Source organism: Ochotona curzoniae, unplaced genomic scaffold, assembly GCF_017591425.1.
Source record: "Ochotona curzoniae isolate NIBS_2020 unplaced genomic scaffold, NIBS_Ocur_1.0 contig_3520, whole genome shotgun sequence".
Taxonomy (NCBI): Eukaryota; Metazoa; Chordata; class Mammalia; order Lagomorpha; family Ochotonidae; genus Ochotona; species Ochotona curzoniae.
Window position 1 is genome coordinate 296 of NW_024465894.1, and position 70,335 is coordinate 70,630.

General features: G+C 54.3%; 1 protein-coding gene across 1 annotated transcript; it reads left to right on the forward strand.

The window, feature by feature from the left end:
- Nucleotides 1–4,273: 4,273 nt before the first annotated feature.
- LOC121157191 (bone morphogenetic protein 7-like) lies at nucleotides 4,274–29,272 on the forward strand (the record flags this gene model as incomplete). The annotated part of the gene is made up of 6 exons (XM_040981228.1): nucleotides 4,274–4,421; nucleotides 11,824–11,827; nucleotides 22,744–22,941; nucleotides 27,970–28,046; nucleotides 28,354–28,464; nucleotides 29,123–29,272. Coding segments are annotated over 6 exons (688 nt in total), but the record flags the coding sequence as incomplete, so codon positions are not given.
- Nucleotides 29,273–70,335: the final 41,063 nt, after the last annotated feature.

Sequence of the window (70,335 nt, forward strand, 5' to 3'; positions counted from 1 at the left end):
ACATGCATCCCCCCTTGGCAGTGGTGGGTTGTGGGGACTTTGAAGCAGCGGGCATGAGGCTCTGTGCCCGGGACACTGCAGTCACCCTCGGGTGGGCGGCTGGGTTTCGGTTTTTCGGTTATAAACAGTGTTGGCTGTTGTTTGGGTTGTCTATCTCTGGAGCCAGCCACCCACACATAGTGGCTTGGAACAACAATCATTTTATTGCTAAGGAATTTGGGCTGGGTCTTCTGTCTTTGTAGTGTTTGCTGTGGTCACCGGTGATGCTTGGGGCCTGGCTGGGGCTGGGCTGCCGAGGTTGGCGCCTCACCTGGGGGTTGGTGTGGTTTCCCCTTTGTGGACCCCAGTCCATGTGGTCACACTCACCAGCAGTACAGTCAGAATTCTGTTTTTAAAACTTAGTCACTTTCTTATTGGAAAAGGAAAGTGATCAGAAGGAGGGAGAGAAGGAAGGAGGGAAGGGTATGGGCCATTTCCCAAAGCGCAACAACAACCCTGGCTGGTCCAGGCCAAAGTCAGCAGCCCAAAGCCAGCAGCTTGGAACTCTGGGCCTCCCACATTGGTGGCAGGGGCTGTCCTCTGCTGCCTCTCCAGGTACATGAGCTGGGAGCTGGCTCAGAGACAGAACTCCCAGGTGGAATGCCATTGTCACAGGTGGCAGCTTAGCCGGCTGTGCCCAGGCCAGCCCCCACAGTCTTGATTTGGTGTTTGACTTCCAGGACTGCCAGGACTCTGCTTGGCCCTAAACCCAGGCCTGGCAGGGCTCCCCAGGTCACCACTGGTCACAAGGCCCCTCCAGCTGGCAGAGTGGGGGAACAGCAGCCCCCTCCAGCCCTGTGGGAGGTGGGTGTGTGGGTTCCAAGATGGGATGAGATGGCAGTGGCTGAACTGGTGGAAAAATCTCACACAACTTCCAGATGCCAGATCTTGCCCACCTGCCTGATGGGTTTTGGAGTCCACAGTGAAGGTTTTCTGAAGGCAGGTGTATGCACGGCAGGGGGTGGATTGGAGGCTTGGCACTGTCCCATCGCCTCCATAGTGAAGGCATGAAAAACCCCTATCCTGTAGCGGCCTGTGTTGCAGCTGGGAGCAGGTGCTGGGGCAGCCCAGCAGGACCCTGGGTGCCCTCTGGATCCCCAGTTCTTGAGGAAGAGGGTGACGTCTCTGTTTCTCAGCAGGGGAGAGTGGCTCCGGGGTGAGCTTTGTCCATTGCCCCACTCCTATGTTCTCTTCCTCCCACTGTGCCGTGGGATGGCTTGAGTCATGTAGGAGTAAGTGGCTTCCTGTGTTGTTTTTGTCCCCCAGGGGCCTGACAGGGCCACAGTGACCCATCATCTTGAGTCAGCTTTCCCAGCTCTGCCATCCACAAGGTCTTTTGCAGGGGACAGTGGCGTCATCTCCCTGGCCCTTGCTTTCCTTATCTGAACCAGAAAACAGCTGGTCCTTCCAGCATATAGGGCTGTCGGGGAGATTCAGAGGGGAAGCTCGGAAAGCACCTACATTTTCAGGGGTGACAAAGGTGAAACAAGGCATTTCATTTCCTGGGGGCCCTTCCCCCACCACACCTCAACCACCTCTGCTCTCCCTGGCCTGGGTCACACAAGCCACTGTATTTAGTGTCACTACAAATGTCACAGAGCCCTAGCCCAGAGCTCTTCTGCCCACATGGACTCTTGGAAGTTGTTGGAGGCAGCAGCTCCTGCTGCCCACTTGCCCAGCTGTTGGCCCGCACTGGCTGCTGGTCATGGCTCCAGGCCCCTCTTCCTGGGCGGGGGTCTCCCCTTCTCAGGGAGGCTCCCCTCTGCCAGACCTGCAGAGGTGGGGATGGCTCTCTGAAGTGTGCTCAGAACATAGTACAGACTCCATGACTTGGGGGCGAGGAGCCAACGTCTTCACGTTGAATCATGGGTGAGTCAGCGTCAGCCTGTCACATCCGGCCCTGGGTGTCCTGCCTGCGGCGCATCATGGTTAGTATCGCCTGGCAGGGCACACTGTGTTGAAAAGCCGCATGGAGTTCCCTGGGTGACCATTCATTGTTTGATTGTCTGTGATGGCTTGCCCTGAGAGCTGATCACATTTTCTTGTAAACACCAATTTTCCAGCAAAATCACTCCCCAGGTTTGTGACTTCTGTGCTGTGGGCATTGCCGACAGGGCCCCCGAAACTCCCTGGAGGCTGAGTCAGGAGGAGATGTTGACCTGGGGTGATGACTTTTGTCTCCGCTGTGCTGTGCAGAGCAGCTGGCTGCTACCAGGGCCGTGCTGGAGGTCCCCTGGCCTGGGACAGTCACCCAGAGATGGAGGTGGAGGGACACTCATGTTTGCAGTTGAAGTTCCAAGTAGATATTCCCCCACATTGATTCCCAGTCGGCCTCTGCCTGGTTGTTGGGGAGAACTAGATCTCAGCGGTCATGAACTGTGATGTTGGGATCGTGATTCCATTTGAACTTGGACATCTAATTTGCAGTCTTCAGGGGTCTGTGTAGCTCTCAGGAGACTGTCCAGGTCATCTCCCCGTGTTAAAGGCAGGAACGCCTCTCGCAGGGCTCATGGCTGGCTGGGGGCAGTGGGTTGTGTGAGGGACGCAAAGTCTGCACTCCTAGCCATGGTGTGGCCAGGATCTTCAGAGGTTGGTTTCAAGACATGGAGTGAGGCTTGTAGAGCAGGGTTTCTGGGGCGTGTAGTGGGGTGCCCCCTGCATCCATCAGGTGGGCCTGGTAGTACTGCCCGGGGCAGCTCCAGGCTATGCCCCTGGACTTTGAGATGTGGAAATGGAGCTCATTGTGCCCAAGGAGATTACCACATGCCATCCACCTGCCACGGCTCCTGTTTCCCAAGCCTGGCTCTTCATCCCTGTGTGGGTGTCTGTAAGTTAGAGATGTTGGCTAAGGTTGCAGGTGTATTTCCTTACACTTTCTTTTCATCTGCCTGTCAGATGGATTCTGGCTCAGCCCCTGAGTTACAGTCTGCAGACCTGGAGGTCTGTGGGCTGCACAGCAGCACTTGTGGGATGCTTGGCAGCTGTGTCTAAGGAGGCTGGGGCCGACTGAAGGGGACAGCTCCTGCCTGGCTCCAGCAATGCTGGAGCGTGTTGTGTCACTGTGAGCTGGATGTGCCAAAGGCTTAGAAATAGTGACAGCTGGCCCCGGGCAAGGGTAATATCCAGAGAGCTGACTTGGTGTATGGTTGCAAGCTTGGGCTTTCTGTTGGCCTGGCGGAGCTCCAGTCCTGCCTGGATTCTGTCCTCATGGTGTAACCTTGGCCAAGCAGCTCCACCTTTCTGAGCCTCAATGTGAGAGTTGCCTGGTGGCATGGGCAAAGTGAAATGTTTCATGGAATTGTCAGAAGGACTCAAATGACTCGATGCCGCTCAGGCATTGCAGCCCAAAGCCTGGCTTCGTGAGAGGGCTCAGTGAATAAATGACATGTCTGTTGTCTTCACGTGTGAACAGAATGTGCCTTAGGGTTCCCAGGAACATTAGGGGACTCCATGAATGATAGAGCATGTCAGGGTCTTAGGGTCGTCCATTGTTTTACCACCTGCTTGGCTCACTCTGATGGATCAAATGTGGTGACCGACTATTGAAGGAATCAGAGTATTGAAACTGAATCCTAGTAATTAAAAGTGCTACAAAGACCTATATACCAGAATTATATTATGCGGGAAATATAAAATGCACCTGTCCACCCATCCAGTCGTCCACCCATCCAGTCATCCCCTCATCCAGTTGTCCACCCATCCAGTCGTCCACCCACCCAGTCATCCACCCATCCAGTCGTCTACCCATCCAGTCATTCATTCACCCTCCCCCATCCATCTAGCCACCTGCCTGTCTGCCATCCATCCATCATCCTACCCATCTAGGAAGCTTGGCAGCTTCCTAGCCAGCTGGCCTTGGGCGAGTCACAGGTTCCCTGTGTCCTGAGTGGAAATGCTAGTCCCACAATTCAGGGCCGTGAGAATCGAGAGGGATGGCATATGGAGAATACATGGGGCAGTGCCAGGCACATGAGAAATCATGCAGTCACTATTGTTTTGCTCCCCTGCCTGCCTGTAATCTGTCCCCTGGGATCCCCTGACCACTTGCAAGGTGGGCTTGACTCATAGCACCTCCATGTGTGTCTCTAAGTCTCTTCTGCACTCCCTTTCTTTCCATAGTTCTTCAGGAGACTTGGTGCCTAGATTTGTGGTCCATCAACCTGGGGCACAAGGGGCTCCATAGAGGAGGCCCTGACCTGGCTAACGCAGAGCCTGTGTCTCTCCTCTCTCACAGGGATTCAGACCTCTTCCTGCTCAACGGCCGCACACTCTGGGCCTCGGAGGAGGGGTGGCTGGTGTTCGACATCACGGCCACCAGCAACCACTGGGTGGTCAACCCACGCCACAATCTGGGCCTGCAGCTTTCAGTGGAAATTTGGATGGTGAGTCCCTGGCAGTGCCACCACTGACTGGCCTGCACTCATGCCACTGCACGTCAGGAGGATCTCGGCTGTGTGTCTGCCTGTTTCCCTGCAAGCATCCTGCCCTGGCCCCTCGGAACTGACACCCACTCACAAGTCTTTGGACAGCACCTTCCCCCTAGCTCCAGGTGTCTCCCAGCCACAGCAGCAAATCTGGGTCATCGGCAGCTTTTCAAACTCAGATCAGGTTCTGGAAGTGTTGCCTGCTTGAGGCTACAAAAAGTTTGTCAGTTTGCCCTCTTGGGGCTGTTCATTTGCGCACACATGCACACAGCGTGTGCTCACGCACTCACAAGAACACCCAGCAATACCTGAGGGTCCTTTCACTCCGCCTTGCTGGTTCAAGGTCTAATCTCCCTTGACCTGATCTGTGTGAGGTGGAGCCCCTGGGGTCCTGGTACAGACTCCTTTTTTTTTTTAAGATTTATTTATTTATTTGAAAGGCAGAATAACAGAAAGAAAGAGAAACAGAGAAAGATATCTTGCATCTGTTGGTACACTCCCCACATGGCCCACATGGCTGTATTAGCTTGAGCTGGGCCTGGCTAAAGCCTGGAGCTCAGGTGTCCCACATGGGTGGCAGGTGTCCAGTCACATGGACCATCCTGTACCGCCTTCCCAGGGAGCTGCCTTGGCAGGCAGCTGGGGAAGCAGAGCAGTGACACTCAAACAGGCAGAAGCTTAACCTTCGAGGTCACAGCACCAGCCCCTCACCTGTTTGTTTTGATTTTGTCTGTGGGAAGAACTGTTTCATGGAAAAAATTGGAAGAATGCTATCATCATATGTAGCATGGCATGGCATTCACAATTCGGCTTCCACACATGATGTGCCAGTGGCACGCAGCCACGCTCACTTGTTAACATTCCATCTAGGGATAAATGCTTTTTTCTAAATAGAGTTGAGGAATGATAACAGAGACCCCATGCCCCGCCAAACTGAAAAATATGAGTTATTTTTGGAAATAGATTTACAGGAAGTTGGTGGCCACTACTGTAGGCCAGACTTTCTCAAACTGTGCTCCATGCCATGTCAGTAGGTACTCCAGGGACAAGGAAAGGCCTCGTGGTCATGTCAGCATGAAGAATGCCAAGGCTTGTAAACTAAACAGGTCTCTGCAGGACTTATCAGAGCCTTTAAAAAGAAAAAGGCTTTAATTTTCAAAGACAGAGAAAAGGAGAGACAGAAAGATCTTCCAGCTGCTGGTTTACTCCTCAAATGGCCCTAATGGCTGGAGCTGAGCCAATCCAAAGCCAGGAGCTTCTTCTGGGTCTCCCACGCAGGTGCAGGATCCCAAGGCTTTGGGCCATCCTCATCTGCTTCCCCAGGCCACAAGCAGAGAGCTGATTGGGAAGTGGGACTGCCAGACACAAATTGGCACCCATATGGGATCTTGGCACATTCAAGGAGAGGACTTTAGCCACTAGGCTACTGCGCTGGGCCCCATAAGAGCTTTTCCTTGTCCACCTTCTGTTGTGACTGTTGTGGAACAGTGGGTGGAGGAGCCTGAGTTAGCAGGTGCTACACAGTCCTGCAATTGCTTCTTCTTCAAGGCACCTGCAGGAAATATTGGGAAGAACTAAAAATGAAGTTCTGTAACCGGTGAGCTTGAGTGTTACTGTCAGTGACCTGTGGCTTCTGGCCTCCAACCTGACCTTGGCGGGGCCTTCATGTCTGTCCTGCATGCCCGCTGGCTCGGGCAAGCCTGGTTTCTATGGCTAGTTCCTCTTGGTGTCAGGCCTGCTGTCTTCTTCCTCCCCTAAACCCATCCATGAGCCCCTTTGCTTCCAGCTTCTGTTTCCCCCGAGGCTGTGGACAGGGCTTGGTGTCTGTCGAGGCAGCACTGGCTAGGGGTCAGAGCCCAGTTCGGAAGCAGATGCCCAGGTTCCAGTCCCAGCTTGGGCAGGTGCACTGCAGCAATGCCCAGCCTGTGCTGGCTGTGGGACTCAGTGTGCCGTCATCACTGTCTCCTCTTGTGTCCACTTGGCAGGTAGATACTGTCATCAACACCCTGGGGATGGAGGGTGGCAGAAACTCCTGGGGATCCCTCTCCATGCTCCGTGGCACACTGTCTGGTATGAGGGCAAGGCTTCCATGCTAGGTGGAAGATACCCATGACATGCCCCTGTCTCTTTCATTCCTGGTTAGGGCACCAGGGTTGGGTGTGGGTGCTGTCTCTGGGGACCTAGCATGTCCAGGGACTGTGCATGCCCAGGAGGCCTGGATTGGGAAGGGACCACCCCCTGAGTGATTGGACTGCACAGCTGAAAGAGGTTTCCATTCCCTGGGGATGAGTAGAGACACAGTGAGCCTGCACGGAAGGCTCTGGAAGCTTTGCTTTCCCCCATTTGGTTCTTGAGCACGGATCCTGCCCTGGAGGTGCACAGAGCATGCCTGGACACTGACACAGAGCCCAGAAACATGTGAGCTTCATGGATACCTGGGGCCTGGCCAGGGACAACTCTGGCAAAGCTGAGCCTGGTGTTGGCGGTCCCTGTTGGCAAGTTGGTGGCACCTGAGCTGACGGATGCCCTCTAGATTCTCCCATTAGATGCCTCCCAGGGAGAGATGCTGGCTATGCTGGGAAGGTCAAGGTCATCGCACAGCTTGGAACACACCGATGATGCGCCAAGCTGGACTGACTGCAGAGGCCCAGTCCCTGCTGAGGCCCTCCTTCCAGGACTAACTCAGCATTGCGGCCTCAACACCCTTGGGGCAACAGCACTGGAGCTGTGGTCCTCTCCAGGGTGCAAGGAGCCTTACCCTGGGCAGCCCCTCGTAGCCACTGGGCTACATTGTTCCCCCAGGCAGAGGGGTCCTCAGGTGGCTGCAGGGACATGGGGTCTGACTCCTGTAGGGTCCTCATTTCCCCACCCAGGCAATGGGTGCATGCATGATGGCTGTCTAGGCCAGCTGCCTTCATCCTAGCCAGTGGGCATGCATACCATGCTTGGGAGGCCTGACTTTCCATGAGGCCTACTTTCCTGCGGCCTCAAAGCTCCAGGGCCCCACGGAACCCTCCTTTCCTTTTCATCTGGCCCTGGCGGGAGGTCTCAGGGTCAGAGGTGCCCTCCCGAGACCACCTGGGAAGTGTGGGAGGCGTACGTGCCTTCCTTCTTCCCACCTGCGGCCCTCCTGTGACTCACCCCTGCAGCACAGCTGGCTTCCGCCCTGGCTCCCTGTGCCCCCATGATGGGGGAGGCAGGGACCCCGGAAACTCCACAGCACCTGTGGTTCATCATCTCCCCAGGGATGGGGCGGCCCGCTGTCAGCACATCTCTTGTTAAGGAAGATTGAAGGACAGGCAGCTCATGGCTGAGCCGCAGGGGCAGCTGTGTCCTGCACCCCACATGGGTGCTGGGGACTCAGGGCGAGGAGAAAGCTGCCCAGGGGGTGGAGAGGGGCACCAGCGCAGGTAGAGAGGATGACTTTTCAGAAGGCGCCAGGCCCCAGGCCTGGCATACTGTCCACCCTCTTGACATCACTGCTGGGGTTGCTGTGTGGTCCCCATATGACCCCTTGCTGCCTGCATGCTGTCACATCTCTGAGGTTGCACTCCAGGGAGCTGATGAGCTCCTGGCTCTGGGGAAAAGTCTGGCCCCAGTCCCTCCCTCTGCAGGGAACTCAAACTCAGGGTGGGACTGTTAGCTTGGGGAGCCCAGGACCTGTGGATCCTTCCCCTGCCCTGGGAGGTGGTTTCCTGCAGCACGGACCTTGGAAAACCCCAGGGCCTTCTCACTGCAGTAAGAGGATTGGAATGGCATCTTTTACACCTGTGTTGGTTCAGAGATGGACAGGATCCTGGCTGGATTGGTAGTTCATTTCCTTTGATACTGAGGTTTTGTTTTTGTTTTTGTTTTTGTTTTTGTTTTTGTTTTGTTTTGTTTGTCCTCTGATTTTAAGGGACACCAACACATTTCTATAGGTTTTTGGCCCTGGACCCTACTTTCTGGGAAAGGAAACAAGGACGGGGCTGACCCCGGCACCACATCTCAGGGTCTGACACAGCTCACGGGGTCTCTTTGCCCTCTCTGGAAGCATCCCCTGCACAAGAACCTGTGTGCACCTGCTGTGGACAGGGTCTGTAACAGGTGCTGCAATAGCTGAAAGGGAGAATAGACTTGCTGTGCCCAGGTTGCGGGGCAGGGTGGGGTCCTGTCAGGTGCTGGGAGAATGGGAGGCGCTTGTCGCTGTCCTGCTGATGATCACATCCGTATCCTGGGCCACCCTCCTCTTCTTCCCTGCCCTCGCGGCCGTGACACGCACAAGTTGTTTGCTGCCAGGACCTCGACTCCAGCATCTTACCCTGGTTCACTGGGTCCTTCTCCCCCGATCTCAGAAGAAAGCCACGTCCATCAGCCCTACTTGTCTGGGCCTGACTTCGGCTGCCCCGTCACAGCTCCTTATTCAACCTGTCCTTACTGCAAGGCTATGGCACCTTCTCTCACATCCCATCCTGGACAGCAGATGCACGTGTGTTTGGTGGGGGTCTGTGTGCAGAGAACCCCCACAAGCATCTCTCCATGAGAGAGGGCTTGTCCCACTTCTTGACCACCCTGGATTCAATGGGTGGGATTGCACTGTGTTTCGAGGCTCAGAGGCTGTGGACTGTCTCAGCATGGTGCCCTGCCCAGCAGCCGGGGAGGTCAGGCTCTGCCCTGTGGCGCCTACGGAAACAGCCTGTAAAGCCGCCTGGCCAGCAAGCCCGTCCACGATGCCGCTGCCTCCCAGGTGCCTTGGCCACCGTGATTGCCTCACATCCTGTTTGTCCAGAGGCCAGAGATGGAGTGAGAGGGCCTGTGACTAGCAGCAAGGTTTGATCCTGCCAGGGCTGGTGGGCAACGGTGGTAAGCATGAGGCCCGTTCTGGGCGTTGGAGGCCATGCAGATGTCATGACTATTAACAGCGTCCTCGCTTGTCCCTCGGCCTGGGTCCATCAAGAGAAGTGGCTGGAAAGCATGTGTTTTCCGCAATTAATGAGGAACATTCTTGCACTGTGGGCCTCCAAGGGGCAGCCAATGGCCCCGGGCCTGGAAAACAAAGAAGCCGCAAGAAAGCCGAGAGGCTGCACGCTCTGTGGGCGGTTTCTGTCCCTTCTCTGCTCTCAGTGCCTTTCCAGGGTTCACTGAGCCCCACTGGGCTGGGTAAGCTGATTCTGCTGAGACCACCTGGGGGTGACATTGGGGTCTCCATGTACCAGCCGCCCCTGTCCCCAGCTTACCTTCTGGCACTTGCATCTGCACGCTCCCCTGGCCCTCGGAAGGCCTTTCCTGTATCCACCTCTGGGTATCCTTGCTATTTTCAGCACCCAGAGGCCCTGCATCCATACCTGGGCATGCATGCTGAGTCTTGAGATCCTTTCTGCTGACATCTGGCTAGACTCACTAGTGATGGTGCAGTGATTAGATAGGTGGGCTCTGTGCCTGCCCTGTGACCCAGCTGGCCAGGGTGCTTGACTTCATACTTGTGCCATCACTTCCAGGTGCAGTGCTGTCACTCCTCCTGGGGAGGTTACAGTGACGGGCAGGGCATGGGACAGGCATCTGGCATGGGGCAAGCTCCTATCGGGTTATTCGTTTTTGTTACAAACTGAACACAATGGCAGCTGATGTGGAGCATAACCACATGGTATCTTGGTAGATGGGCTGACACTCACTTGTACAACTCATGTCTTTTTTTAAAAAAAATTTTTTTTTATTGTTGCTTACATTGTATTATGTAGTACAGTTTTATAGGCGCTGGGGATTCCCCCCCACCCCTCCCATACCCCTCCCCCCATGGTGGATTCCTCCACCTTGTTGCATAACCATAGTTCAAGTTCAGTTGAGATTCATTGCTTGCAAACACATGCCTAGCATAAAGTTCAGCGTCTTATTGTCCAGATAAGTTCAGTGGCCTCTTGGGGACACCTTCTATGGTCTGAAGATAGGTCTAACAGAGTAAAGATCCGGTCAGTTAAAAGCCCCAACAAGGCCTCAGTATCAATATACAACATTATGGAATTAATTGACATAGTATTGGGTAAACAATATGTTAAAAATAATGCAAGTTCCATTCTTCGAAACATCTGGGTTGAGACAGTATCAATGACAGGTTCAAAAAATAACAAACAACCAAACAAAAAATTACAGGTTAAATCAAGGCAAACATGTGGTATCTAATCTTTTGGGATTCGCTCATTTCCCTTAGCATTATAGTTTCCAGTTGTGCCCATTTAGCCACAAAGAACTGCATTTTGTTTTTTTTAATAGCTGAGTAGTATTCCATGCAGTAGATGAACCAAAGCTTTCTTATCCAATCTTCTGCTGATGGGCATTTCGGTTGCTTCCATGTTTTTGCAATTACTGATTGTGCTGCTATGAACATAGGGATGCATGTTGGTTTGTCGTAAAACAGGTGTTTTGGATATATTCCTAGGAGTGCTATTGCTGGGTCATATGGTATGCAGATTTTGAGTTGTTTGAGTGTTCTCCAGACTGATTTCCATAAAGGCTGTACCAATTTGCAGCTCCACCAGCAGTGGAGTAGGGTTCCCTTTTCCCTGCATCCTCGCCAGCAAGCGTCGTTGGTGTTCTTGTTTATGTGGGCCAATCTTACTGGTGTTAGGTGGTACCTCATCGATGTTTTAATTTGGATTTCCCTTATTGCTAGGGAGCTGGAACATTTTTTCATATGTTTGTTTGCCATTTGGACTTGTTCCTTTGTGAAATGTTTGCCCATTTCCCGTGCCCATTTCTTGAGTGGCTTGTTTGTTTTGGTTTTTTGGTTGTTTTGAAGTTCTTTGTATATCCTGGAAATTAGCCCCCTATCGCCTATATCGTGTGCAAAGATCTTCTCCCACTCTGTGGGTTGCTTTTTTACTTTGTTGATTGTTTCCCTTGCTGTACAGAAGCTTCTTAGTTTGATGAGGTCCCATTTGTTTATTCTGTTCTCAACTGCTATTGCTTTTGGTGTCCTTCTTAGAAAGTCGGGACCTACTCCTAGGTCTTGCAGGGTATTTCCTACATTTTCTTGCAAGAGTTTGAAGGTTTCTGGATGTAGGTTTAGGTCTTTTATCCATGTAGATTGGATCTTAGTGTATGGTGATAGATGTGGGTCTATTTTTTTGTTTCTACAGGCTATCAGCCAGTTGTCCCAACAACATTTACTAAAGAGGCCTTCCCACTTGCTTGAGCTGTCATTGGTCTTTTTGTCAAAGATTAATTGGCTGTATTTGTGTGGGTTCCCTTTTGGTGCTTCTATTCTATTCCATTGATCTTCCTTTCTGTCTTTGTGCCAGTACCAGGCTGTTTTGATAACCACTGCTCTATAGTATGTCCAGAGGTCCGGGATTGTGATTCCCCCTGCTAATTTCTTATTCTTCAGGATGGTTCTAGCTATTCGTGGTATTTTGTGTTTCCAGATGAACTTTTGAATCATTGTATCCAGTTCCGTGAAGAATGTTTTGGGCAATTTGATTGGAATTGCGTTGAAAATGTATATTGCTTGTGGTAGTATAGACATTTTAATGATATTGATTTTGCCTATCCAGGAGCACGGGATGTTATTCCATCTTTTGAGGTTTTGTTCAATTTCCTTTTTAAATAGTTTGTAGTTTTCTTCGAATAGGTCTCCTACGCTTTTGGTTAGATTTATTCCCAAATACTTCATACTTCTCTCTGCTATTTTGAATGGTATCCTGTTGGTTAGATCTTCTTCCATCTTGGTGTTATTTGCGTACACTATGGCTATTGATTTTCGTTCGTTAATTTTGTACCCCGCCACTCTGCCAAACTCTCGTATAAGTTCTAGCAGTTTCTGTATTGAGTCTCCTGGTTTTTCTATGTATAGGATTATGTCATCTGCATATAGTGAAAGCTTGACTTCTTCGTTTCCTATACGCATGCCTTTGATTTCTTTTTCTTGTCTTATGGCCTCTGCAAGTACCTCTAGGACTATGTTGAATAGCAGTGGTGATAGCGGGCACCCTTGTCTTGTTCCAGATCTCAGTGGGAAGGGTTCTAGCTTTTCTCCATTCAGTATGATACTGGCATTGGGTTTTTCATAAATTGCTTTGATTATGTTGTGGATTTTCCCATCTATGCCTACTTTGGCTAGAGTTTTTAGCATGAAGAGCTGTTGGATTTTGGCAAAAGCTTTTTCTGCATCTATTGAAACTATTATGTGGTTCTTGTTTTGCAGTTTTTGGATATGGTTTATAACATTTATGGATTTCCGAATGTTGAACCATCCCTGCATTCCAGGGATGAATCCTACTTGATCCGGATGAATGATCTGTCTGATGATTTTTTGAATTCTATTGGCTAGGATTTTGTTGAGAATTTTAGCATCAATGTTCATCAGAGAAATAGGTCTGTCGTTTTCCTTCTCTGATGGTTCTCTGTCCGGTTTTGGGATTAAGGTGATGTTGGCTTCATAGAATGAGTTTGGGAGGGTTGCTTCCTCCTCTATTGTTTTGAAGAGCTTGTAGAGGATTGGGGTTAGTTCTGTTCAGAATGTTTTCTAGAATTCTGTAGTGAAGCCGTCTGGGCCTGGGCTTTTTTTCGTTGGGAGATCCTTGATGACTGTTTCAATCTCTACCTCGGTTATGGGTTTATTTAATTCTGCAGTTGCCTCCGGACTGAGTTTTGGTAAGTGGTGGGAGTCCAAGAACTTTTCTATTTCTTGGTGGTCCTCAAATTTGTGGGAGTACAGTTCTTTGTAGTAATTTCTAATTATTTTCTTAATGGTTGCAGTGTCTGTTGTTATGTTGCCTTTGTCATCTTTAATGCTATTGATTCTCACTTTCTCTTGTTTTTTTTTTTTTTTTTTTGGTCAATCGGGCCAGTGGAGTGTCTATTTTGTTTATTTTCTCAAAAAACCAACTTTTTGATTTGTTGATTTTATGTATAGTTTTTTTGATTTCTATTTGGTTTATCTCCTCCCTTGTTTTGATGATTTCTTGTTTCCTATTGTGCGTGGGACTCTTCTGCTGCTGTTTTTCCAGATCCTGGAGGTGTGAGGTTAGTTCCTGTATTTGGCGTCTTTCTTGGGCCTTGACATGCGCTCCGATTGCAATGAATCTACCTCGTAGCACTGCTTTGGCGGTGTCCCACAAGTTTTGGAATGTTGTATCAGAGTTTTCATTGGTTTCCATAAATTTTTTGATCTCATCTTTGATTTCTTCTCTGACCCAATGTTCGTTTAATAGCATATTGTTCAATTTCCAAGAGTGCCTATACTTCCTGGGGAGTTTTGAGTTGTTGATTTCCAGTTTCATCCCATGGTGGTCTGAGAGGGTACATGGTATGATACTAATGTTTTGGAAGTTGTTTAGATTCGCTTTATGTCCTATCATGTGGTCGATTCTGGAGAAGGTGCCATGCACCGCTGAGAAGAATGTATAATCTGTGGCCTTAGGATAAAAAGTTCTATATATGTCTACTAAGTCCAGTTGTTCTATTGTTTGTGTGAGCTCTGTTGTTTCTTTGTTGAGTTTTTGTTTCGTAGACCGGTCCATTGTTGTTAGAGGTGTGTTGAGATCGCCTACAAGAATTGTGCGGGTGTCTATGTCTTCCCTTAAGTCTGTAAGTAATTGCTTTACGTAACTAGGTGCATTAAGATTCGGTGCATAAACATTAATGATGGTGATTGCTTCTTGATGGATCATTCCTTTCACCAGTATAAAATGGCCTTCCCTGTCTCTTTTGATGTTAGTTAGAATGAAATCTATCTCGTCTGAAATTAGGATAGCTACCCCAGCTTTTTTTTCTCGTCTATTAGCGTGAAATATCTTTTTCCATCCCTTCACTTTCAGTTTCTTTGCATCCTTTCTGGTTAGATGCGTTTCTTGTAGGCAACAGATGGTTGGGTCTTGTTTGATGATCCATTCTATTAATCTCTGTCTTTTGATTGGTGAATTTAGACCATTTGTGTTGAGAGTTAAAATTGAGAGGTTGCAATTTTGCCCTGCCATGTGATTGTGTTGTGTGTGTGTTGTTGCCTATGTAATTGTCTTGTTTGTGCGGCCTTTAGTTTGGAGACCTTCTTATTTGCCAACTTTGTTTGTGATTTGCCTCCTTTTTGTCCGGGACTAGCGCATTTCTAAGGAGACTTTGCAGGGCTGGTTTTGTGTAGACATATTCTTCTAGTTTTTCTTTGCTATTGAAGTATCTGATTTCGTTCTCAAATACAAATGAGATCTTTGCTGGGTAGATTATTTTTGGTTGACAGTTGTTTTGTTTCAGGACTTGGAAGATCTTTGTCCATTCTCTCCTTGCTTGTAGGGTCTCTTCGGAGAAGTCAGCAGTGATTCTGATGGGTTTTCCCCTGTATGTGATCTTTTCTCTACTTCGTACTTGTCTCAGGATTCCTTCTTTGTCTTCATTGGAGTAGAACTTGAGCACCGTGTGTCTGGGTGAAGATCTCTTTGGATCATGTCTGTTGGGAGTTCTCTGTCCATCCTGTATGCGGGGTGGGTTCGTGTTCCAAGTGTTTTGGAAATTTTCCTGTATAATTTCATCAAGCACTGCTTGCATCCCAGATTCTCTTTCTACTCCCTCGGGGAGGCCGATGATCCGAATATTCAATTTTCTAAGGTAATCCTTCATCTCTTGCATCATTTTATTAGTTTTGCTGAGGTTTGTCTCCAGCTGTTTAATTCGCTGGGCACCTTCATTTTGTGTGTCTTCTGTTTCAGAGATCCTTTCCTCTGCCGCATTTATTCTGTTGATGAGACTTTCAATTTTATTATCTTCGGCATCCAGTTTGGTTTTGATTTGTTGTATTTCAGTGATTATGCGGTTCTGGAGGTCTTCCAGCTTTGTGTCCACGTCTCTGAGAAATTTTAGCATTATTTTCATCAATTCCTTTGCTGGTAACACTTCCATGTCTTCATCTCGTATCGCCAATATTGATAATGGCTTTTGGCCCTTGTTTGGTGGGGTGCTGGCTCTTTCATCTGGAGCACAACTCTTTCTGGTGGTTTTTCCCATTGCGTTGGTGTATTCTGGTGAGGCAAATGGACACGTGTGTTGAGGGGCTGTCAGGTGCTTTCCTGTAGAGATTGGAGCCTGCAGGCGTGGTGTTGCCGGGCGTGGTAATTTTCAAGGCACCGTTGGTGCGTTCTCAGGGCCCGGGGCTGTAGAGCACCACCTTGGGGGCCCAGTGGATTCCAGGAACACTCTGGGCACCTCTTCTACAGGTGTGACACCCCAGGGCGTGGAGGTATGGAGGCGCTCTCTGGGTGTGCCCCCTGTGCGGGAATCCACAGGGCGTAGAAGGTTTTATGTGCTTTCTCCCTGCGTTCTCCGTGTCAGGGACTGCAGGGTTTTTCAGAGCCCACCTGGTGCGTCTCCCACACACGGGACTGTGGGTGAGGCACTTTCCAGGCGTGGCTCTTGTGCAGTGAATCCACCACTCGTGGTGTGTGGGTGTTCAGAGCCCCTGCTCCCGTGTGGCTCCCCCACACAGGCCCTTAGCGGAGGAGTGGCCCAGGCGCCCTGTTATAATGATTTCACGGCAGGTTCGCACCGTGTCAGTGTGGTGCAGGAGTTTTCAGAGCTCTCCTGGTGGGTCACCCACGCTCAGAACTGCGGGGTGGGAGGCGAGAAGTGAGCAGTTCACACTATGGGAGTGGTACCTGCGTGTCAGAGACACACAGCGTTACACTTCCCAAAACTCAGAGCCCTCCTGACACCTGACAGCTGCGCTGTGGAGGCGGCTGCTGCAGGCGGGACCGCCCAGCCCACTCGGGGCAGCATTCAGAGGCCTTCTGGTGTTCTCACGCACCCACCAGGTAGGGTGTGGGGGTCTCCAGACCCTCGCCAGCAGCCTCTGCACACCGAGACGCACTGGCCCCCTCAGCACAGGAACATCTGAGGCGCCTTCCCGGGGCCCCCTCAGCCACCAACACCACTATGCGTAGTTCCCAAGGCACAGACCTGACAGTTTCAGGCTGCCTGCCCCGCGTTCTCAGAGGCTGGAACCTCAGCAGGTGGTGAGGAATGCGGAGGCTGTTATGTTAACCCTTTGCTCACCAAACGTCCGGCTGTTGCAGTCTGCCTCTGCTGCTCTCCGCCAGCGACGATCCCTCCGATTTCCCTGTCTCCGAGCTGGCCGCGTTTCCCGTCAGGCCGTTTTCAAAAGTGACTCAGCAGGTCTGGAGTGGGATGTCGGTTTCTCTACCTTTGCCCTGCTCCGTTCTCGTTGTTCTTCCAAGTTGTGTGGATCTTTTTGGCTCCACACTGTCCCAGGGAGCTTCACGGACCTCTCCCTGCGGTTCCCTGCTGTTCCTCTTTGCTGCTTCTGTAGCGCTCTATCCCTCTCTCATTGGACGCTCCCTCACAGCCTTCCTCCTACGTCGGCCATCTTAAAACCACCCCAACTCCTGTCTTTTTGCATCAAAATGCAGATGGTCATGCCTGGGCTGTATTTTAGGAAGGCTTCATTTGCAGAAGCAGGCAGGGGTCTGGACATGACCTGCGGGCCGTGGTTTGCTCACCACTGGGCTGCAGGGTCAGTGGAGGTCAGGACTTGCCTGCTGTGGCTCCGTCATCTTGTGCTGAACTTAGGTCTGGAGCTTATCATGCTGCAGTCGGCCAAGTAGCTGGCCCCAGGTGTCCAGGCAAGGAAGAGGCAGGAGGAAGAAAGCTTGTGTCTTTGTGCACCTGCCTTCAACTGAGTATCCTGTGGGACTTGGAATGGGCTGTTCCCAAAGTGGAAGGAGTCTGCTGCACGGTCTCCGAGGGCGGATGGAAGCCTGGGGAGCTGGAGGCGGGGCCTGCCTGCCAGGTATGCACCTGGCGCACCTGCCTCATTCAACTCTCCCCTACTTGGGCCTCAAGGCAGGGCCCCATCAGGTGGTTTCCAGGGCCTCTCCAGGCTCTTGAACAGATGGCTCTGAAGCCACAGCAGTGACTGAGCAGCACAAGTGTACAAAGGGTGGCTTACTTGTGCCACATCAGGAAAATAACCAGAGCCCCATAGAAAATGTTTTTGAGCACTTCCTCAGCCACCCAGACTGGACACAGCCAAATGTCCTTCTCCAGGAAACACAGATTTTTCACATCCCTGGGAGTCCACTCAGTATTCAACAAGCATGACTGACATGTCACCACATGGTCCCATCCCAGAGCCATCACTCAAGCTGGAAAAGGAGGGACAAGGTGCAGACTTAGACAAACGACACTGGAGTGTTCAGAAGATGCACAGCTGTGGGGATGTCAGCTGGGTGTGCCTGAGGCTGGCATCTGGACAAGGCATGACTGCCAAGCACAGCTTCTCCATCAGGACACACCCTGCGTGACAGGGAGGGCCGCTCTGTGTGTTGTTGGATGCTTAGGACTTCCCTGGCTTCAACTTGCTCAGTGCCAGACACGGCTACCCAGCAGCAGTCACCTGAACTGTCTCCAGGCACTGCCACCTGGGGAACACGCCCTCCCTGGTTGAAAAGCCAGCACGGAGCAATTGTTTGGGGGTGTAGGAGCTGCCCAGTGCCTGATGGCAATGGTGCTTGCGCAAGTCTGCACCTGTGCTGACGTGGGCTTGCATGCCTTGCTTCATTGTGTGTTCATTTAAGAGCTAAAATGTAAAAGGCAGAAAAATGAACGTTAATCCTATCAGGCAATCTGGCAGGAAAGTCAAGAATCCCACCAAAGAAGGAACTGATGACCCAACTTGCCCATACATCAGACTAGACAGTGCCACCCCACTCCAGGAGCAGAGGGCTCCCCCGCCCCCAGCCCAACCCATCTGTCCCTACCCTAAGGAGAATTCCTTAGCAAATAAAATACGCCAGCTAGATATAAAGTATTATTTCTTAAGAGTTTCTTATTTGAAAGAATCACATATATATACACATATATTCCCCAAGAAATAGGGTCATAACACATGCTGTGTTCCAGCAGCCAGGCCAGGGCCGGGCTGGAGCTGGGAGCTTAGCATTGCAGCTGGGACTCCACAGGGGTAACAGGGACCCCAGCACCTGGGCCGTCTGCTGCCTTCCCACGTGCATTAGCAGGGGAGCCAAGACTCCAGTGTGGGGAGTGGGTAATCCAAGTGGTGACTTGCTAAGTCACAACACCCGCCTTAAATTACAATATTAGAATACAGGTAATTGCTCATTTTAACTATATCCCATTTATTGCAAACCTTTATTTAGCTAAAATTCAGATTTCAGCTTGGTATCCTTTTTTTTTTATTCATAAAATTTGGCAATTGGGAAAATCTTCAGATTTTTTTTTAAAGCTTACTCTCAGCTACCATGTAAAACTTTCCCAGCTTTCCAAAGTTGTACATTTTGTATGTTTTGTCTTACTCCTTAGGCTAATCAGTACACTCTCTCAGTACTATGCCTTACACCATGTTACCTCTACCCTTGCTATGACTCATGTGAAAGACAAGTACTCAGATTAAATGACTGCACAGGCGGACTAGAGCTGAAGTTGTCTGGCCCTCCACACAGGCACTGGGTACTGTGTGCTCTGCTCCTCTGCAGCCCATGCAGGGATTTCCTGTCCCTCATCCTCCCCAGAACCCTGGCTTGCTCAGTTTCTGCTAGCTCTGAACTCGACTTGTTCGAACTTGGGGTAAAATTGGCGAGGGCAGCCTTTAGGCTGGAGGTGGCCATGTGTCTGGTTGATGGGGGGATCAGCCCATGTGCACATCACAAACAATTTCATGTGGAATTACCCATGCTTGCATGTGGGTGCCAGCTGCACGGGGTGGATGAATTCCTAAGGCCATGTGCTGGGTTTGATCTTCTGCTGCCACTGGTTTTGTTCTGCACTGTGCTGTGAATTCTGTGTCCACTCCCAGTGTCCAGGCATGTACAAGGGGCTGTTCCCCAAAATGGGTTCTGAGTGGGGGATTCCTGTTTGCAGCCACAAGGCCACATAACCTCCAACACTACGGGAGAAACCTCGAGTTGAGGGCAGGGGCTTACCCAGCTCAACGTCTTTTCTCCATATCATTCCAATAACTGTGGTTGAGTATTTGAACTTCTGAGGACAGCCAGGCAGAAAAGAGGGCTGGTCCTGGGAGAGAACCGTCCTTGTGGCCCTCAGCTTGCCAGTTCACTGTGGCTTGGTGCTCATGAGTGGCTCCTGTCCCACGTTGAACAGCCTTCCACCCTGCTTGGCTCCAACTATGTCTGTAGGCATGCAAGGCGGTCCAGGAGGAGGCCTGGGCATGCTCAGAGCCCTGCAGCAGGCTGGCTGGGGCATGGGTGCTGGTGCTCCACAGGACAGCATTCATGTCCTGCCTCTGCTGCTGGCTGGCTAGAGGTCTCAGTCCCCCAGAGTCTTGCTGCTTTTTTGAGAGTGAAGTGCTGGGATGTGCACCCTCCGGAGCTGGGTGTAGGCCCCAGTCTCCCAAGGGTTAACTCCACAGCTTAGCTTGGTTCTCAAGGTGTAACAGGAAGGGCAATCATGGCCTGATACATTTAGCCCCTGGCTTGACTGCAATTTCCCTCCTTCCTGCTTCCCCTTTTTGCACATCCTCGGGGGAGCTTAGGTGTTGCTTAAGCATTGGGAAAGTGCTGGGAGGGACCAAATAGACTATAAAAGAGCAGTTTGACTTTGAATAAAGGGCTTCACTTCACAAGAATGAGCCTCTGTGTGTTGTGTGTGTTGTCTGTCTTGTCTGTCTCATAACCCTAGTCCCTCCGCTCGGCTCGGGGTACGTGGCAACGTGGGCATTGCCAACAGCTGGGTTGAGCACAGGATGGTTGGCTGTTGGCAATGCATTTAGTAGGTCATCATCCAGAGCCCCCGGCGTCACCTGGAAGGCTGGGGCAGAGCTGCCTGTGGGACATTGGGGCTGGCTACTCAGTCAGAAGGGAATAGCTGCATCCCCAGTTACCAGATGAGGACACTGGGGCACTGTTGGCAGCCTCACCTCTCTCAGGCCACACACCCAGTAACAGGTGCAGGTTTGCACCTCGATATTCTCTTCCTTCCCTGGACGTGGTTGTCCCAGCTACTGCGAGAGCAAGGTAGACACCCTGGCCCAGAGGTGCAGAGGGGCTGTTGGCAGAGCTGGGCTCTCCAGTTTCTGGATCAGCATCAGGCTTCCAGGCCAGGCAATTTTATTTTACCCTAAAAGCCTTCCAGGCAGAAACACAATTCCTGGGGCTCAGCTTTAATGGGTTCTTTTATAGAATCGTGCAAATTATGGACTGATTAACTCAAAGAAACCCCACACAAGAATGCAGGAAAGCCCAATGCTAACAGGGAAAATAGCAAAGCAGGGGGGAATTTGTTTTAAATGTTAATTGGTGAAAAATGGAGGTGAAGCCCCAGTGTGACACTGGTCTTGGAGGCTGGCTGTCTTGACTTCTGGCCCATCTGGGGGGCTCAGGTGAAGTTGGTTCCAGATGTGGCTCCCCCCCCCACAAGTCATGGCTGCTACAGGCCACCAGCCCTATTTGCTGGCCCCGCTCCCTGAGCCAGGATGTCCTGACTGTAGTGGTTAGACAGCCTGGCTCAGTTAGCCTGGTCTGGTCTCGGATTCTGCTTGTTGCTTCTCACTGGGTTGATGGGTCGCTCAGCCTCTCTGGGCTTGTTCTGTTGTGAGGGGCAGACTTTGGAATACTCCTCGACATAATATGAAACATGTTTTCCAATAGCTCATCATCGTCAAAGGGATGGATGGATGGGAGGTCAGATGGGTAAATGGATAGATGAATGGAGAGATGGGGGTGGATGGAAAGATGGACAGGTGGGTAGATGGATGGACAAATGGCTGAATCTGTGGACAGATGGACAGAGTCCCTTCTTGGTGTCACTGGCAGAACACGGCATAGACTGTTTCTTCCACTGCCTCCTTGGTCTCTGAGACCCTACATTCTCCTGATGTCCCCCTTCCTCCATCCTGGTCTTTTAGTACTGGGCACTGCTGTGCAGTTGTGGCCATGTTGGCCTGACCTCCCTGACATCTGAGACACCTGGACCCCTCCCTCAACTGCCTGTCCAGCGACCTGCTCCTCCCATATAAGCCTGCTCAGCCTCCCATCTTCAAACCCCATCTCCCTGGGGACACCCATGTGCACGTTGCTCTGGCCAGACCACTGCCCCAAGCTGGCTTTTCTGGAGCACTGCTGGCAGCTGCATTTGCCCTGTGACAGATGTAGGCTTTGGAGCCCAGGAAGGATGGCCTGGGACCTGCTTACTGCTTCCGCAGGCCTGCCAAGCACGGGCTCTGGATGCCCTGCCAGGGTCCCTGGGCGTCAGAGAGGTATTTCCAACTATGGCTGCTGAACCAACGTGGACTTGGTTGGATGATTTACTTCCCCACCTTGGTCAACTCTCCTCCCTATACCCCGGCCCCTTTCTCAGTTCCATGGGACCCTCTCTGCAAATCTGATCAATTTCCTTTCAAAATCCACCCAAAAGTCATCCTGGGCCTGTTCAGGGCTATGTCAGTTGTCCTTTGGTTGCCCAGGACTTCACTGGGTGAAGGGCACACATCTAAACTGAGAGTTAATGGCAGAATAAAGTCTCAAGGTGTATTTCTAAAGGCACTGTGATCATTTCTCTTTGACTTCATGCCAGCCTTGCTCCGGTACCATGGGGTCTCATCTCCCTACTTCCGACTCAACTCTTGCTATCCATCTCCAGGGGACAGCCAGAGGTGGTCCCTGCCCTCGCAGCATCCTTGGGAAGTCACGTCCCAAGTCCCAGTGGCAGGATGCATGACTACAGCATGCGATTGGCTATACTTCTGATAGCCAGAGGCTCAATTTCTTCATCAAGACACATCCTGGGGCTCTGGGTAGACGTGGGTTCTAGGGATATGAACCAAGCCAGTTAACAACCCTCAGGAGATACCTGCTGGGTCTGAGACTGCCCCTGCCAGCTGCCTTCCTTGCCCCCATCACTCCTCTGCCCCCTCTGCCTCCTCACTCTTCCCCAGCCTCGAGTGCTCACAAGGCCCCTGTGTGGTCAGCTGGGTCCTTAGCCATGGTCCCCGCCTTCCTTGGCATGAAGCAGGGTTATGTCCCACGCTTTGAAATGAGGTGGGTTAGACTTGGATCTCACCAGTTCAAGACTGTCTGGCTCGGTGTGGCTCCCTGTCCCTCCCTAGTTCTGTGTTGCGCTGCACACATTTGTGTCTTTGTGGGATCCCTGCCGGAAGCATGGGAGCCTGGAGAATTGTTGTTTCTTGTTCTGTGGTCAGCTGCATTCCATGTGCCTTCAGCAGCTCCTGGCCCTGCTGGGTGGCCAGTGTGCATGTGTGGACGTGTGGTGAGGTGTGTACAGCCTTCCCCTAACTGCTTTTTGTTGCTCTTAACTGTTTCCGCTCTAGGGCAGAGCATCAACCCCAAGTTGGCAGGCCTGATCGGGCGGCAGGGGAACCAGAACAATCAGTCTTTCATGGTGGCGTTCTTCATGGCCATGGCGGTCCACTTGCGAAGCATCTGCTCCACAGGGGGCAAGCAGCACAGCCAGAACTGCTCCAAGCCACCCAAGAACCAGGAGGTCCTGAGGGTGACCAATGTGGCGGGTATGACACAACTCCCTGCGACGCCTGGAGGAGGAGGGCTTGGAAATCTGTGCAGGGGCTCCCCAGAGCTGCTGCCCCTCCTGCTCAGAGCTCACCATCTTCATTCTGTAGAAACAGCGCACTCATTTGAAACACAAGGAGTAAACCCTCGATCATGTGTTGGCCACACGATGTGAAGGAGGCCTGTGTGGGGAGATGGCAGTGGGATGCCTTGGGAGGAAGAAGGGGCTTGCGAAGCAGCTGACACCTGTGGCAGATTCCGGCACCTGCTAAGTATGGCTGGGAGGGCTTTCTGGTACCTGTTTTGGGGGAATATGTGAAGGTTTGCTTTACTGTAATTTTCAAATTTAGAAAGGTAACTTCTCATTGCACACAGTTCCAGGATAAACACAGGCAGAGCTTGGCAGCATGTGCACCCTGTAGTTCTTTCTTTTGCAAGATTTGATTTATTTGGAAGGCAGAGTAACCATAAAAAAGGAGCACACACAGACACACACACACCATTTCACTTTCTACATGGTTGCACCCATTGCAATTGGGGCCTTATGTGGGTGGGCAGGAGACCAAGGACTTCGTCCTCTGGTGCTTTCCCATGCACATTAACAGGACGTTAGACTGGACATGGAGCTGCCAGGAGTTGAACCTATGCTCCAGTATGGATACCGTTGTCACTGACGGCAGTCTGATACACTGCACCGCCATGTGAGCCAGGCTCTGCAGTTCTTGAGTCTCCTGTTGTACAGAGGGTGCAGGGAGCTGGTCCGAGAGCACAGAGCAAGCCTGCAGCGGCTCGGGATGGGTGCCCCGAGCCCGGGCAGTCCACCAGCCTCCCTACAACCCTGATTCTGCGGAGGCTTGGCGGGGTGTGGTCCTTCCCCAGCAGACCAGTTGGGCACTTGGATACCCCTGGTAGACTGAGGTTGCTAGGTTGCATTCAGATCTTGAGTTTGGGGGCCAAGGTATGGGTACAGCCTTCCTGCACCAGGGTCAGCTGAGGCCTCTTCCCCCAGCACCTGTCTGTCCTGCTCTGTAAGGGTCAGTGCCCCCATTTGTCCGAGATGCATTTGATTCTTCCAGGGGACTGGAGATAAGGCTTTCAGTAGATTATTGCCTCCCTGCAGTCCGCTTCCCAGGGGACTTCACAGACGAGCAGCTGGATCAAGGCTGTCCTGCGTGTGGCTCTACACATCCCTCACCCCTAGTTCAGGGAATGGCCACCTGGGGCTCTTGGTCCTAATTCCTGGGAAGTTGTGTGAGAACAACCAGAATAACAGCGCTGAGTTGTGTCTCTGTGCTCGTCTGTGGAGCCCGTGAACACACTGCTGTACCGGGCAAGGCAGTTAATGCTGCCTGTGGAGTTGTCTTTCAGCTGACCTTGAAATCAGCTCTGGTCACCCAGGCAGATCCAGACGATCCTGGAGTCTGGTACCTTTCTCGGAGAGCACAGTTCCTCCCCGTGATCAGAGATGTGAGAGTGCGGGGTGCTGCTCTGCTGGCTGAGGCGATCATGAGGTCCTCCAGATGAGGAAGGTGGGCAGGCTCTCTCCCCTGAACCCCCTGACACTGCTGTCACCCAGTGTTGCCCAGGCCTTGGGTGGGTTCAGAGGCAGATCCTAGTCCTGCCCATGAGTTCCAGCTGAACCCGAGGCAGAGTGGGTCTGGGCACCAACCAGCTTAGCCAGCCACAGGGGGCCCTGTGCTGGCTCTAGCTCTCCCAGCTCATGGGCCTGGGGCACGGCGGGGCGGCGGAAGTGGCAGCGACAGTCCCCAGACTCCTGCCACCTCCCCTGTCATGAAATTTCTGTGCAGTTAGCTTTCCCAGGGCAAATGAGATCTGTTGTGGTTGGTCAGCTGCCCCGAATGCCCCTTGCGGGGGTCCCTGTGGCTCCAGGCTGTGGAGTAATCTAGGGGGTCTGTCCCAGCAGATGACTCTCTTGTGTTTTCAGGCTTTTCAAAAGGATCTGAAATCCCACCCCATACAATAAAAACCCACACGAGCCCTGGTTTGCGCTTGGAAGCCCTCTATGTGCTGAACCCCTGGGTGCTGAAGCAGCTGTTTCAGAGAGAGGGGCGGGGGCTGTTACTCACTTGGCCCTGAACCAGGACAGCATCTGGGGTATGGGCCCCTCTGGGGACTGCAGCTTCCTGTGGGACGTGAACAGAGAGGTGGGCACCATGAGGGCAGTGCTCAGGAAGGTGGGGTCCGAGGGGCAGAGGTTCATGGTGCAGAGGAAGGATTCCTGTCACCATTGGGGGAGGGGAGGAAGCCACAAAGGCTGAGACCAGGGAGGGGACTTGGAAGGGTGGGTGGAACCAGGCTTCCTCTTGGGGCCTGGCCACTTCACTCCACAGAAAGCGCCCACACGTCTTGGGTCTGAACTTTGTCGCGGTTAGATTCCTGTCCTGCAGGGCTCCGAGTGGGAATAGTGGGAGCAGAGCAGATGCAGGGCAACTCCAAGCCAGGGCTTTGACAGAGGTACCAGTCGCAAGTGCCGGCTAATTCCACTGCAGCCAGGTCTCTCCTGGGTCCTGGCACTCTCGCAAGGGAATGAGGGGCAAAGGGCTGCATCTGTATAGCTCCCAGCTGGGACCCTCACCACTTTGCCTGGCATCTGCCTCTTTGCTGGGCGGGTCTGCTTCCTGGCCCTGCTGCATGTTCTAAAGCCCACCTGGAAGTTTGCTTTCTTAGGGCAGTGCTGAGGCCGAGGCCCTGGGCTGGGCTTAGCCAGGCCTTGCCTGCGTGGGAGGGTGCACACAGGTGCTTGTGCCATTTGAAGTGCTCCCAGGTCACGTGACCGCCAGGAATCCTGCCGCAGGGCTACACAGGTTGACATCACTGGCTTGGTGGTGTCTGTGACGCGCAGGGGACACGTGTCCCAGCCTGTGCTGCCACCCTCACCCCGGCCCTACCTCAGAACCACTCATGTGATGGCTCAGGCTCCAGAAACTGTGGCCCTTGCCTCCCGTTGGAGCCAAAGTCCTTGTGGCCAGCAGGCCAGCCAGTTGAGCGCGGGGGCGGCAGCACAGGCCCAGTGCAGGCAGGGACTTGCTCTGGCAGGGCTTGGAGGGAGGTGAAGGAAGCAGCCTCTGGCTTCACTTCCTGCTCACCTGTTCTCTGTTGTGGGTGGGGACCGAGGAGGCTTGTGCCAGCTCCCTTTCCCTGCTTTGCCATGGGCATGAGCCCACAGAGACACAGGCGTTCCAGCCTGGTTCTGCTGGGACAGCCACGAGCCGAGGCCTGGAAGGGCTGGGTGGTAACGTCCAGGCTCCCAGCAGGTCTGCAAGCAGCTTTGTGGGCTGTTCTCTGCCCCAGGCTGCTGGGCCTCGGCTTGGACGTTGAGCCTTGCAACGCTTCTAGACTGGGTGTGGGAGACACTTGGGTACCTGAGCCGGGCCCTGGGGTGGGCTGTCCCTGCTCGACCAACCCCTGTGCACCCTCCTCCCGTTGTAACTTCCTCACACCGAGTGAGCAGCTTTTTCAGGACTGTGGGAACTGTAGATTGTTTGCTTGTTTTGTTTTTTAAGATTTATTTATTTCAAGGACCTGCCCAGTGGTTCAACTGACTAATTCTCCACCTCCAAGCTCCAGTATCCCACAGAGACACCAATTTGTGTCCTGGCTGCTCCATCTCCCATCCAACGTGCGGTCTGAATCTTTCTGTCTCTCCTCTCTCTAAATCTGTCTTTCTAATAACAATAAATAAATCTTTGTTTTAAAAAGATATCAATTTGAAAGAGTTATAGAGAGGGAGGGAGAGACAGCGAGATCTTCCATCTGCTGGTTCAGTCTTCAAATGACTGCAAAGGAAAGGGCTAAGCTGATCCAAACCTGGGAACCAAGGGCTTCTTCCACGTGGGTACAGGGACCAAAGGTTAGGGTTAGGGTTCCTCTACTGCTATCCCAGGCCATTAGAAGAGAGCTGGACTGGAAATGGAGCAGTCAGGACTAGAACCCATACCCATATGGGATGCCAGCATTGCAGGCATAGGTTTAATTTGCTATGCCATCACACCAATCCCTGCAGGCACTGTTGCCCACAGCCCCATTCCCCTGCTGTACAGTGGGCCGCCTGCCCTGCCCTGGGTCTCCAGTGGCAGGGAATGGGCTCACGGCTTAGGTCTGAGGCTCTGACATTGTCCCGGGGAGGGGAAGAGGCTGCCAGGAGGCCACCCCCACACTCCCCGAGAGAAGTCAGGGTAGCTGGGTACACCTGGCAGGGCTGGTGGGCAGGGCTAGCCTCTGTGTGCCTCTGCCCTCAGCCCCAGCCCGCCCTGCATTAGCGGCTGTTAGCATGGCCAGAGACCAGCCTTGCCCTTGCCACTGTGTGCCTGTATGTTCATGTCGCCGACAAGGGGGCACACCAGGCTTGTGGCAGCCAATGGTGACATCACAAGGCCTGTTGGCAGAGGTGGCCTTGGAAGGAAGGCTTGACTGCTGCCTGATGCAGACATGCAGAGATGATGGGCAGGGACAGCTGAGGGCATTTCAGGTGGGTAAGGGAGAAGCCAATGGCAGTTACTATGCTGTGTGTCCATATGCACACAGATTTGTGTGTGTGGAAGAGGCAGGGATCACAGCAGGTTTGCAGCTGTGCAGTCCCGGACCTAAACACTGACAGCCCGTGTCCCCGCTGGAAGACCCCAGGGTGTCCCTCATCATCCCTCAGAGAGACCTCAGGAGTGTTTGTCTAGCTCAGTGGCATTGTACTCCCACAGGGGGTGGCCTGGGGGGCACCAGGCAGGGGGAGCAGGGGCTGATCCCTGCCAGCAGCGCCCCTGCTGCCAGCAGTGGGCGGGCACGTGGGTGGAGAGCAAATCTGGGCAGGTGACGACATTCCGACACGTGTGCATTTCACAGACACCCACAGGAGGACCAGGAGGGGCTGTGAGCCAGGACTCGGTGCGAGCAGGGCAGGCACTAGGCTGGGCATTGGTCTGAAGCTGCCTTCCCAGGAGGGCTGTTGCACAGAGGGGGCCTGACCTGTGTCTTTTTCCTCCTTGGGTTCTGCTTCTTGGCCTCGTCCTCAGAAAACAGCAGCAGTGACCAGAGGCAGGCATGTAAGAAGCATGTGCTGTATGTCAGCTTCCGCGACCTGGGCTGGCAGGTAAGGGGTGTCTTGTGCGGGCTGGCGTGTCCTGCCTGGTAGAAGCCACTGGTTCCAGTCCCACGCCGAGCCCTGCCTGTGGTGCTGACAGGAGCCACAGCACGAGGGGGCCACCATGGCACATCTGCTTTGTTCGTTACTGTATTCTGCTTGTGCTGGATCCCTTGCTCAGCAGGTGTGGCTGAACCTTTGCCCTCTGATGTTGGGCCTGCATGGTGGTGCCTGGCCACAGGGGGATGGTAATGGTGAGGGCCCCTTGTGCGGGGCAGGGCCTGCGATGGGCCTCACACTGTTCTGCCTGCTGCAGGACTGGATCATCGCGCCTGAGGGCTACGCCGCCTACTACTGCGAGGAGGAGAGCACCTTCCCACTGAACTCCTACATGAACGCCACCAACCACGCCATCGTGCAGACCCTGGTAGGTGGCAAGGGGTCAGCTGAGCGTGGGCTGGGCTGCAGAGCCCCTTGGATGTGCCTCCATGGAGGGAGGAAGGTTAGATTGACAGCTGACCCGAGGCTGCTGTGTGAATTTCATGGGCATCCTTGCACGATTTTTTTTTTAAAAATCACATTTTATGCATTAATTGGCATAAAGGTGAATATGGTCTTGACTGGAGTTCTTGTTGCAAAAGAAGCTAAACAGCTCCCTGAGCTCCTAGGAGCTCATGGGAGGGGTGGGCCCTGCTCTGTGTCAGTGTGGGGTCCATTGTCTTTGGCTGAGGGGCATATTCACCCCTCCTTCAGTCGTGGCCTCCCCACCTCCACACCTGGAGGACCTAAGAAGCAACCTGTCCCCACAGGGACAGCTTATTGGCTCCCAGTGGCGCTCGCGTGACCCCTGCAAACATCTGAGTTTGCTTGCCTCTGTGCCGCCTTCTGTACCTGTCGTAGTGGGCAAGGGTCAGGAACACCGCCTGAGGGAAGCCACTGGGTCCGACTTGCCCGACTGCTTTGGCCCCTTCCCCTCTGAAGCAGCCAGCACCCCCACTCAGCTCCCGTAGTGTGCCATCTGTGTCACCTGCGGTTTATGTGCACTAGCTGTAAGCATGGCTCGCCCTATGTCCACCATGTTCCAGGTCCACTTCATCAACCTGGACACAGTGCCCAAGCCCTGCTGCACGCCCACCCAGCTCAACGCCATCTCCGTCCTCTACTTCAACGACAGCTCCAATGTCATCCTGAAGAAATACAGAAACATGGTGGTGCAGGCCTGTGGTTGCCACTAGGCCCCACACTGCCCGGGGGAGGGGGCAGACCTGAGGGGACCGCATCTTCCCCATCCTTCTGGGGCCCTTGTCCAATGTCTCCCATGGCCTGGTGCCCCCACCACCTGCTTGGGCCAGGAGCTAGCTGACCACCTGCCTCCACAAGGCCTGCCCACCGCCCTGCAACTGCGTGCGTGAGAATGTTAAGGAACAGGAGCCTCCACCACTTTGCATCTGGTTTGTGCTGTGGGTGGTGTCCCCCGGGCAACACCCTACAAGCTGCTGCGGGCCACGTGGAGCAGGAAGACTTCCCGGTTGACCAGGCAGATTGCACGGCTGTGGCCACTGGCTGTGCAGCGCAGAGCTGTGCATGGACTAGTCCCAGAGTGAAAAGCACCCCTCAGCCAAGGCCTCCAGCAGGCAAGAAAGGAAGCGGGTGCAGCCAGGGGCACATTTTCTCTGCTCTAAGGGAAGGCTGACGTTAGACGTTCCTGTACTAAATGTCACAATAAAGCCAGTGGGTGGAAATGGTTAGGTTGTCGCAGATCTGTCTTCTTGACCCCAATTCTTGGAGTGTCCTTATCTCATAAACAGAAGCATGGCTGGAGGGAGGCAGAGAGGTGTTCTCGTTCCTAGTCCCAGCTAAACCTGAGGGAAGGAGGGAGTGTTTGCCTGGGTGCACCCCCAAAGCCAGAGTTTGGTGGGGAAGGGAAGAGGGTGAGCGTTGACTTGAGGGGGACGTGTGTTATGGCAATGGCCCGAGAAGCTAGTACCTGGCTGTCCAGTCCTCCCTGGGCCAGGCTGCGACCTGCATGCAGCTGAAGCTGGAGGGACAAAGCCCCAGGAGTCCTCACCCTCAGTAGGAAGAGGTGAACATGCTGAATGCTCCAGAAGCTTCTGGGGCTGGGCGCTGGTGGGACACCCACAGACTCCTGGGAAGGGGTTTGGCTGAGCATGTGGCTCCCTGAGGTCAGAGAGAGGCAACATGGTGGGGAGTGGCAGGAGTGCAGGGCCCACAGAACTTGGATCACCGCAGAAGGTTCTAGAAGCTATCCCAAGGACAGCTGCCCAACCAAGCAACCTGACTTGCTGATGGCATTTCTTAGCCTGTTGTGTTCAGGCAGCTTCCAGTTGCAAACAGAACAGTCACAGGAGGGTGGCCACTCCTGTGTCAGTGGAGAGAATGAGGTGGTTTGGGCAGACGGTGGCCCTGTGGGAGGAGTGCCAGGACCATTTGCTGGGGCCCTGACTCTCCTGTCTTTTTCTTCTTCAGTAGCATGGGCCACAACCCTCCCTGGGCCTGGGCATTTCAGGGAGAGTATTTATTGGTTGGGTTTATAGTTTGTTGGCAAACACGAAGCATGGCATGTGACAGATTCCCGATGCTCAGCTCTTGACCACACTGGTTGGCATCCCCTGTGTGTGCTAAACTGCGAGTCAACAGAGAAACGGATTCTTTCCGTCAGAAGCCTGTTGAGCTCGTACTCCTCCCTCCTTGTCTTCCATGTTAAGACAGTTAATTGATGGTTCGCCGTGTGTACCAGGATGCACAAGCGAAAAGTCTATGCAGAGAAGTGGCAGAGGGATTGATGGGCAGGAAAAGGGCACATTTGCCCCAGGGTCCCAAGCTTGTGTGTCTGTGCCGTGCGTGTTTGTGTGTGTCTATATGTGTCTTTACTATGTGTGTGCATGTCTGGATGTGCTGTGTGTCTGTTCATATTGTGGGTTTCTGTGTGTGTGTGTGCTGTCTAGGTGTATTGTATGTGTATGTGTTTGTTCATATTGTGGATTTCTGTGTGTACTGTGTGTGTATGTTCATATTGTCAGTTTCTCTGTGCTGTGTGTGTCTGTGTGTCAGATGTGTCTGTGTTGTGCGTGTTTCTGTGTGTTGTGAGCGCTTGCCCCAGCTGCTGGGTGCTATGCACTGTGAGCTAGCTGCTCCCCACCCCGGCCCTGGGTTGGAGCAGACACGCTGGCCAGTGTTTGCTGCAACTGTTTGGGGCTACAAACAGGAGAGATGGAACCAAATAGCAAATGTGAACTTGGTAGGCTCCACTACAAAGCTCCTTGATTGAATTACAGTACAGCTGTCAGCAGCTGTTTCAAAGCAGCAGGGGGTAGATGCGCTGTGTTTACTGCGAGCATAGCTGAGAGATTCAGTCATCCCAACAAACCAGAGGCAGGAGGGAAAGGGAAAAAAACAGGGGGGTGGGGTGGGAGAGGAGATGCGGACACCCGCACTTGAATGCCACGCAAAGCCGAGATCTTCCGCCCGGTGCAGATTGCATGGGCAGTTTGGGGGCCTCCCCTGGAACCTGGCCCTGCACGGGAAGGCCGAGGGCAGACCTGGGGACGGTGGCCAGGGCTGAGGCTGCCCAGCACTCAGAGTGCACTTGCCAGGCTGCGGACAACTGCGCTTCAGGCTTCTCGGCGCTTTGAAGCGGCCGCGGAGGTCACTCAAGGGTTGCTGTTCGGACTGCAGCCGGGCCTTGGCCACACTGCTGGCCAGCTCTCTGCGCCTCCGACGACACAGCCTCCCAAACAAGCTCCAGCCCTGCCATCTCCAAGCCCTCCAGTCACTGGCCTGATGTGCTTCCAACTTTTGTTCTTCCCAAGCTGCAGACCAGAGCGCCAAATCAGAGGTCCACATGCGGCTGCAGATGCACTTTGCCAGCATGCTTTCTGAAGAATCAGAAGAGCCGGGTGAAAAAAAAATAAAACTTCAAATCTGGCTTCTCTTGAAAAATAGCTCTGGCCACCTGGGTCCCTTTCTGGCTGGAGCAGGGGGCAGCTGGTGCCGTGGTCACCACTGCTCCCTACTGCCTCCTACAGAGGGCATGTGTGGGCTGCAATGGCTTACGTCCAGATACCCACTGACCTGTGGGCAGAGGATGCTGGGCAGACCAGCTCACCTGCTCCCTCCTGTTCAGTGCAGGAGGCACACCTGTTCAGTGCAGAGCCACACAGCCTCAACTTCAGCCTTTGCCTTTCCCTCGCCCACTCTTGGTTGGCACCTGCCCTGTCCACTTGCAGTGGCACCACTTCTGTGTTGCTTCTGCTTCCTGTCAGGTAGACAGGTGGCAGAACTTCCTACCAATCCTCCAACTGGTGGTGGCTGAAATTGGAAGTTGAACTTCCAAAAGCCCGGGTCTTGCCTGGGTTGGAATCTCTTGGGGGCTTTATGGGGAATGTGAGAATTCCTGGGCCCCAGCTCTGATCCTCCACAAGCCCCTTCACCAGGCCCCGTGCCAGTCCCTGAATAGAGGCTGTGCTCCCAGACCAGGTCCCCAGGCCTGGAAATGCCCTTCCTGCTTCCCCTGGCATCGGGCTCAGTGATGGAGCAGGGCTGATGGCCTCATCCATTGCCCTGTGCACATCCCAGTCCCTCCCTCTGCTTTCTCTCACCTGTGGGCCTGGCAGGGCACTGGCAGGTGTGGCAAGGGCTGCGAGACCTTTCTCTGCGTATGAGATTCACGTGGTATCTTTGAGCCCCTCCCTCGGCTCAGGTCCTGTGCAGAATGCACAGAGCACCTGCAGCTCCTGGGGCCGCTGGATGCAGCACTGCACACCTGTGACTTAAAGCAGTGCTGATGGAGGTGTTCACTCCTGGGAGTTGTGTCTGTAGGGACTGGCAGCCTCTCAGGGAGCCCAAGCACCCCTTGTGCCTGTCTCATGGAGGACCCTTGGTCTTGGCTTGAGGGTCTGGACAGGTGAGCGAGGCTGACCTCATCCTAACCCCTTAATTAAGAGCATCTGCAGACCTTTGTCTTGGCAAGCTTGTATGCATAATTCCTAGGCTTGCCTTTCCTCAGGCCACCGATCTGGCCATGAGGATAAGATCACCTGGTGCTCTCCCAGGCCCTGTCCCCCTTTCCCACCACCAGGGCTTTCCAACCTAGCCTCAGCTTGCTCTGACACTGCCCTGGTTGATCCATCTCTGCCAGGCTGAATTGGTGGGAGTAGTGGCTGCAGGAGTCACTCCCAGGCACTGGCCCTTCTCCATCCCTTGTTGGTCTGCACTTGCTGCCAGGGGCCACTGGCCAGGATCCACCCTCAGGAGTAGGCAGGCCAATACAAACAGATGGCCATGGCCAAGGGCGGCTGTGGAGAGCGGAGCCACGCCTCAAAGATGGCACTTGTTGGTCATTGTCTCGTGGCACAAAGGTTGTAAACAGGTTTCGGGAAGTTACTGAGGATTGGGCCGAGCATGCAGGGAAGCTACGTGACCTAAGTCATGATGGGTGTGCTTACCGCATGATGTGAGGAGCTGTGTATGGATTGGCTTGTGTAATGTAAAAAAGTTGTGGGTAAAGAAGAGTTAAAGGAAGAGATTCTCCCAGGCGCACCGCTAGAGCTAAGGCTATCGCTTCAAGGCTATTGCTAGCACTAGGCTGTAGCTGCTTTTGCTTTGCTGCAATAAATCTTACAACTGCTGTGACTACCCTTGAGTCCGCAGAAATAAACTTTTTAAAGAATCTTTACCGTATCGGGGTCTTGCTCATGGGACGAGCGACCCCGATAGGCGGCCAAACCTCCACGCCCCCTCCAGGAACAAGGTTTGCTGTGAGGACAGGATGAGCTTCCTCCTGGAAGTGCCCATGTTGCCCTCATTCATTCATTCATTCATTCAGTGTTTCCCTACACAAAGTCAGGGCACCTGCTAACAAACTAGCCAGGACCACCACCCGACACAGAGGCCCTCCCTCCTCCAGGAGGAAGTGATAAAAACCTCGTTGATGTCTCACTAGTATGGAGATGACTACAGACTACGCTGGACTGCGCCTGTTTTGTACCTTCTGATTTTTCAAGGAACTAGAATACTTTTGTGGATTCTAGGTCCTGGACCCTGGGCACTGTGGCTGCATTGTCCAATGCCAAAGCCAGGTCTGACAGTGAGCATTGACACTGAGTGATTAGGAGTGGAGAGAGGGAGCTTTCTGGACAGCAGGTTTCAGGGGTGGTGGGGGTGGAGAGGCGGGGACAGACTTCCACAGGCGGTAGCCCTTCAGTCAAGGTGTGGCTAGGGGACAGAGCAGTCCGTGAAAAGGGGAGCAAGTTTGCTGGTGTACAGGCCGCAAGGTGGGCTGGCTGGTTCATCGGGTCTCAGTGCAAGGGCCCTTGTGGCTGGCAGGAGACACATCAGGGAGGGCAGGGGCAGGCTGGGCATGGCTTTGGGGTTGCAGACTCAGTTGGGGGACAAAGTAAGGGAGGGCTTCCTGCAGGAAGCAGCATTCTAATTCTACCCACCATGTCTAGGCTGAGCCTGTCTCCCTTCCCCTTAGGGGCAGAGGTTGGCAGCAGTTGGGTGTGGGGTGGGCATCCCTGAGCAGAGGTTAGGGTAGGAAGCGATCCCTGTCACATTCACACGTGCTGGTGGCTGAGGCCACAAACAGGCGTTACTCCTGGGGCAGGCATCTGCTTTCCTACAGATGTTGTCAGGGACAGAGGACTCTCCTGCCAGGAGCAGGAAGCCATGCACACCGAGCAGGGGGCACAGGATCAGCTCCTGCCCCACACCGAGCCGGCTTGGCTCTTTCATCAGCCAGAGGACCCGCAGCTTCAGCAGCATCACTCTCTGATTTCCTTATGCGCAGTGTGGTTGCCAACCCTTAGCTAGGGGGCTCCGTTAGAGCACCTGCGTGTCACAGCAGTGGCTCCCAGGAGGTGGATTTGCTTTCACTTTGGAAGGAAGCCTGAAGCTTCCTTCTCAAGGGGATGTTTGCAGCTCTCATGTGCTGTTAAGGACCTAGGCCGTGTGGTCCAAAATGGCTGCTGCAGCTCCAAGCCGTCGTGTTTCCAACATGCACTGTGCGTTCTATGTGACATCAAACGTCCCTGTGCCAGACACAGAAACAGAAGTGCAGCCAGGTGGACACAGTAACCAGAGAGGAGCCTAGGAACTGTCAGTTTGGAATCTTGCCGCAATGGCCGTAGTCAAAGCTCCCAAGCCAGCATCCTCTCACCGCCAGCATTTGATGGATGCCTGACAGGCAGTCTTTTGGTTACACTGGCCCTCTGTGAGGCCTGACATCAACCATGAGCCTGGTGGATTCAATCATTGCCCATTTCCTGTCACAACTCTCACGGTCCAGCTAGGTCTACTGCTCAGGATGATGGTGAGCCAGAAGCAGTCTCCACTGGGGCTGTGCCCACCTGCAGCCCATGGCTGACCAACACAGTTCCCTGCAGCCGAGGGACCCAGGCCCCAAGTTCCTGTTGGGACAGCCCTCTGCTGAAGTGTCCCCAGGGCAAGCCCAGAACCTGGTGGCCTCAGAGTTTCTGTGACTTGGAAGTCATGCTACCACGGGCTGGGTGTTGGGAGAAATGGGTTTTGCCCCTAGCAGCCCAGGACATGGCCTTCCTCGTGGCCTGGGGGCTCCTCATTTTAGATGAAGGTCCAAGGTGAGGAGTCATGGATCAGTCCCCTCTGTCTGATGGCTCCAGGTCCAAGACTTGGATCACGGGTGACAGTTACGCATATGTGCCCTTGCAACAGCGGGGACCTCTCCTCCTGGCTGTCCCATGAACCCTGAGGCCTCTGTCTCCACCTTCTGTGCTGAGCAGAGGAAGTGGCTGGGGAGAGAAAGGCTCAAGACCAATGTTAGATTGTTTGTCCAAAGCCACGTCATTGTTGAATGCCATGACGCTGATGAGCAACAGACTAAATCATTCCCAGGATAAGTTTACATGTATGGGGGATGGAGAGTGGGATATGGCAGAAGGGCAAGAGGGTAGGGGTATATGCCTGGACCACAGCGGGCTCCGAGGCCCATCCCTTGAGGCCCACCTGGGTGATGCAAACCCAGCTTAGTTTGATGCTGGACAAAGTGCTGAAGTTGCTAAAGCCAGCGGAGCTGTGACGTGTTGAATACTGACCCATTCTAACTGAATCCAGACCCCGGCTTGCTCTATTTTAGGAGGCTTTAACTTAAGTTCTAGCACATTGAGACCTGGCAAGGTCACCCTGGCCCATGGCCTGTGCCTGGGAGGGGGCTGGAGATGGCTGTTCAAAGTGAAGCCACTTCCCAGCTGGCTTCTGGCAGACACTTTTCTCCCTCCAAAGGGCCCCTGAGGCCCACAGACAAGAGCTGGTCTTTGCTCGACCTTGGTTGAGCTTGATGATGAAGGAAAGGATGAGAGATGGCTGGCCCTCAGCCCAGCCCATGGGCTGAGTGGTCCCTAAAATAACACCATTAATTGGCCAGGCCATCACTGCTTATCTGCAAAGTGGGCCTGCTGATAAGGACCCCAGAGCCATGGGTGAATTAGTCTTTGCTTCTGGCCAGCTTTCGTCATTCCAGGAATATAAGTAGTCTGGGTGGGGGACTAACATGCCAGCAGGATTTCTGAATCAGGAACCCTCACAGCAGGTGCACAACATCCACCTTAAGCCACATGTGCAGAGCCCTGCTGTCCCCACTGTCCATGTGTCTTTATCCAGAGCCGGGACCTGTGAGCTCTGGGGACCTGCAGCACACTCTGCCTCTCGCCCAGGCTGTCGGCTGTGGAATGTCACCTTCAAGGTCACCCCTCAAACGTCCTGGCTGCTGGCAGACCATCACTATGAGGCTCCTCTGTTGCAAAATGGCTACTTTTAACTTGGAAATAAAGAATGGACCCCATGGAAAAATAAAGAGCTGACCGTAACTGCAAGCTCCCACTGGATGCAAAAATCTATAAATAAATGCCACAGTTACTTCTGACTTTTCTTTCTTATCTGCACCTGTCTGTTCTGTGGGTATGATTAACACAAAATGAATTTTGCCTATTGTTGAAGCCTTCTTGTGGCATTGACACAGGTGTTGTCCCAAATGTCTGGTCACCCCTTAGCATCATCTCTGATGGTTGCCAGTGCCCTAGACTTGGCACGCAGACTGGCACCAACTGCCTGGCTTTTCATGCCAGCTCCATCTCTTACCACTGTGTGTCTTCAGGTTATTCTCTCTCTCTCTCCTCCCTCCCTCCTCTCGATTTTATCACATGTGGAATGGATTTTAAACATTTCTTTTAAGACTTATTTGTTTTTATTGGAAAGTCAGATTTACAGAGAGAAAAGACAAAGTGGCCACAGCTGATGGAGCTGAGCCAATCTAAAGCCAGGAGCCAGGAGCTTCTTCCAGGTCTCCCTTGGGTGCAGGGTCCCAAGGCTTTGGGCTGTCCTTGATTGCTTTCCCAGGCCGCAAGCAGGAAGCTGGATGGGAAATGGAACAGCCAGGATATGAACTGGCACACATATGGAATCCTGGTACATGAAAGAGGAGGACTTTAGCCATTAGGCTACTGCGCCAGGCCCATCTGTAAGCATTTACAACCTCCAAGTATTTTGAACATCAAATGAAAGTGCTCAAGAATGTGCTTGATTCAGGGCTGGTGTCTTGGTGTGGCAGGGTATTCCTCTGCCTGCGGCATCAACGTGACATATGGGTGCCCTCCAGCAGAACTCAAAACCATCTGTACATAAATAGCTCAGGTCATCCATTAAGGGGGTTCCTTGCAGTGCCAGTTTCCAAATTATTCCTCCTGGTACCCCTCTGGTGGCCTGTCATGCCACCAGGGCTGCCATCCACAGTGTCACAGAATGCGAGGTCATTTCCCTTCTCATGCGACGGGACCTGTTCCTGGACCCTGTGCCTTCCTGCTCTGTGCTTCTCATGCATTGTTCAGAAGTCACTTGGCATAAGATACATGGGTGGCAGCTCTCTGAAACCTTCAGACTCTGCAGGCATCATTTTCTCATCTCACACTTGGTCATTCTAGTTCCGGTTTGAGAGGCCAGACACCTGCCACTTCACACCTGCCAACGTTGACCTCTGCTCGACTCCGAGTGCACCTTCTCTCTTTGACTTCCATGAGACCTTTGCAGCTTCTTTGTCTCCAGTTTGCTTCAAAGTGCTATTCTCTGCTAATACTCCCCATTTTACTTTATTATTTTATTATTAGCATTATTAACTTCCTGCCGGTGGGCAGCTGGACCTGGAGAGGACCCCGGTTTTCCGGTCCTTGTTGGGTCCCTTCATCTCCCTCCCACCGTCCTGTGACGTTGTTGTTAGTCTGACCGAACTGCGCCTTGCTTCTGCAGGACAGTCTTTTTGCTTTCCTCGCTCTTCCTTCCTGCTCTGCATCTTGGTCCTTGCCCTGGACCTCAGGGAGGATGCTGCAGTGTGTTCTCTTTGCGCTTCAGGGTGAGTCCTCCCCCATTCACATCTGCCTCCAACCTCCTCCATCGTCTCCTGCAGGTGTGTTTTGCTCCCTGGGAGGGAGTCTCCCACGTTCACTGGGGCGTCCAGCGCTCACCAGAGGGTCCCTGAGTCTCTGTGAGGCGGATGTCCCACCTCTCTGCTGGCAGAGGTGGCCTTGGGGAGATTCCTCCAGTCCAGCCTGCTCCCCTGTGGAGTTGTGTCCCGCCCCGTCTCCGTGCTGTCCCCATGGGCTGTGCCTGTTGCCTCTTGCTGTTGCTCCTTGCTGGGACACTTGCACATCACCTTCTAAGAGAGCCCAAGCAGTAGGGCTGCACAGAGCCCAGAGGCCTGCAGGGACAGGGCCCTGACTGGGTGTGTTTCAAAGCCCCAGTCCTCATCCCGAGGAAGGCCTTCGTCCCAGGGAGAGCTCTTCCACAGCCAGTGTCCGAGTCGCAGCTGTCCAAGCCTCTCCTGCCCAAGGGGGAGTCGTGCAGCCCAGATCCCTCATGCACTAACTAGCAAGTGTCTGGAAAAGTCCCTGTATTTCTGGAAACCCCAAAGATAAACAGCATGCACGGCTGTCATTACTGAAATTGCTGGTGCCGCAGAGACACGCACGCCCCCCCCCACCTCCTGGGGCAGAGTGGCCTCCATAATTATAGGACAGAGCCTGCAGTGGGGCCCCATCCAAACAAGACCTGGGCGCGGGCAAGGTGGCCTGGCAGTAGGCTGCTGAGGCAGGGCCTGGAAGAACTTAGTCACCACAGTGAAGGCCCCACTGGAGGGGGCTTTCCCGCCGCCCCCACTGCAATGTGGTTTGTCCCAGAGGGGTAGATGTGGACATTCTCAGCCTAGCAGATTGGGCCACAAGGGTGGGGGGGTGCACTAGACTAAGGCGGAACTCAGCAGGCACTCACACACTAGAGTAAGTGAATCAACCTGAAAAGAGGGGAATGCAGGACCAGGCAGCCGCTAGAGGGCAGAGGAGGAGCTGGGGGCTAGCCAGGGCCTTGGGCGCTTGCCTGCATGGTGAAGCTCCAGCATCCCCGCCTGGCCCAGGAGTCTGTTTTCTCATCGGCACATGCCTGACTTCATGGCATGCTATGAACGGAAGACAATGAGCAGGTGCCTGATGGACCGGAAGAACAGGTGCATGGCAGGTGCACAGTGACTATCATTACTGCTGTTGCTATGGTGCTTCCTCTGCTATTCTTCTAGAGGCCCAAATATTCTGTGCCAACCTGTGGTCAGCTGTTCTGTCTGACGGGGACTGTGCAGATCCCATAGCTGAGGGAGGTCACATGCCAGGGAAATCTGGTCCTTTGGTCTGCTGACTTGATCCTGCGTCTGGCCAGCGCTGATCCTGGGAAAGGGACCTGCCAGGGTGCAAGGCACAGCCTCAAGCTTTGTAAGAGCTGCAGGTACCACAGGGAGGCCCCTCTGAACAAGAGGATGTTGCGTACAGCCAGAGACAGCCCAAGGTGTCTCAGCGAGGTGTCCCATGCCAGGGTTTGTGGAGAGTGACGGACAGGGGTGGTCACTGTTCCTGTCACCTCTGCTCTAGCAGTTTGCGACTGGCCAGGCTCCTAGCTCAGCTCCTTCCTTGGGAGATCACTGTGCGGTCCCCGCCCCGTCTCCTCGGCTCAACACGGCTGCTGGTCAGGGTGGGACTCAGGAGCTTAGAGTCCTAGGGCACAGGTGAGCCCAAGATTGCCACACTGGGGCCCTAGGAGGGCACAGGGGAGCCCTGGCACCCACAAATATCAGGAAGGGAATAAATAAGTAAACGGACCCCAGAGTGAGTGAGTGAATGAATGAAACTGAGTTCTTGCTGTGGCATGAAGTGGTGCAGGTGGAAACCAGAAGCATGGATGGAGCCAACTGCCTGAGTCCCTGAGCTGAGCTGGTACCCTGCACCCCTGGCCCCCTGACCCTCTCTATCAGCCCCACTGGCATTTCTCAGAAGCCCAGGAATCTGCCAGGCTACATTTGGAGCACAGAGAGGGTGAGCAAACTGGACGGTGAACCAGGAAGTCCTCTCTGGGGCTCCAGGTAATGGAGGAGCACTCAAACCCTTGCCAGGCTTTGGTCTCTCATGGCTATCTAGAGAAACACATCAAGGCCAGCTCATCTTCCCACCTGGAATGCGGATGCGATGGCCACCTTGCCGCTGAGAGTTTGCTTGACAAGAGCTTGCAAGACACGCCAATGTGGCACATGCTGCCTCATTTGCATTTGACGTGCATATGGCAGCCCACTGGCCATCTGGTCACTTTCCTGAGAGAAACAGCTATCCAGGTCCCTGGTCAAGACCTGCTGGGCTATTTGGCCTTTATATCAGCAAGCACTGTCCATATTGCATATTTTTCTGCCACAAGGTACATCACCCTTATTATTTTTTAAAAAGGGTTTATTTATTTATTTATGTTTGGAAAGGCAGATTTATGGAGAGAGGAGACAGAGAGAAAGGTGCACCATCTGCTGGGTCACCCCCTAGTGGACATGACAGCTGGAGCTGAGCCCATCTGGTGTCAGGAGTTTCTTCGAGGTCTCCCATGTGGGCGCAGGGCCACAAGGCTTTGGACCATCCTTCACTGCCCTGCCAGGCCACAAGCCGGGATCTGGAAGGGAAAGCCGAGCAGCTGGGACACGAACTGGACCCCACACGGGACCCCTGCACATGCAAAGTGAAGATCCTGCCACTAGCTCACTGTGTCAGGCCCTACCCTTACAAATTTTTTAAAGCTTTATATATTTTGATTTGAAAGGTGAGGGGCATAGACACAGAGAGAGAGCGAGAGAGAGAGGTTTATCAACTGGTTTATGCCCCAAATGGTCGTAATGGCAGGAGCTGGGCTGACCCAAAGCCAGAAACTTCTTTTGGATTTCCCACATGGGTACAGGAGCTAGATGGGAAGTGAAGCAGCCAGGACTGGACCCAGCACTCATATGGAATGCCAGAGGACTTACCTGCTGTGCTGGCACCGGCCCCCATCACTCTGGTCTTACCAGTGAAGATGCAGGGACCCCAGGAGCTCTCAGCTCACCATTTATAGGGTGCAGCAAAGAATGGAAATGTTTTATCCCCCCAAATCATTAAGATGTGAAGACAGCCAAAGGAGCGCATAACACTAGGTGTGGGGACCTATGTGCTAGCCAATCCCTCTTGCCCATGCCACTGCCCCCTAAACAACCTGCTAGAAGAAAACAGCTGAGGATTACTTAGGGGCTGCCAGGTGCCAGGACCTATAGAGCGCCTACACAGTTGATGAGTGGGGGTGGGGCTGCCACTGTCACCAGGCAACTGGGCAGCTCAGGCTCCCTCATCTCCCCGAGGAAAGGAGACAGCAGGGCAGGATGCCATGTCGGGCATGTTTGGGGCAGGGGGCCGCATCACACACATTCGGGGCAGGGCACCATGTTGCATGCGTTCAGGGCCTCCAGGAGCAGTGCTGAGTGAGGGCTCAGTAGAGCGGAGGCCAGAGTGCATGTCAGGCAGATACTGTTATTCCCACTGTGCAGATGGACAAGCTGAGGTCCAGGGAGTCTAGATAGCCTGGTGAAGGGGTGAACCGGAGCAAGTCCACAGGCTCTCTTGTCCAGGCTTCATACTCCGTGTGATGCCTGTCTCTCCTTGGTCCAGGGCAGTGCGACCCTGCAGCAGCCCCCTCGTTGATGAGCCTAGCCGTCCAGATGTCTCCCTGAGCCCAGCCTGCCTAGGCTGCTGATCCATCGCCCTTCCTGGCCTGGCTTGGGTTTTTGTCACTGGCCTGGCTTGGGTTTTTGTCACATGCTTCCTCTGTCCCCTTCTGCCTTGGCTACTTTGATGTGGTCCCGGTGCCCTGTCCCACATCTGGCCTGCACATGGAGGGCAACATCTGGGCCTGTCCCCAGGCTGTTGCCACTGCATTCCTCCCCAGCTGCTTAGGGTGCCTGCCTCTGGTGCTCGCTATGGGAGCACGGCGTTGGAGTTAGGCTCCCAGAAGGAGAGCAGGCTTTGGGAGAAGCTACTGTTGGCGAAACTGGCCCTGAGCCCTCCAGGATCCCTCCTACCCTAACCCAAGCCCAGCAGCTGAAGGGGCCCACTGAGCACCATGCTCCAGGGTAAAACACACACTTAGGGAGCAAGGGGTGGTGGGGCAAGTCTCCAGTCAGACAGGCTGTGCTATCTACACGGTCATAGTCACAGCCATGACCTTGGTCACAGACTCAGCCACACCCCAACCGGCTGCTTCACGAAGCTCCTGGGCCATCTGGGATTGTGCCTCAGTTCCGTCATGTGTGCCTCCCCAATGGTTGTGGGTCTGCGCAAGGGGCTGTCTCCAGGGGAGGGATGGACAGATGGGAACAGCTGAGGACCACACCAGCAGCCAGAGTTCTTCAAGGTCAAGGCTGCCTTTGGGACAAGGCCGATAGTCACAGTACAGGGCAGCTCACATGGGGTGCTCCTAGGAGCTCTGAGGAGACTGTAGCCCAGGTTGAGTTCATGAAAATCACATTTGGGACCACAGAGACTTAATTTGGCAGGTGGGTGAGTTGATTTTTCAGTTGAGAGCTTAGAAGCCAGCCTCTTGGGCAGGTCTTGGGAGCACAGCCGGTGAAGCCAGTGTGCACTACATCCACACTCCTTATTGGAGTGTCAGCTGTTACTTCCGATCCAATTCCCTGCTAATGCGCTTGGGAGGAAGTGGATGACGGCTCAAGGAATTGGGTTTCTTCCTTCCTTCCTTCTTTCTTTCAGAATTATTCATTTTTAATGGAAAGGCTCATATAGAGAGAAGGTGAGACAGAGAAAGATCTTCCATCTGCTGGTTCACTGCCCAAGCAGCTGCAATGGCCAGACTGGAGCCAATCTAAAATGAGAAGCCTCTTCCCAATCTCCCACACAGGCGCAGGGTCCTGAGGCTTCGGACCATCTTGTATTTTCCCAGGCCACAAACAGGAAGCTTTATAGGAAGTGGAGAAACCAGGACACAACCTGACACGCATATGTGGGGTGTTGGCATTACAAGGTAGAGGATTAGCCAACTGAGCCATCGCACTGGCCCCAAGAACTTGGTTTTCTACCATCCATGAGTCATTTGTACCCATGCTGGATGACACGACTCAAGGGACCTATGTGACCAGACTGTTTCCTGTTCTGCTTTCCTGCTACTGCACACTCCCCTGTGTCTGTCGCTTGGACACTGAGATGTGTCCACGGGCAGCAAGCAGAGGACCCGCCCAGCCCTGGCTCACAAGCAGTCCCCTGGCCTAGAAACTTGTCGCCCACGCAGGAGAGCTGGGGCCTGGACACCTCCTCCATGGCTCCTGGTTCCCTCCAGAAATCCTTTGGCTGGGCGGGCACCGGCCATCTGAGGAAGTGAGACTCTCAAAGGGGCGGCGAGGGCCAGCCTGCTGCCAAAGCGGAGGAAGCCGGGAGCAGAGAGCACCACGCCCGGTTCTCTGAGGGAGACCATGGCTCTGGGGCTGTGCTCACAGGTACTCCAACTTCCCACCCCGTTCCTTGCCTTCCCCCGGAATAAGAACAGAACGAGTCTGGAACAGGCTCCTCCCCAGCCTCCCCACTCTACCATTCCCAGGAGCACAGGCCAAACCCAACATCAGTCCATGGGTAGCCATGTTTGCACTTCATCCCCTCTCTTGGGTAGCTGTAGCTGATAGGCTCAGAGGAGACACGTGATCCATGCTGGGCCAATCGGAGACTCTCGGGGTTTGACCTGGGAGAACTTTGGCCTCTCACCAACCTCCCCAAGCTGGTGCTAGGTGAGCGAGGGTTCTGTGGCTCCAGACTCCTCACGAATGTTATGACCTGGGTGGGGCTGGGGTTCTGGCCGCTCCAGATGCCCCCTTGTCCCTCTACTCGAGCTGTCACCAGGAAGCTGGAAGCAAGCAGCAGAGCTCAAATACAGCCTCCCCCGCCAAGCCTGGGAAGAGTGCATCCCAGTCAGGGTCCAACACTGTGAACACTAGCCCTTACCAAAATAAAAATTCTTGCCAAAAATAAATAAAGAAAGAAGGAATTAAAAAATTGATGGTGAACAAAATAACCAAAAATGTAAAGTAAGACAGTCGTAAGCCCTAAGGAGTTTTGGGGTCAAAGGCAAGCCTGCGGCGTGAACCCTCGGCTCCTGCATCGGTTAGCAGTCAGTCCCCTCTCACGGACCTGGGGCTGGAGACAAATGCCTCACCCGCCTTACCTGGCCCCAACCCAACCCTGGTGTCGTCCGTGCTTGCTCCAGCCACCTGCCTTTCTTCATTGCCGCCTCCTGTAGGCGGCTGTCCTGAGGGAATGGCCCCAATAGTTGTCTGGCCTATTCTGCACACTGGACTAGGAAGAGGCTCCCAGATGCGAATGAAACCCCTCTACTACTCAGAGCCTCACAGTGGCTTCTCGCCCTGAGCTAGGGACCCTTGGCACTGTGATCATGCGTCCCCTCTTCTCCCAGCCTCCTCCAGCCCCCTGGGAGGACATCACTGCCGGAGCACTGGCTGTGGCTCCTCTGGGACCCTTCCTCCTCAGCCATTCTGCTCAGACTCAGCTGCCAGGTCCCTGCCCTGCCCTGCCCCGTCCGTCTCCCTGCTGTCTGTCCTGTCCGATCTTTTCATGCCTGTCTCAAGCTCGGGGCTTCTCAGGTGTTAACTTGTTTCCTTCTTGGGGTAGGATTTGTCCAGAAGGGCAGTGGAGGCCTAGCTCCTGTCTGCTATATGACCAGCCAAGCCCTGGGGCATTCACACCATGGATCAACTCATGGAGTCCATTTTTCAGATGGAGCAACCAACCTGGCTCTAATCCTACTCTCTTGTAGATGCCCGGAAGTCTTGTCCAGCACCCCTTTTTCTTGGGCTCCTGGAGTATCCTACTGAAAGATTCCTGGCCCCCCCATGTCTCCACCCTGCCACCCCGCACCCTGAGTCTGGCTCTGATTACCACTTGCTGCTACTCACCAGCAGACCCAAAACGTGAACCAGCTGTGCCATAGGAAATCGCCCCTGAGGCTGCCCCGACGGTGCAGGCATGTCTGGAGTTAACACAAATCAGCTTTTAACATTCATTTTTTTCCTTCTTTGTGTAAAATGCCTATCATTAATTCTGACTCGCGAGATCAAACAGTTAACAACGTGTTGATCCTAACTTACTCGCAAGTGATGTGTCATTTCTGAGACTTACGGGGGATCGGTACTTTCCTGGACAACCACACCACAGCGCTGATTGGGGGGCTCCCCAGCGTCCCAGGGAAGGAAACAATTAACAGCTTCCAGCGCCCCCGGCCCGAGCCTGCCGCAGCACGCCTCCACGTTCTGCCCAACACTGCTGCCGCCTTTTGCTTTCTGGCATTTTTCTTTTTCTCTTCAACCAGAGGAAATGAGCATCTCTAATTCATCAGTGGGTGAATTGAAAAGCAAAAGGCCTGCTGAACATTAGAGAATCATGGGTCTTGCTTTGGTTCTAGGCCTCCGTGCAGGATCATCTCATGAGTACTTTCTTTCTTTCTCTTTCTCTCTTTCTTTGAGGCCCACTCTGTCTTCCCAGAGAGGACCCTATGGCTTGTCAGTCAATTTTTTAACCCAGATAACAGCAGCTCCCAGATTAGCATACACGAAAATGACTCCAGGGTGCAGGTGACTACATAAGCTGGTGATGTAAGCTAGGTATAGGATGCTAAAGAGTGGTGGGTACCTAGCACCCAACCTGAAGGGGCTGCCTCTACTCAGAGCCAGCCTGGTTCCCTCCCAAATGGACACATCAGCCTGAACCAGGCTGGTGCCAGGAGCCAGGAACTCCAGCTCGGTCCCCTGCAAGGGGTGCAGGGACTCAAGCACTTGGGCCATATTCTGCTGCCTGCGCAGGTGTATTAACAGGGAGCTAGATGGGGAAGTGGAGCAGCCAGGCCTTGAACCAGCACCTTGACTTTCTCTGGCATCAGTGCTGGTTTGCAGCATCTGGCCTGGAGTGGCTGTCTGGGTTGGCTGTCGAGCTTAGAGACTGGGCTTCCTGCTGGCCCCAAGCAGCAACTGACCGCTTCTGCCCGCCACCCTTCATGCAGTCTTTCCTCTGTAGCCGGCACTGTGAATGAGGTCCCACCCTGACTTCACACCAGCTGCCTGGCACAAGCGCGACAAGGATAACACTTGGAATTGTTGGACTCCCCTTGGAGTCCATCCTCTGTCTGCATAGCAGATTTCTGAATTCCACCCACCTCACCCAGCAGCACCAGCTGTGCTGGTCCCAGCCCATCCCACCTGCGGGCTTCCCATCTGCAGATTTAACTGAAAATGTGGGAGGATGAGTGTCTCTGGGCTGGACACGACCAGATTCTTGCATTCATTGCTGCGTAAACACCACAGCAAACAGCATCATTTGCATAGCATTTGCATGGTATTAGGACACCTGTGGGGCTTGTGGAGACACTGTACTGCTTTCCCTAAGGGATGTGGGCTTCCTCAGATGTAGGTATCCATGGGGAGTCCTGAAGATGCTGAGGGCCTCCTGACTCCTTGAATGTCCCATTCTGCTTCTGGCTTCCCTTGGAAGTGGGACCACAGGGGAGACACAGCTCCACGTCTCCTTCCATGCATGTGCTAACACGCAGTTGGGGCAGATCGGAGCCCAGCGGACATAAGAGGGTACTAAATTAGTCTCCTGGCCAAGCCAGACACCTTAGTGAAGTCCTTTCTGCCAGAATTTTGACAAACTTGGGGTATGTTGGGTGGTTGACAGGACCATTAACCACGCACTGAATCAATCTTGCCTTTAAAAAATAAATAAAAGATGAGGGGTAGAGAAGTAACATCCTTAAGCGGAACCTGATGTCTCTGAGCTGGGCTGGAATCTTCCCCCTGGGCAGGCCCGATGTTGAACAAAGAACAGCTGCGGGGGTAACAGGAGCCCAGCCAGGCCATCGTAGTGTCACAGGCTGAGTGTTCCCCGAATCTTGCAAAACGTGCATCCAATTAGCTGCTCCTAAAGGGCCTTATTTATAAGATAATACTTCTGTGGTCAGGTTGCACTTTTTCCATTCGTTTCTGCTGCCCAGGGCTTGCCTTGCACGGCCGGCCTGTGATTAACGGAGACAGCTGTGGGCTGGCTGCTGGGGTTAGAGGTGCTGGGCGGAGTCATGCGCAGCTCAAACCTGGAGATTTGTTCTCTCCTTGCGGGGACAGCAGGGTGAGGGAGCATGGTAAGAAGACCTCAGGGCAGGGAGGAGACCATGTGAGCAGGAGGACAACTGTGAGATGGGATCCAGGCTCCTACCCCACTGCCATAAGACCCAGCTGGCAGGCTCTCTGGACGGGGGGCAGGAAGGTGCTCCCGGCTGTGCTGATGTGTGCCTACACCATCCTAGGGTGCCACCTGGGCCATTCTGGGGCACAGCCTGAGCTGATGGGCTGAATGGTTGCAGAGGCCAGTCCCTGTGGAGGTTGGAGCTGCTATAGAAGTCGGGGGCAGCTGTTCCTTGTGTTCAAGTTGGTGGGCAGGCAGCCTCGGCAGCACCACTTCAGTCCTGCTCAGGTGGCACAGCTGTCCTGTTGGAGCTTGCATCCTGCCCTCGAAGGAGCTGATCTGGGGGATGCTCTGTCTGTTATCAGACACGGTGTCTCTGAAGGCCCCACGGGACACACAGGCTGTAAGATGGTGAGCAAGGAGGGGCGCAATAAGACATGAGACCAGATGGGGCAGAGGGTAGGAAATGGAAAACTCTAAATTCTGGGGTACAGAGGAGGCAGATGGGAGGCCCAGGTCCGGCACATCTGGGGATATTGCACCTGCAGAAGAGTGGGCAGGGCTGTGGCAGCTTCTCAGAGCAATTGCTCACGTGACCACTCTCTTTTTTAGATAATCTTTTCACTTTTACATATTTGTTTATCTGAAAGAGTTACAGAGAAGGAGAGACATAGAGATCTTTTATCCATTGGCTCACTCCACAAGTGGCTACAATGAGCAAGGCCGGTGCAGATTGCAGCAGGCACCAGGAGCTTCCTTGGGGTCTCTCACAGGATGCAGAGACGCCAACACCTGGGCCATCCTCTGTTGCTTCCCCAGATGTTAGCAGGGAGCTGGGTGGAAAGTGGAGGAGCCAGGGCTCGATGTGCTTCATGTGGTAGCTTTACTTGCTACACCACAATGCAGGCTCCTCTTGCATCCTTTTCTAAAATGCCTACTTATTGATTCTCACTTGATTTGAAAGGGAGAGAGACACACAAGTGAGGGAGAGAAACTTTCGTGACATAAACTCTTTTGAAAGGCACCATTCAGTAGCACTACCGCATTGTGCAACTCTCACCTAGAGCTACTTTCAAACATTTTTTTTCTCCTCACCGGTAAGAAACCCTGAAAGGAGACGGTGTGGGGCATGTGTCCCTGTGTGCGTCCTGTCTGTGTGGTTTGTCCCGTGCCCGGAGTCCACCATGCGTGGCCTTTGTGTCTGCTGCCTCTAGCCCGGCGCTGTGTTCTGGAGGCTGGAGCTCAGATTCTAAGAGCCAGTGCTCTCAGAGGAGGGTGTCAGGAGAGCAGGTCCTCCCTTGCAAGCAGGTATTACGTTGCCAGGGCAAGGCCTTTGAGCTGGGCAGGGCCAGGCCAGTTTCAGGGTCATCACCTGCTGGCATGGAGCGGTGGAAGTCTCCGTATTTGCGGTATTTGGGGTCTTTAAAGGTTCACGTGCAATTCTGAGGATGCCCTCAGGCTGAGAGCCTCCTGGGAGACACAGCACTTGACACATTTCCTAATGGATCATTTATTTCAGTGCAGTAATTGCACAACATCCACAGCCGTCATCATGGCATGGCGCGCCCCTCCCCATTGCACAGATCAGGATGCTGAGTCAAGGCCGAGCCTGGCCAGAGGGGCCCTGTAGGATGTCTGTTCTTCCCCATTTCCTTGTGCATTGGTGGGAAAAGGGCCGAGAGTGGGAGGACCCAGGGAGGCCTCCCATCATGAGAGCTCAGGGATGCCCTGTGAGCCATGGCTGCTGGAAGCAAGGACCGTGGAGCCCATGGCTTCAGATAGCACACAGCCATTGTCCTACAACTCTGGGCCTGGGCCTGAACGTGAGACGTGGCCGGGCCTGACTAGGGCAGAGTCCACCTCCTGGGCTGAGCCCCTGCTGGTGGTGCTCATTCACAGCAGCACGTGTGGGCTGCTCTGTTGCAACAGGCATGTGTGCAGCCAAGGTCAAGCGTCTCCCTCTTCGAATTATGCCTGGCTAAGGCCTGAACTTGAATCAAAGAAATGGTGACAGGTTTCCTTGGGGTGCTGTGGGTGGGGTGGTGGAATTGGAGTGCCAGTGGCCATCAGGAGTCGTTTTCCACCAGGGAGCCTTTTTACTTGCTCACAGTGAAGGGCTTAGCCAAGTCCTACATCACACTTCTCCTATACCAGCATGTGTCCGTGGCAGACATCGTTAATCAATCACAGAAAAGCCCCGCCCCTCCCCGCTATCCAGCTTCTACATCCTACACTTGCACCCCAGTCAGGAGCCACTGCCACTGAGGGTCCTCCCCCGGGATGACACCCACCTGATCTGAAGCCAAGCCCTACCATGAAGTAGGCCTTCCATGACACTGTGATTTTGTGAGCCACACAATCCTGGCAGGAGGAAGGTAAGCCAAGTCGGGGGGGTCTCAGAACATCCCCCACCCCCAAAAGTTAGGGTGCCCAGGCTCTGTGGCATGCCTGAGAATTCCTCAGAACTTTCGTCCAGGAGTCAGACCCTCCCACTTGTAGCCCAGCTTCTAAATTACATGTTTCAAATTTCCGTCTCTCTGGTTCGGATGCCGCGGTTTGGAAGGGGGGGAAGGGCTATTAACTTTTACAACCGTGGGATACAAATAATATTTCTTTTGGAGAAACTTTCCTGTTCCCAAGGCCATTTCCCTGAGAGCCAGCTGAGTGAGCTAGGAGTGTCGCGGGAGGTTGGTGGGCTGTTCCTGCAAGCCACAGCCCCACCTTGCAGTGGTCGGAGCCAGACGCCTTCCCTGCTGTTTCTCCCAGCTCGGCGTGACTCCCCACCGCACCCCCTCGGGCCCAGCCATGGCCACTGGAAGCACCTCTCTGCCCCTCCCCTTGTCACCCAGTTCAGTCGGCTTCCAGAGCACACCATAGCCTGCTTGTCTGGAAGCACCGCTGCTATGTGCAAACCCTGGCCTTGCTTTTCCTTGCTGTCGTGGCCCGGCTGTTAGCGTTTGGCCTCTGTCTTTCTACACTCACTATGATCATTAGTGTGTTTTACAGAGTGCTAACGTTTGGATATCTGCTTTCTGGATGTTGGTGATTTAAACACACACACACACACACACACACTTTTCCAATCACCAGTTGCTACTTGCGGAGCTGACGTTGGTGAAGCTGCTTGGATGGAATGGTCGGAGTGGCTGCTGCTGATGCAGGCTCCGGGCTGGGCTGGGAGCATCAAAGTTTCCCCAGTGCCAATGTCATCTGAACACACGGATCTCACCTGCACCGCCTCCTTGAGAAAAACTGATTCTCCCTGGACTGCACAGCCAGTTGGATCCACAGCTTGGAGTCTGCAGTTTTTCCTGCAGCTAGGTCAGGTGACTCAGTTCCGTTCGAGAGGCGTAAATGGAAGTGTGCTTGCCTTGTTACTGGCTGGAGGTGCAGCAGCCATGGTGGGTCATGGAGGATGACCCTGAATGTGGAGGCTGCACATGGTGGGATCCCCAGAGTCCCAGCGTGGCATTGTGAGGACCGAGTTTTAAGAGCTCTTGTAAGTCATGGACATAGTCCGGGTTTCCTGTAACTCAATCTGGACTTTATCCTAATGGAAAATGCTCTTCTAAATGGATTTTTGTGACGATTAAATGCTGTAATAGATGGACTAACATCTTTGAAGTACTGAGTCTGGAATGGAGTTAGCCCTCGTGTACAGTAGCCATTTCATTATCTTTTCAAGCGAGAAGGTTGCATCCGAGTTGACATGTTTCTCACAGGCTGACCTGAGTGTAGGATATGCTGCCATGGTCTCCCAAAAGTCTACCTGCACCTGCACCCCACATTGTCCACAATCCTGCTAAGCCTGCCAGGCAAAGCACGGGTGCCCAGGGTCAACCACTCTCTTTATGTGGCAACCTCAGCAGGATGATGGGAGGGATCTGGGATGAGGGGCTGTGGACTGGACTGCGTGCCCTTCCCGCTCCACCTCCCTACATGATTTTGGGCCTCCCACCCACCTTCTCGCCCACCTGACGCAGGTGATGGCTGCTGTGGGCCCCTCTTGCTGACCCCAGGTCTCTGGTCTCTTTCTCCAATGAATCCTACACTTGAACCCCAGTCAGGAGCCACTGCCGTTGAGGGTCCTCCCCTGGGATGACCCTCCCCTGGGATGACACCCACCTGATCTGAAGCCAAGCTCTACCATGAAGTAGGGCTTCCATGAAAATGATTTTGCCTTCCATGAAACTGATTTTGTGAACCACACAGTCCTAGCAGGCTGGCTATCATGTTGAATTATTTTGGGGAGGTCAGGGGCAGCTGGCGGCGGGAGGAGGGGGGACTAGTGTTTCCATCATGAGTCAGTCTCGCCCACACTCGTGCTGATTTATTTAAAATCCTTCATTGAGCATGTACTTGGCCCAAGGCCTTTCCACTGAATGTGTCATTTCATCCCACAAGAGTTCTGTGACCCTGCTGGTTGCAGTTCCTGACCTGTGGGTGACAGCAAGCTGCTTGGCACCTGAGCCCAGACGTGTTGAAGTCCACACTACAGGAAAGCAAGCCAGGGGGTGGCGCTGGCAGTAAGGAGACCCCTGGGTAATGGATTTCTGTGTCGCTGTAAGTCCCACCTTCCTCCTCTCAAACCACAGAGAATTATGGCAAAAAGAAACATCCGCCATGCTCTGGCATCTCCTGTGAGAAAAAGGCATTTGCTCATTATTTTTTAAAAAAGATTTATGTATTTATATGAAAGATAGTTACAGAGAAGGTGGGATGGAGCGATCTTCCATCTGTGGGTTCACCCCATCACCAACGGCCCAAGCTGGGCCGGGAGCTTTTGTCCAGGCCTCCCACTAGAGTGCAGGGGCCTACAAACTTGGATCATCTTCCGCTGTTTCCTGAGGCCATTAGCAGGGAGCTGGAGTGGAAGTGGAGAAGCTGGGACTTGAGCAGGCACCCCCAGGGAATGCTGGCATTGCAGGCTGTAGCTTAATCCATTAGTCACAGTGCCTGCCTGCCATTGGTGCTTTAAGGGTAATTTGGGGTTTGTAGTGAAAGAAAATTTTGTTTCAGAAGTGGATCCTGAGTGAACCAGCGTCTTTTGTCACACACACCCAAATTCCCTGCTTATTAGAAAACCTCCCTTTGTTGGCAGGCAGAATTCCCTGGGCAGGTGACAGACCCGGGGACAATCTGAGATAAGCAGGTCTGATCTCAGGAGTGTTATCTGCTCGGCACTCAGAGAGAACATGCCTCTGTAATCTCAGTCCGAGGCTGGCATGCACTATGAGGGCAGCAGTGTCCCTGGGTGGTGGCCTCCCACCTGCCTGTGGGCCTCTTGATATGCTGGCAAGTGGTAAGTTGGACCATTGGCTTCTCTGATGCTGATTGGTAAAGTTTCCGTTCTAGCAGATGTAAGGCTGCGAGGGTATGGGGGTGGGGTGTGTGTGTAGGGGAGAACTGCTCTGGAGGGACCCTCCCAGCCTGGAAAATGAAGAAGAGGAAGAAAATGCAGGAAGTTTTGTTCCAGCTTTGAACTCCAACTGAGATCCCTGCTTTCCCATGATGAGGCGGAGCAGCCAGGACACCACCGCCATCATCACCAACATCACCAAAACATTAACCTGCCAGCGCCGTCAGCACTGTCATCTCGACCAAGACCCCTGGCGGTGCTGACAACCAAACCACAACCCCGGAAATGCCACCCCCATCATGACGTGATGACATCTCCACGCTGCTGCCCCGAGCCTGGCCCACGCTGACCACCCAGCTGGTCTCTGCCCCAAGGCCAAAAGTGCCCATCACTCCGTGCAAACCCCCAAGGGTACCTCAGTGCCAGCTGAGTGCTCCTGCTGCAGCCCAGGCCTCTCCTTGTTGCCTCGCCACACCCCACTGCAAGCCCCTCCCTGCAGAGGTACCCCCATTTGCCTTCTGGGACTCTCCCCCAAGTTGTCCTGTCTGCAGGGCATACCCACTGGGCCCCCTGAGAACTCACAAAACCTTCCCTGGATGCCCAGCCTGATTCTGTCACCTATGGTGTGGCTGATGGCCCCTCATGTCGCCCATCAGCCCTTCCTTGCCCTGAGGACACCCAGGCCCCGCAGGCTCCAGACTTGTGTTCCTGGCCTGGCACCTGCCAGTCTCTGAGGGATCAGGGAGCCTCAGAAGCTGCAGTCTGGCTTGTTGGCAGGGGCCAGAGTGTCTGTTAGTGTCTCCAGGCCCGACAGAAGCCACAGAGAGCTCAGCGGAGTGAGCTCAGCGGCTGTGGGTGCAAGGTGGGTGTGCACATGTATGGCGCGTGACCACAGTACCGCGTTCCTTGTGCAGCAGTGCGACTGGCCTGGGAGACAGGGGGCCTGGCAGAGGCACCTAAAATTCAAGTCACGGATAGAAGGCAGAGTGGCAGCTGCAGGGGCTGGGAGTGGGGGGTGGGGTGGGGAACAGGCAGGGTTAGATAAGCAATGAGTTCTCAAAAGCTTTTAGATTTAATTATTATTTGAAAGGCAGAGAGAGAGAAAAATCCTCCATCTGTTCACTGTTTCACTCCCCAGATGGTAGCACTGGTTAGATAGAGCTGAGAGAGGTCTAAGCTGAGCCCCTTGTGGGTCTCCCATGAAGTTGGCATGGACACCAATATTTAGGATGCCCTTCACTGCTTTCGCAGGCCAGTAGCAAGGAGCTGAATTGGAAGTGGAGCAGCCCAGACTTGTACTGGTGACTCTATGGGATGCTGACACTGCAGGCAGAGGATTAGCTTGCAACACCACAGCACTGGCCCCTGGGCATTGAGTTTTGCAGAATGAGAAGCATGAATGTGGCTAGTTTCACCAAAGTGCACACTTACCAACAGTAACCATGGTGCACGGTCTTCTACCACAGAAAAAAGCTCAGAGCTCCGTCAGCTGGGGAAGCTGGGAGCCTGGGTCCCCAGGGTTTGGTGCGAGCCCCACCATGCCTATTACTATCCTGCACAGCACTGGGAAAATCTAGCTCCAGCAGAAGTGGGCAGGTGGACATGACCTCCACAGAACCCTGGCTCTTGTGGAGGCTTGCTGGCATCCACACGCAGGGCTGCTGCTCTTTGGAGATTGTTCTAGATTGTTCTAGGAGGCAGCAGTGAAGTCTGCAACACAGCAGCCACCTGGCCCTGCATGCCCAGCCCCAGGAGCAGTGTTCAGGCTCCTTAGGTCAGGGAGGATTCCCTGGGTGGGGGCTGGGAGTGGGGCAGACCTCCTGGCAGGGCTCTTGGGTGGCCGCCAGCGGGTGTCACTGGTCCTGGCAGGCTGAGCCCTGACCTCTGGGTGGGTGGTACAGCCTTGGCCTCTCTCACCGGACGCGTCCTGTTTTCCAGGGTGTGTCTCCTGAGTGTCCTGGATGCAGCTGGAAGCCTAGCTCGCTCTCCCTGCTGCCCAGATATGGCTCCTGGCCTGGCCTTCCAGCCTGGGGAGGTGTGGCCACGCCTGCCGGCACAGGCAGGGCTAATGTGTTGGGGAGGGCGGGCAGGCCCAGGCATCCTCCCTGGGATGCAGGGCAGTGTTGTGGTCTGCACCTCTCTGCAATGAGGCACCCACTCAGAGCACAAGCAGCCCTGGACAGGTGGTGACACTGGACTCCAGACCCTCCAGCCTGCCCATTGCTCTGCAGTGACCCCAGAAGTCAGGTTGGCCCCGCAAGGACCTCAGCGGCCACATAGCTGGCACCCGACTCTCAGCCTTTAGCCTTCTGATGTGTTTGCCTAGCCACCGCCTCCCAGCTGCCACCAGCAGCTCTGCTAGGACTGGAAGGGGGCTCTGAGATCACAGGGCAGGGCTGGCCCAAGGGCTGCAGGCCTTGCCCCAGAGCAGCCTGGGGACTCGCACGGGGCCTTTGTGAGTCTCACGTACTCATTAAGCTCTGGGGTGAAGCCCAGGTCAGGTTTGACTGCAAATCTGGACAGATTCTCACTAGCCAGGCCAGCTTGGAAACTGCTCTGCAGAGAGGCCCTGGGTGGTGCTAAGCCCTTGCACAGGAGCGCCATGACCTGCTGGCTCCCATGCCATGGGCAGGGCACTGACCTGGGGGTGCATGCCCCTGGGGCTGGAGTGGAGAGGCACAGCAAGGGGTCCCCTCCTGGCCACATCATGGCAGGGTGTCCGAGCAGAGGCAACCTGAGCTGCAGTTAGAACAAGAGGAAGTACAGCCAGAGGAAGAATCTGCTGGAATGGTGTGATGGTGGAGGCCCTCTTTCATCTGGGCTTCCCGCAGTGCCTTCTATGGAACAGATCCTGCATTCTTCACCTGCCACCACAGCCTGGCCCTCAGCTCTGTTCTCACCAGCAGGTGGGCTCCGCCCCCTGGCGTCTTGGACATTCTGGGACCTGTTCTGGACCATGGTACATGGTACGTGGTGGAGGCACTGCTGGCCCAGCTCCAACCTCAGAGCCTGGGAAGCCTGGCAGGTGTCTGCTGCAACCCCAGGCCCCTGCTGCTGCTGCTGGGAACAAGCCCTGAGCTCATGATCACACTGTCAGCATCACAGCCCAAGCCACTACCCCCTCAACCGCTCCACAAGTGACCACAGAGACGTTCAAGCTCAGCCCTGACCACAGGGACATGTTCAAGCTCGGCCCTGACCAGAGGAGCCGAGTCAGGTTGAGCAGAACTTTCGACCTGAGCTGGATGCTCACAGGAAATCACAAGAGGCTGCAGTCTGCATGACACTGGGCTTCTGAGTGGCTTATTAGCAGCTTGCAGCGGCTGCAGCTCATGCCTCTGGCAGCTCCCTTGTCCACCTAGCCCCCTGCTGGCCTTGCGTGTTTCACTGTCCCATCTCTCACTCAGAGCCTGATGTGTCTGTGTTCATCAAGTGGGCAGAGCAATGCATCAGTATCCCTCATTCAGTGGTCTGACAATTGTGTGCACCTGCCACACACTACACTGGGTCCTGTGGCATATCGGGGAGCCCCAGCTCTACTGCTCACAGCTCAGTGAAGGCACATATAGGATAATGTGTAATTGAGGGACTTCTCAGGGGCAAAGGAGGACTGTGTCATAACTGTGGAGGCATTTCCTTGCTGCAGAAATTTGTCAAGGTTCCAAAATTGGGCCTGGCATGGTAGTCTAGTGGCTACTTTGCCTTGCATCCGCCAGCATCCCATGCGGGCGCCAGTTCTAATCCCAGCTGCTACACTTCCCATCTAGCCCCCTGCCTGTGGCCTGGGAAAGCAGTGGAGGACGACCCAAAGCCTTGGGACCCTGCACCTGCTTGGGAGATCTGTAAGAAGCTCTGCGCTCCTGGCTTCAGATTGGCTCAGCTCCGGCCATTGTGGCCACTTGGGGAGTGAACCAATGGATGGAAGATCTTTGTCTCTCCTTCTCCCTGTGAATCTGATTTTCCAATAAAAATGAAGTAATCTTTTAAAAAAAAAAAGAAAAATTAATTTTTAAAATGGTGGCTGGCATGGTGGTACAGCAGGTTAAACCTGTGGCTGAAACGCTGACATCCCATATGGACGTTGGTTAGAGTCCCAGCTGTTCTAACCCAACCCAGTTTCTGGTTACTATAATACCTGGAAAAGCTCAAGTGCTTGGCTCCCTGCACCCAGGGAGACCCAGAAGAAGCTCCTGGCTACTGGCTTCGAATTGGTCCAGCTCCAGCCACTGCGGTCATCTGGGGAGTGAACCAGCAGATGGAAGAACCGTTTGTCTCTTTGCTTCTTCTCCAAGCCCCGCATTGCTCTGGCTCTCAAATAAGCAAAATAAATGATTTTTTAAAACATTCACAGAATGTAGAGTTACCTAGGGAAATCCTGAGTTTCACCAGTGTTCCTTGACGAGCATCTGTTCTCTCTCTGCTCTCTTGCAGGTCAGCAGGGAGCGCATCGCACGCAGCTGGGCTCCCTACAAGGGTGGCGCTTCGAGCAGGTGTCGCTCCATCCTCATTACTTGGGGCTGAGGCCTGGGAAGGTGGAGCAGCCACTGGTGTCCCAAGCCCCATGAGGTGGGGGCGGGGCGCTGCCAGCTGCAGTGGATCTTCAGCTCTTCCCTGGGCTGAGGTCACCGAGGGCTGAGGACAGCTCAGGACCCTCACCTGCCAGCTTCCAGAAGTCCCCAATGCTGGGCCTGGGGGAGAGGCTGTAGGAAGGAGGGGCGGTGAGGACTGGAGTTCTGAGCCAGGCTTTGTGATGAGTCAGGTTGCGATGGGGGCTGGACCTTGACGAGTGAGAGCAGCAGATGCGGCCCTGGCCCAGCATGTTCTGTTCAAGAGCCAGGGCCAGGTGGCCTCCGCAGGCCCCGGGAGTGCCAGGCCAGGGCTGGTTTCTAAGCTGAAGCCTACATCTTGCATGGAGTCTCTTCTGCTCCTGCCTCTGAGGTTCCTACGCCCAGTGCAGTGGCCACTGTGGTGGCCTGGGGCTGCCAACTGGTGGGAGAGCCAGGATGGACAAGGGTCCGTCTCTGTGTAGGATGGGACTGCCAGCTGCACAATGGGGCTGGGGGACACTTGGTCCTACAGCATGTCAGCTTTACAGCCCCTGTGCAGTATTTGCCAGCAGGTTAAAAAAAAATTACATCTCACATAATCCAGGATTTACACGGTGTGATCTTGCAGGTGTCACCTTTCTCTCCCGTCCCTGCCAGCACTCATCTTAAATTCTACTCAAAAACAAAGGGTTCCCTGTTGGCTGAGAGTGTGCAAAGGGTGAGCTTTGTCCCAGGCTAAACACCCCATTCAGCTGCAACAGCCTGGAGCTGGCACTCCCCCACCAACACCGCCTGATACTTCCAGAGCTGGGCACCTCCACCAGGCAGCTTGAGTCTGTTTGTGCTCTGAGCCACCTGGCTGAGCAGGTACCCAGGGGGTGTTTAAAGAGGTAGAGCTGTGGCAAGTACAAGAGAGGAGGATGCTCGCCTGGGAAAAGGGGACCCAGAGGGCAGGCCAGCCAGGTCTGTGAGCTTGGATATCCTCAGTGGCCATAGCAGGCTTTGGCTGCCACACAACCGACAGGTGCCCGGGCTCAGTGGTGTAAACAGTCCTCCCTTCCTGTCTCTCGAGTCCAGAGGTGGGAAGGGAGGTGCTGTGTGCCTGGGTTCTTGGTCATAGCCACCCAGACTGGAGCCAGGTGCTGTGGGCTCTGTGCTGTGCCCAGCTCCTCTGCCATGGCGTGGCGGTATGCACGTGCCCTGTGTCCTCCCGGCCTGCCAGCTCCAGGCTGCCAGCCTTGTTCCTCTCACCATGCCCCCTTCTGTCTTCGAAGGCAGCAATCAGGAAACCCGCTCACATCCATCTCTGTTGGGCTTTCACTCTCGCCCGCCAGGTGCCTAATGCTGCTCCTGTGGCTGCTCCAATGTTCCTGCAGGTGGGACAGCTGCCTCTCAAATGTGACCAGTGGTCAGGGCAGCCAGAGAAGTGAAGGTGGCTCTAGCACACACCATGGCCACGGCTGACACCAAAAGGCAGGGATGCGAGGCTGGAGTGGCTTGGACAGCTTCAGGATGGTACGGTGGCAAGGCTGGAGTGGCTTGGACAGCTTCAGGAAGGCTATCGTGGCCTTCAGTGGGTTCCTCTTGCTCTGAGCCTCAGTGCTTACATCTGTGCAATGGACGTGGTGTGCACTACAGCTAGAACTGGGAAGGCAGCAGGTGCAGGGTGAATGTGGATTGAGAGCTTGCTGGCCCAGCACCTACGAAAGCTTGTGTGGCCCACAGCAGCAGCCAGGGGAGGGCTTGGTGGCACAGGACTCAGAAGGAAGGTGGGGAGGGGTGTTGCTGGAGCTTGAGTCTGAGCAATCCACTTGGCCTTGGGTCCCTAACAGTGTGACCCCACCTGCCCTCAGGCTGGGGGCACAACAGCTTAAAGTGTGTCCCACTGGCCAGCTGCTCAGACTGAGTGCACAGTCCACGCCTCTGTCTTTCCTATAGCACTGCAGACACAGTGCTGGGACCCGTGCGCTCCTGGTTCCTTCCTTGGCCAAGGGTTAGCCTGCGCCCACCCACATCTTGGAGTCACTGACTCTGGCTTGGTATCCCCAGGACAGCCAGAGCCCCCGTGTCCCTCCCTACTGTGCCCTGGGCTTCTGTGTGGGTTGATCTCACCCGCAGCTGCTCTCTGGAGGAGCGAGCCTGGGTGCATGGGGATGCGAAGCTGCTGACCAAGTGCCAGGCCTCAGCGGAGTCACAGCAGGTATGCAGCCCCTGGCTCGCTCTGCTACCCCCAAGTTCTCGGGCCTTCACTGTTGTCCCTGTCCTGCTTGGTGGAGAGTGGACATGCCAGGATATCACCTGCCTGAGGCAGCCAGGTGGACTCTCACAGCATTGCCATGTGGGACCAGAGCGGTGGCCTGGGGCCAGGGCCTGGGAGGGCTCTGTCACCAACGTGAGAGTCTTCATCATTTTTGATTAATTATGTGGACAGTCCTGCCTTGTTAGTGTTGCCAGATTTAGCAACTGAAAGTGCGGATCTGGCAATCAAAATTGATTTTCAGACAAATGGTGAGTGCTGTATTAAGAGAAGGGCATTGGACTGAGGTGCAGAAAACCTTGACTTCAAGTAAACATTGACGCTGGTCTACTTGCTGTGACAGGTGTCACACAAGTGTATGGGCAGATGTGCACTGCTGCAAGCTTGCTGGTCACTGGAAGGCAAGCCTGGCACTCGCAGGTGCCACCAAGACGGGCACAGCGGTTGTCAGGGTCTGGGTCTGAGTTTTATCCACTTCGCCAACTTGTTCGCAGGGGCTGCACGCAAGGGTGCACCCCACACAGAGGCCACTCGTAGCCTGCAGAGGATGCTGTGGGCTGGAATGGTGCAGACCGCGGCCCTATCTCCTTGCATGTGTGGCTTCAGGAAAAGCAGGAGGGGAGGGAGGGAGAGAGGAGGGAAGGCAATCTGGGCAGGAAGCAGAAATATGGCGCACTGTGTGCCAGGCGCTGAGTGCAGCCCAAAGGTACCAAAGTTCTCACAGAGCCTGCCTGGCTCTTGCCTGTGCCATGGCTGTGACTTGCAGCCTTCTGTGGAAATGAACTGCACTGAAGGGCTGGTGAGTGATGTATCAAGCTAGTTTTCTACTTGGTCTTAGCCAAAAGGCCAAGAAGCGATAGGCCAATTTTCTGTGTGTCAGCGCTCACATCTCGTATGGGTACCAGTTAGAGTCCTGGCTGCTCCACTTCCAGTCACGCTCCCTGCTAATGGCCTGGGAAAGCAGTGGGGGATGGCTCAAGTCCTTGGGCCCCTGCATCCACATGGGAGATCCAGAGGAGGCTCCTGGTCCCTGGTCTTGGGTCAGCTCAGCTCCAGCTGCTGGGCAGTGAAGCAGGGGATGAGAGACCTCTCCTTCCCTTTCTGTAAAATCCACATTTCTAACAAAATGAAACCTTTGTGTGTGTGTGAACATGTGTTGTGTGTCTGTGTACATATGTGCACATGTGGAGTTTTGTGAGCACTGACTGTGTACATGTATGAGCATGCATGCAAGGAGTGTGTGACCGTGAGCGAATCTGAGTGTGGAAAGAGAGTGGTGTGAGTGCTATGAGCTTGTATGTGTCTTTGTGTGTGAGTATAATGTAGGCACACAAGTGTGTGTATACAAACACTGCCTCAGTGAGTGAATGTGAGTGTGTACGGATGGCTGATGGTGTTGGTGACTGTAGGAACACGTGTGAGCAGGTTGTTTTGTGGGTGAGCAGGGGTGAGTGTGCACAGCAGTACACCTGTTCCCTGTGTGTGTGCATGGCTGTCATAGGTGAGCAGTAGCCTGTGTGAGAGTGTGTGCAGGCGCCCCCTGCAGGTCTCCGGGCTTGCTGCCTGCTGTGAGACACCTGCCAGCAAGCCAGCACATCCCTGCGAGCCCTGCGTGGACAGCAAAGCCTGAACACCCTGGCGTGCCACGCGGGCCGCCTGCACACCACACACATCCCCCGCCCGCCGCCCCTCGCCTGCCGCCCCCCAGGCAGTCTTTCTTGCTGGCTCGGACTCTCGCTGCTCCGTGCCATCGCTCCCACGCTGCAGTGAGGACATGACAGCAGTCACGTCGCTTCCCCCGCCTGTCCCCAGGCCTCGGCCTTCCCAGCACTGAGCAGTCTGAGCCAGACTCCCCGTTGCCCACGCCCTCACCACACCCCTCCTGTCTGGCACCTCATCCTGGAAGCCTCCTGCCCCTCGTATTACACCCTCCCCACCTTACCGCCCTGCTCACAGCCCACGCATCTGCCCCCACCGTGCCTACTTCCATGCTAGACCGTGAGACCCATGGAGCCTCGCTGCGTCCCCAGCCGCCAGGCCACCACCCAGGCCATCGTGGGTACTCTTGGGCTGGATTCCTCTCCCACTCACCTGCTGTTCTTGGTCAGTAAGATGTCCTTTCCTCCAGGAAGCCTTCCATGGTGTCCCCTGTCTGCTCTCGGGGCTTCCCGTGTTCACTCTGGCACATGTCCTGTCCTCCTCCATGCAGTTTGGCTGGCCAGTGCATTGCCTGGTGCACAGGAAGTGGTTAGTAAAGACACATTTGTAGGGGTTGCATGGTGGCTTAGTAAGTTAATCCTCTGCCCGCAGTGCCAGCATCCCATATGGGTGCTGGTTTGAGTCCCAGATGTTCCACTTCTAATCCAGCTCTCTGAAAATGGCCTGGGAAAGCAGCAGAAGATGCCTCAAGGCTTAGGGCCCCTGCACCCACGTGGGTGGTCTGGAAGAAGCTCTTGGCTCCTGGTTCTGCAGCAGCCCAGCCCAGCCGTAATCCAGCAGATGGGGGAATTCTCTCTCTGTCTCTCTCTCACTCTGACTTTCAGGTAAAGTAAATCAATTTTTTTTTTTTTTTTAAGATACAACTGTCCTGGGAATGAATGAATGAGAGGCCCGAGGATAAAAGGAAATGAGTGAATGGATAAAAACTCTAACCCATGGGAATGGTAATGACCTTGCCGGCCACCTCCCCCACCTGCCTTTAGGCTGGGGGGCAGCTGAACTGGGCCCAGCTGTGACCATGGTGGGCAGAGGTCTGTGGTGCAGGACTGTGCCATAGGCCAGCGGCCAGAGCCCTGGATGCTCCCTCCCCAGCCACCTCCAGGCCAGGCTGTCGCTGCCCTCTGCTGGCCATGTTGGGAACCTCCACCCAGCCCTTGGGGCTTGGGGTGGCCTTTGCCTGCCACTCCTGGGGTGGACCTTCTCCCCCGTCTTATGGGGTGGGCTTGGCGTGCATCTGCCAGCCATTGTCAATGCTGTAGAAAATAGGAGGGCATTTCCTAGGCTGAGTGCCCATGGCTCTGGGCTTTGGCAACTCATTGGAGCCCCCTAGTTGCTGTCCAGGGGTCTGGGAGCTTGACGTCTGCTAGCTGGCAAGCCAGGGCTGCCTAGCCTGGGGTTCTGCTACCACCGCTGCCGGGATGACCTTGGGTGAATCACTTCGCCCCTTGGAGCCTTGGGCTTCACGATTCCTCGCGGTGCATTGTTGGTTCAACCTGTGTGATTAAGTTCTCCTCCAGGCACCTGAGCACATCTCCGTGGGGGATGTGACATCTCTTCCAGACGTGCAGGAGCAGAGCGCTGTTGTAACATCCATCTTACAGACCAGGACACTGAGTCTTGCAGGGAATGTCCCCCCTCCCACTTCGCCTCAGGCTAGCCTCAGAACCAGGCTGCACACCCTGACCTGCCTGGACCCATGGCCTCCTTTCTTTGCCTGGAGCCCCTGGGCTTGCGGGCACAGGAGCAGCCCAGATCGGCCGACACGTAGCTTCTTGGCTGCCTTTCACACAAGGAAACTAAGTTTTCAAAATCATCAGGTTTGGTAGCCACTTTCTTCCAAAAATATGGGGTGACTGGGATGTCAGGTCTTGGGTTTCGGGATTGGGGTCCCAGCCTGTGGGTGTCCTCAGCTTTCTTCCTGCCACCCGCAGAGAAGATCCTCCACCCCCGGACGCGCTGACAAGATGTCCCAGGGCCCCCATCGCCACCCACGACAGCGGGTTGCACAACTGCTTTGGAGTCGCTATTGTCAGCTCTTGCTAATGGTGAGAAAGCTCCCCGAGCTGAACCTAGTGGGGGCAATTTGTCCTTGGCAAGAGCAGGAGGCGGGTTTTGATTCCAATTAGCAAACCACAAATCCCTCTGGAAGCCTCTCTTTCAGGGGAGTCTAATGGCACAAATTCCACTAGAAAATTCTTGAAGGGAGCCTGACGCTCCAGAGTGTGTTGTGTGCCAGGAACTTGACATCTGTTAACTTGCACAGTGTTCATGGCCACGGCAGAGACCATAACCCTGTACATGGGAAGCTCAGTCTCCCCTGGCCGGTCCCCACGCCTTGGGGCTCCCAGGGTCGCTGTCCTGCCTGCTGCAGGGCCCCTCGCTGTCCTGCCTGCTGTCAGTGTCCCCCAGGCTCAGCTCAAGTGGCCAGTGTTTCTGTCAAGGTCATCTAGTGAGGGTTGTTGCCAAAGTGTGGGAGCCACCAGAGGCCATATGCATGTGTGGGTATGGCTTTCTACACAAGCTGGTGGCAAGTGAGGGTGGTCCCATCCGTTTGCCAGGCCCTGTTCTCCACAAGAGCCGTCACTGCCCCCTACCAAGAGGGCCCGGGGATACAACTGTTCCCAAGGGAACACTCAAGGAGGACCTAGGGAGAGGATTTTTTTCTTCTTAAAAAGCTTTGCTCAATGGAAGCATTTCTTCCCTGTATCCAGAGGGAGCTGGTGATGGCTGGAGCTAGTGCAACCCTGCCATGCCATGAGGAGATGAACCCCAAGGAACAGAGAAGTTCACACGAGGAGGGTAGAGGATCCCAGCTCTACCCAGGACTGATGCGGATGTTGCTGAAGGAATCACTGGTAGGAGTTTGTTTCTTTGTAACCACAAGCCTCCTACCTGATTCCAGGCTTAACCAGGCTTACTGCAGCAGAAACAGAAGCCTGACTCAGCTCCAGTGGGACAGGGAGCGGTCTGTGAATCAGCCCCACAGAACCGTAGGCAGTGGCCACTGCAGCATGGCTGGCTTCTGGTGGGAGCTCGGCGAGCATGTAGCCTCCATAGATCATCAGAGAGGCTGTCTGTAGAGGCCTGCTCACCGCAGGCACACGTGGGGGTACACACGTGCTGCAGCTGGGGCACACCCTGCCCTGCCCAGAGGCCTGGCTGGACGCAGGTGCCAGAGACTGCCAAGGTATCCGGTGTGCCCATGGCTTCCTTGGCACAAGGGCAGGGCCCCGGGAGGCAGGGTGTGGCTGTTGTCTGCTCAGCAGACAGCTTTACCAGGCAGTGTTGTTTGCAACAGATGACATCTAGATAGAACTTTCTGGAAGGCACGCCGCACAAGGCAATACTTGGTGACCACAGGTGTCCTGGGACATGGCCTGTGAGGAAGCTCAGCCCCTGCTTCTGCAGGTGTACAGGTGCACTGTTGGCCAGCGTGGGCGTACCCAGGTGGGCCAGGGAGCCACCTGCTTGTCTTGACCTGACGTCACTGCTGCTGGCCTGGGGAGGGGGCGTCATGGCCTTGGGTGTGCTTGGCTTCGGGCATGGCCACCAACAGCGCACAGTGAGAGCTGCCTGCCCTCTGCCCCACCCCAGGGACACCCCTCCCACCCTGGCCAGCCGGCGAGCGTACAAGAGGCACCTCCTGCAGTGATGAACTTCTGTGCTTTTCATTTTTTAAAAGATAGATTTATTACCTATTTTTAATCAGAAAGGAAGATTTTACAGAGTGAAGAAGAGACAAAGATCTTGCATTTACTGGTTCACTCCCTAAATGACCACAGTGGCCAGAGCAGGTACAGGGTCCCAAGGCTTTGGGTCGTCCTCCACTGCTTTTCCTAGGCCACGAGCAGGGAGCTGGATGGCAAGTGGAGAAGCCGGGACACGAGCTGGTGTCCATGAGGGATGTTGACACTCATAGGTGGAAGATTAACCAATTGGTCCTGCCTGCTCTATACCTGCGCCTGGGTGCCACAGCCGCAGACTCATGCTCTCTGCTGTCCCAACAGACTCTCTCCTGCCTCTCCGTCTCTGATGGGTGCCTCCCTTCCTCCTCTCTTCTCGGGGGCCAGCTCAAGCCTTTTGGGGCTCAGTCTGAGTGTTAACCCTGGGCCGCTCTCCCGGCACCTGTTTCAGGCTTCGCAGCCCAGGAGGGTTTGAAGTGAAGCTGCAGGCACCCCCAGCTGCTGTACCCTCTGTTGCTTCCACTAACGACAGAATCCTAACCAGGGGGCAGCGAGCCTCTGGCCAGGGGCCTGGCTGTGATTTGTTGCAATCAGCCAGCCTCATCGTTAGCGAGGGTAACAGTAAAAAGGAAGAGCAAGGGCGTCTCCCAGCCGGACACCAGGCTGCTGGCTTAGGAACGTGGGACAGGAGGTGTGTCTGTGACTGGCAACCTGACCCTGTGTGTCCCTGTCAGGAGGTTTAGAGGATAGCTGGTGGCCGCCAGGCCTTCTCTGCTGGCTTGTGAACCACGTGGACGCTGCCATGGTCTGAGCATGCACACCTGTCCTTCCAGGACATGGCGACCTTGCCGGGAGCTATTATGCAGGTAAAGCAGGCGACGGAGACTGCCGCAGCAGCCCTCTCACACGACACCTGCAGCAGGACAGAAAGCAGTGGCTGTCTGTTTTCAGATGTGAAGCCAACAACAGAAACTCGGTGACCAACCCCAGGGGAGGAGAGAGCTGAGCGGCCAGTCCAGGTGGGTCCAGCCATGTCTAAAGTCCACTGCTGGGCTTTTCCATGATGTTTAACCTCTGAGCTCCCAGGGTCTCACCCAGCCTGCACCCCACCGTCCTCAGCTGGCACACTCACCCCCACACTCTCCACTAAACTATCTCCATTCTTTGAACAAGACTCAGTTTCTCCATGGCCTCCAGCTCCTGTCCCTTGGCCCAAAAACTTTCTACTGCTTGGATGGCTGCTCTGTGTTGTTCTCCCTTTCAATCCCGGGACCCCAGACACTTCTTCCAGGAAGCCTGCTCAGGTTGTCCACAAGCTACCCAATTCGTGTCATGCACTGCCATCATCCTTAGATGCCCCATCTCCCAGTGACCTTCCACAGGAACTGCCCATTGGTAACCCTGGGACAGCTTGGACACAAGGACAGAGCGGCCCCAGGTCCCTGCCACTCTGAATTGAAGATTGGGATTGGCTGCAGAAGTTGCAGGGCTCTGCATCAAGTGCAAACGTGGGGCTCCTTCACCCAAGTCCCCAGGGGATATCAAGGCAGGGACCACCAAGCCATAAACCAAGGGCAGGATCCTCAGCGGCAGGGGTCCACGCAGCCAATCCTTGGCATTGGGGGGACCCAGGAGCCATTCCTAAACACAGTCTCCTTTGCAGCCCATGTACCCCAGCTCAGGTTCCAGGAGGGGGTTCACTGGTGTGACATGAGATAGGAAAAATACAGTGAATTTGTGCAAAGGCTAAACATGGCTCTCTGGGTCCAGCCTTCTCTGTTCTGCTTTCCTTTTATGTGGTGACCAAAGAGATGTCTTCTGCTTCAGGGGACACCGAGAAGGTAAACTGATCAGAAACAAAGCGCTTGGGGACGGCCTCAGGCTGCTGGCTCACACCCCGCCTCTCACCTTCAGGCACCTGGGTTGGAATCTAACTTTGCTGCCTTCTCTAGCTTCTTGCTGGAAGGCACAGGTGATGGCCCAGGTGGCTGGTCCCTGCCACTTAACTGGGAAATGTGGGTGAGTTCCTAACTCTTGGTTGGCCTGATCCAGCCCTGGCTCTTGCATCCAGCAGATGGGAGAGCTGTGTGTGTGTGTGTGTGTGTGTGTGTGTGTGTGTGTGTGTTTCTAAATACATACTAATCTAAAAAAATTAAAATCGCATAGAAGGTGAGGTCTGTCCCCCCAGACACCCCCGCCCTGTGTTTTGGTGTTTGGCTCTGCAGGCCCCTGCTTGGTGGACTCCAGTCAGCCCAGCGCTTGGCTCTGTATGCAGAATGTGCAGCGCCTGTGGCCAGCAGAGGGGGCCGCAGGAATGCAAACATCACCATCACGGCGGGCGCGGCTGTGGGAGCTGGCATACCCTCAGGGTCATCCCTGACCCTCACTGGGTAAGTCAGCCTCCTGGGACTAAGTCTCCTTTTTTTGAATCTGTCATGCTCTGGGACCATCTCAGGGGTGTAGCTAGCTAATCACCCACCAGCAGTGCCAGCGTTCCATATGGATGGCAGTTCATCTCCCAACTGCTCCGTTTCCAGGCCAGCTCCTTGCTTATGGCCTGGGAAGGCAATGACAGATGGCTCAGGTACTTGGAACCCTGCACCTACATGGGAAATTCAGAGTATGCTCCTGGCTCCTGGTCTCGGATCAGCTCAGCTCCAGTCATTGTGGCCGTTTGGGGAGAGAACTAGCAAATGGAAGAGCTCTCTTCTCTTTTTTTCTCAGTAAAATCTGTCTTTCAAATAAAGGTATATAAATGTTTTTTTAAAAAATTGGGGTGCTCAGCCATAGCTGCTTGCGGAAGCTGCCTTGGGTCAGCAAGGAAAGAAAAGAATCAGGTTAGTTTAAAAAAAAAAAAAGAAGAAGAAGAAGATTAACAGAACTAGCCAAGGAGGGGTGGGAGTTCGTGAGGACAGCGCTTGGGATGCCCGCATCTCCTGTCGGGGTGCCTGGACTGGACTTTCAGTTCTGCGCGTTCCTGCTAACCGGCACCCTGGGAGGCAGCAGGCAGTGGCTCCAGTGCTCAGACCCCTGCTGACTACATGGGAGACCCGGATGGGGTTGTGAGTGCCTGGTGTTGGCCTGGTTTGGCCTAGCTGTTGTGGGCACTGATGGAAACTTGCATGCTCTCTCCCTGTCTTTAAAATAAAAAATAAGTTTTTAACTAGCACCTTGAGCTTCTCTTCCTGACCCAGTGGGCAGGCAGCCCAGGCACCAGCATTCTTGACACCGCTCGTTACTGCATTCTAATAAATTCTGCTTTCCTGGGGTGAGGGCTGTTCACTGCCTAGGCAGCTGTCCGCATTTCCTCCAGGTTTCAGCAACGAAGCACTTTCTGTGTGGCTCCGGCTGGCACTCGAGTACCTGCCAGGACCCTCACCCATCTGTCTTGCCTGAGCTTCCTGTAGGCATCAGGCCCGAGCTTTGCAGCCAGGAGTCTGGGCTGATGGGGCTGGTGGGACCAACAGGGCCAGTGGGGCTGGGGACTCCTCAAGCCCTCTGTGCCCTCACGTTCAGGCCAGCCTGAGTTGAGCCTTGCCTTGCAAAGCCTTACTGGACCTCGTCTCCCCAGGGAAGTGGGCTGCCATGTGGGGTCAGCTTGTGACCTCGATACTGAGTCTGGGTTAGGGTTAGAGCTGGCCTTGTGTTTTAGGCACACCACCCCCACCCCCCAAGAGCTGCAAATCCATGCTCTCCCACCTCCCACCATGCCAAGTTTCGCTAACATCAGCTCTGGCCGGTGTACACTCAGCTCGCTATGTGCCAGTTGCCATTAAGCTGTGAACATGGAAATCATCGCGGATTTTAATACACTGCCAACGATGCCTGGAATATCCTGGCTTTCTAAGTAGTAAAAATCGGTTCCAATGTGATTTAGCTCACATCAGAAGTTGGATTAGAAACGAACATTTGCAGGGAACCTACAAATTACATTTGTAAAGATGGGACTATAATTAGAGGCTTAATTAATTATCCCAGGGATTTGTTCCTGAAAAGGTGCGTCACATGCGGTCCATTTTGTCTGAGAGCGAGAGAGTGATGGCTCCTGGGACAGAAGCTCTCGCCTCTAGGGACTGGTGATGGCTGCATTTTCCCACACTGCTGGGTTTCCATCATGAGACCCTGCTGCCATGTCCTGGGAGACTCCACGTGTGCTGCTCGGAAAAGAACAACCACAACAAGGAGGGTTCTTCTGGAGCAAGAAGGCGGCCCCAAGCAGAGGAAGGGAATTTAGAAGAGCAGACCCCATTGCTGCTCCTCCTAGCTGTCAGTGTCAGCTCAGATCTTGATGCCGCCCTCCCGGACATTTCAACATGCTGACATGAAACGGCCACTCGGGGAAGGGGGTATTTTCTCCCTGCAGCTAGACTCGCCCCCATCCTGCTGCAGCCGGCGCTCTAGGTCTTGGCATTTAGCATGAAGGGCATCTTAAGAATGTTAAGACTGGGGCCCGGCGCAGTGGCGCAAGTGGTTAAGGTCCTCGCCTTGTCACGCCTGGGATCCCATATGGGCGCTGGTTCTATCCCGCCAGCCCCGCTTCCCATCCAGCTCCCTGCCTGTGGCCCGGGAGAGCAGTCGAGGATGGCCCAAAACTTTGTGACCCTGCACCCGCGTGGGAGACCCGGAAGAGGCTCCTGGCTTTGGTTTGGCATAGCACCGGCCGTTGCGCTCACTTGGGGAGTGAATCATCGGATGGAAGATCTTCCTCTCTGTCTCTCCTCTCTGTATATCTGCCTTTCCAATAAAAAAATAATAATAAAACTAAATCTTTAAAAAAAAAAAAAAAGAATGTTAAGACTGACATGTATTTGAAAGGCAGAGTGGCACAGAGATGGCAAAGAGAGTGATTTTCCATCTGTTGCTTCACTTCCCAGAGACCCACAGCAGCCAGGGCCTGGGACAGGTGGCAGCCAGGAGCCCTGAGCTCCTGCCGCGTCCCCCACCCAGGTGGCAGGTGCCATCAGCTGCTGCCTAGCAGGCTGTGCATCTGCAGGATCAGGACTGTGGAGGAGCCAGGACTCAGTATGGGCACTCTGCTACAGGTGCAGTTGTGCGAGGGAACCGCTGCACCTGCCCTTCCCTCTGGGTGGCAGAGGTCCAGCCCCAGGGCTTGC